Source organism: Littorina saxatilis, linkage group LG1 (genome assembly GCF_037325665.1).
Source record: "Littorina saxatilis isolate snail1 linkage group LG1, US_GU_Lsax_2.0, whole genome shotgun sequence".
Lineage (NCBI taxonomy): Eukaryota > Metazoa > Mollusca > Gastropoda > Littorinimorpha > Littorinidae > Littorina > Littorina saxatilis.
In genome coordinates, this window is record NC_090245.1 from 54,492,195 (window position 1) to 54,562,194 (window position 70,000).

At 41.6% G+C, this 70,000-nt stretch overlaps 3 protein-coding genes across 3 annotated transcripts; all 3 read right to left on the bottom strand.

Moving 5' to 3' along the window:
• Positions 1–16,528: 16,528 nt before the first annotated feature.
• Positions 16,529–25,903, bottom strand: LOC138974102 (tubulin beta chain-like). Its single transcript, XM_070346796.1, has 8 exons — positions 25,744–25,903; positions 22,663–22,771; positions 21,540–21,709; positions 20,815–21,000; positions 20,175–20,382; positions 18,005–18,249; positions 17,422–17,636; positions 16,529–16,998 (listed from the first exon to the last, which is right to left on the bottom strand). The coding sequence occupies exons 1-8, from the start codon at positions 25,798–25,800 to the stop codon at positions 16,851–16,853; spliced, it is 1,338 nt and encodes a 445-aa protein (XP_070202897.1). The 5' UTR covers positions 25,801–25,903; the 3' UTR covers positions 16,529–16,850.
• A 7,385-nt stretch (positions 25,904–33,288) lies between these two features.
• Positions 33,289–42,252, bottom strand: LOC138974109 (tubulin beta chain). Its single transcript, XM_070346807.1, has 8 exons — positions 42,095–42,252; positions 38,612–38,720; positions 36,942–37,111; positions 36,151–36,336; positions 35,430–35,637; positions 34,727–34,971; positions 34,113–34,327; positions 33,289–33,716 (listed from the first exon to the last, which is right to left on the bottom strand). Exons 1-8 carry the CDS (start codon positions 42,149–42,151, stop codon positions 33,569–33,571), a joined length of 1,338 nt encoding a protein of 445 aa, XP_070202908.1. The 5' UTR covers positions 42,152–42,252; the 3' UTR covers positions 33,289–33,568.
• A 12,263-nt stretch (positions 42,253–54,515) lies between these two features.
• Positions 54,516–67,038, bottom strand: LOC138974120 (uncharacterized). Its single transcript, XM_070346814.1, has 5 exons — positions 66,572–67,038; positions 64,890–65,106; positions 63,919–64,464; positions 61,559–61,731; positions 54,516–58,454 (listed from the first exon to the last, which is right to left on the bottom strand). Exons 3-5 carry the CDS (start codon positions 64,016–64,018, stop codon positions 58,191–58,193), a joined length of 537 nt encoding a protein of 178 aa, XP_070202915.1. The 5' UTR covers positions 64,019–64,464; positions 64,890–65,106; positions 66,572–67,038; the 3' UTR covers positions 54,516–58,190.
• Positions 67,039–70,000: the final 2,962 nt, after the last annotated feature.

Consider the following 70,000-nt stretch of genomic DNA (forward strand, 5'->3'; position numbering starts at 1 on the left):
GTCTGTGTGTGTGTGTGTGTAGAGCGATTCAGAGTAAACTACTGGACCGATCTTTATGAAATGTTTCATGAGAGTTCCTGGGTATGATATCCCCAGACGGTTTTTTCATTTTTTCCATAAATGTCTTTGATGACGTCATATCCGGCATTTTGTAAAAGTTGAGGCGGCACTTTGTTTGTTTGCTTAACGCCCAGCCGACCACGAAGGGCCATATCAGGGCGGTGCTGCTTTGACATATAACGTGCGCCACACACAAGACAGAAGTCGCAGCACAGGCTTCATGTCTCACCCAGTCACATTATTCTGACACCGGACCAACCAGTCCTAGCACTAACCCCATAATGCCAGACGCCAGGCGGAGCAGCCACTAGATTGCCAATTTTAAAGTCTTAGGTATGACCCGGCCGGGGTTCGAACCCACGACCTCCCGATCACGGGGCCAACCGTGCCGGTTTGAGGCGGCACTGTCACACCCTCATTTTTCAATAAAATTTATTGAAATTTTGGCAAAGCAATCTTCGACGAAGGCCGGACTTTGGTATTGCATTTCAGCTTGGAGGCAAAAATCTGAAAATTGCAATTAAAATTATTTTTTTTATAAAACGATCCAAAATTACGTTTATCGTATTCTTAATCATTTTCTGATTCCAAAAACATATAATTATGTTATATTCGGATTAAAAACAAGCTCTCAAAAATAAAAATATAAAAATTATGATAAAAATTGAATTTCCGAAATCGATCAACACATTGATTTATTTAAATCCAGCCTTCTTTAGTCAGGTGCAGTTCTCTTGAACTCACTGGCAGATTATCTCTCGTTCAACGATCATCACATGTCACACCCAAACAACATGACTTGTGCTGAAAGTATGCTTATGCATTAATTGATTAAATCATTCTGTTTGATAATGTAGAAATGTTATGATATGCTTTAAACGTGGTGGTTTTTACATTTAGTCAAGTTTTGACTAAATGTTTTAACATAGAGGGGGAATCGAGACGAGGGTCATGGTGTATGTGTGTGTGTGTGTGTGTGCGCGCGTGTGTGTGTGTAGAGCGATTCAGAGTAAACTACTGGACCGATCTTTATGAAATTTGACATGAGAGTTCCTGGGTATGATATCCCCGGACGTTTTTTCTTTTTTTCGATAAATGTCTTTGATGACGTCATATCCGGCTTTTCGTAAAAGTTGAGGCGGCACTGTCACACCCTCATTTTTCAATCAAATTGATTGATATTTTGGCCAAGCAATCTTTGACGAAGGCCGGACTTCGGTATTACATTTCAGCTTGGTGACTTAAAAATTAATTAATGACTTTGGTCATTAAAAATCTGAAAATTGTAAAAAAAAAAATTATAAAACGATCCAAATTTACGTTCATCTTATTCTTCATAATTTTCTGATTCCAAAAACATATAAATATGTTATATTTGGATTAAAAACAAGCTCTGAAAATTAAAAAAATTAAAAATTGTGATCAAAATTAAATTTTCGAAATCAATTTAAAAACACTTTCATCTTATTCCTTGTCGGTTCCTGATTCCAAAAACATATAGATATGATATGTTTGGATTAAAAACACGCTCAGAAAGTTAAAACGAAGAGAGGTACAGTAAAGCGTGCTATGAAGCACAGCGCAACCGCTACCGCGCCAAACAGGCTCGTCACTTTCACTGCCTTTTGCACTAGCGGCGGACTACGTTCAATTTCATTCTGTGAGTTCCACAGCTTGACTAAATGTAGTAATTTCGCCTTACGCGACTTGTTTTTCTTCTTTTAATTGATGTTTTTCTGTTCTATTCGCGTGGTTGACCCCATCTAGGGCAAAGGCTGGATGTAACAAAAAAATCTTACTTATCTCTTACTCTCGTTCATCTCTTTCACCTTCTCACTCTGTTTCTCTGTCTCCGTCTCTGTCTCTCTGTCTCTGTCTCTTTCTCTGTCTCTTTCTCTTTCTCTCTCTCTCTCTCTCTCTCTCTCTCTCTCTCTCTCTCTGCACCCTCTCTCTCCTCTCTCTCTCTCTCTCTCTCTCTCTCGGTGCACTCTCTCTCTCTCTCTCTCTCTCCCTCTCCCTCTCTCTCTCCCTCTCTCTCTCTCTCTTTTAATTTTTAATTTTTAATTTTTCAATTTATCATTGTGTGTCTGTGCGTCCCAAGGACAGATTGTAAGAAAAGGCGTAGCCTTAAATCTTAATCCTTGTTAAATAAAGTTAAATTCAATTCAATTCAATTCTCTCTCTCTCTCTCTCTCTCTCTCTCTCTCTCTCTCTCTCTCTCTCTCTCTCTCTCTCTCTCTCTCTCTCTCTCTCTCGACTATCTATATATCTATCTATCTGTGCCTCTTTCTGTCTGTGCGAATAAGTGCAAACTTATTTTCTTCACGCAAGTGTGATTCTAGAACAATAGTTCTCGCAAGCTTTTCGCGAAAATCGAACGTGTTTTTCTGGTTGTTGCCACTTAAAAAAACGCTGAACAAATACTGTACCTCTGTGACCTTTGCTGTGATAAATAGCTTCGACAACATACATTTTGCTCGTCCTCTAGGTTGAGTGATGTTTGATTCAGTTTAAACTGGCATGACCTTAAAGGAGCTTGCACCGCAATCAAAAGATGTTAATCGCTCCAAAGTTATAATTCGTCTTGTATATATTATATAGAAAGGAAAGGGGACTCCTGTCGCGGTGAAATAGTTGCAATTTCTGCGAAGTTTTAATCCGTTATTCAGGTATGAAAAGGGACTTATGTCGCAATCGAACGATTCCAAACGCTTCGAAGTTGATAATTCCAATTTGAGGGAAGAGGAGGGGTAGGGCCAGGGAAACCTTAATTTCGTAGAATTCAGTGTGAGAAGATGGGTTCGGGTGTCAGGAACGAAAACCCCAATGTCGTGTTACTTTTAACTGAATGAGACATCAGTCATGTTTTCCGAAATCAAGATGTCATTGTCACAAGAATATTCTAGCATAAGACTTGTTATTGAATATTCCATGTGTGTCTAACCCCTGTTAAAGCGATCTTGTGCGCGGAGAGTCAAAGATGATCAGAAACAACAGCTTCCCTGTTTCACATGTTTTGTCATTCTTGGGCTGTTTTACGTTCTGTTGCTTCTGAGATAGGACTAGTAAGTGAGTACTTTTGCCACCGTGGGTTGAAGACATGGTTGATGCTTAACGACTAAAACCTCACACTTGTAAAAGATTTTCAAAATGAAAAGAAAGCAATGTAAAGTTTACAATCGACGCTACGTATAGTTCTGAATAATACCCTCACATCATGGGGCGCCTCATCCTGACCATCATCGCTCCACGCTATCGCTTTAAGTCCCTCTGACCGGATGCTCTAGTCCTACGCGAATCTATCAAAACAAGAACTACAGTGTTATCTCCCATATGTTTTTCGCGAAAGCTGATCTAAATTTGAGATCAGTGTTCGCGAGAGGAAAATGATTGCAGATTGGCCGACTTCGACAGTGATTTCCGTTCTGTTCTTCACAGTTATGATAAAGACATCGTTCTTATGTCAAAACAAGTCGAAATTTTGGGACTGCTGCCGGAAGGAGACCGTAATATATGGTTGCATCACTACAGAAAAAATCGTCTGCTTCAGCGAACACCGAAACCAAACGGTTGATTATCACGTGACACTTTTGCCATATTTAGAGTTGTTTGCACAGTAAATAGCTCCCTTGAAACTGTCTTATAAATCAATTCCTTTGTAATTTAAAAATTACACACCACCATGAAAAATCATTATCAACGATCGCGAATCTGCTTATATCAATAATACATTACACAAAGCTCTAAATATGTTAAAAAAAATCGGTTTCCTTGCCAGACAAGAAAACTCAAGGCATCATGTCAGGGAGAGAATGAGCCGAACTCATTTTGACCTGAGTTCAGGATGGGGGCGCCTTTGTTGTCCTTCTTTCGACAGAATGTTTTATTGTAAAGCAAGAAAGGTTAAATTATTTGAACGTTTAATTCAGGACGAAACGAAACATTCACAAGAACTTTGATATTACCCGCTATTACGAGTTAGTCGTGTGACAGAGAGTTTTCTTGCACGCGAGACTGTGGATGTCTCACGACGGCGTAGCCGAAGTGAGACAGCAGCAGTCGAGTGTGCAAGAAAACTCTCTGTCACACAACTAACTCGTAATAGCGATTATGTCTCACAGCATAGGCATAGAAAGACAGAAATGAGTTTTGGGGGATGAAATAACAGGCACAAAACAAGACTGAAAAACACAATTGCCCTTTTACACATACCCTACACACGCATGCGCGCAGAAAATAGATTCAATGCGTTTCGTGTCTTTTCTGGTTGAATGCATTCAACAAAGTATCAACCAACGTTTCTGAATCTTTCAATGAAAAAATGATAAACTTATTTTGAACCAAACAGCACATACCAACGAAAGCTAAACACACAAACACACACGCGCACTAACACAGATTGAATGCAAAGCGCGAACGAACACGGAGGATTTTTGTAGGTCAGGTCGTGGGAAGGTCCACCCGAAATGTTCCACAGGGGAACTGGTTGTGTTTGTATTGTTTATTTTCTCACAGTGATGTTGATGGTTTTTACAGTGCCGTTTTGAAAGAATATTTTCCGAATTTGGGGCAAATGTTTGACTTTTGGTTCGTTTATCTCGTCGAAGTAACATTCGAGTGTTTCTAAATCAAAACCTTCCAACACCGCTGGTGCAGATTAAACCTGCCTGACTGTCTGCGTGCGTGTTAGAGCTGAAAGCGAAGCCTCAATCGCCAAAGCGTCACCTATCTGTAGATCCTGAGCATCGGATGTACGTTGATACGTGGTGAGATCCGCACGGAACTGTCTATGCAACTTTTCCTAGTCACAGGTGTAAGGTTCGATCTTTTCTTTGAAATTTCGTCCTCTGTGTACGTAGCAAAGCGTTTCGCCATTTTCGGTTTTCGTTGCAGACGACGATAGAGAAAGTAGTACCTATGGTTTTGTTTTGACCTTTCGTTTTCAGGGTTCTTAATTGAAGCTTGGTAAAGGAAGCTTGTCGTGTAAGTGGAAAGTTGACGAAGCTTTTGAAAACAGAAATTGAATGAAGAAGAAAATGTGGCTTTCAGTTATATACAGGAGAACGGGGTTGGTGTTATTCTTTTTCCGTCAAACACGAAGTACACAGATAAAACGTGGTTGACTGACCAAGGCCTGTTGGCACACTATTCAGAATGCACAACAAAATGTAACAACACTTTGATACCCATTTTTCTACGTTCGTGATCACTTGAAATGAATACTGAAAACATAAGTGTTTAAGGTAGTGACTGAATGTATGTGAAGGTAAACATTTTCAGAAATAAATGCATGATCAAAATAATTGATTTTGGCATCAAAGCGTGTAACATACAATCTTGCACACGTTTGCTTTAGTAGTGGCAAAGAAGGAATGCGTGTGACATATCGGCCTTGAAAACCGACAAACGAAAACCGACAAAAATCGACGATAACTGATTAGTGGGGCTCGTATGTTGCAGACGCACTCATAAATCATTCACATCTTGCAACAAACATCATACTTTGTGGTATTGTTCCTTATAATTATTTAAGGGATTTCAGATACAGAGCCACTTCAGAAATCGGTTTTTTTGGTCTTTGACAGGGAATAAAAGGCTGCATTTACAGCAGACGAAATTCGTACCAAAAGCGCTCAGCAGTAAATAATCCCAACTCAGCAAATGTAAAATTCAATGGTTTACCATGCACCAGAAGTTGTCTGCTGATAACACATGCATGACATAAATACTCTTATGAGTATTTTTGTGTTCTGGTATTTAATTTGATCGTTTTTAGAATTGTATATATCCGCAGCATGAAAATTCAAGATGGCGGCCTCCGCAACATTGCGTGTTTTGATTTGAGCGAAAACAACGTTTCTGAAGGTAAGTTTTCAAGAATACGCATCCATTCACCAATGTCACATCATTTTACTGTTTAATTCTCCCCTGGGGTCTGTTATTCATCGGGTGAAGCGCTGAAATGCAGAGTAATCTTGCAATAGCTCATCAAGCTGGATTGTGATGCTGATAGATCTAGATCTATCTGTTGATTACAAGTAAGGAAATCATGATCGCCACGCTGGTGATTTTAAACAGATTAAACGAACTTTGAATAAAAGGCGAGGAGAAAGAGATTGTTCATGGTATGATAAATGCTTAGTCCTGCCTACGTTAAGGACTTCCATAAGGTGGGGAGGGGTAGAGTCAAAAACTGAGTGAGGGTAGGCCAGATAGTAGGATGACCAGCTGGAGATAAAAACACTCCACTCCCCATGTCTTTACAGTGTTGTGATCAAACTTTCAAAGACGGTAGGTAACAGACAAAAGCATACAGTGCATGCTAATCAAATGAGATAAGTGGTTTTGAAAAATGAAGAGGTACCGCTCTTTGAGTTTTACAATTTTGGTTTGTTGCTTGTTTCTCATCCTTTTGCTTATTTTAAGTTGACCGTGCATTGGTGTGAATTTTATTTTTACAGGATATATACAAGAGTTACACCACATGCCGGTTCCTGGGAACAAGCGTTCTGCATTTATTCCGGTGCCACAGAAGGGAGCCGATTTCACTAGTACTACTGTATCAAGGTTTGTTACCTAATACATCTTAACAGTAAGATTTTTTTATTTGTATTAATTGGAACATGTTTGCACATCATTCGTAAGCGACCTCTGTTAATTTGATGGGTTTAACATACGAACCCTCACTATGGTCAACATTCTGTTAGCGACTGTTTGAAGCGAATAAATGTAGCGGTCAGAAAGATTCCAGAATCAGTTGGGTCATTGGAAACTGTGTTTGTTTGTTTTTTAACCTGAAACAGTAAGAATTATACGAATTCATGAAATATAATTTTCTTTCATTTTGGTCTGTTGTGTGAAGACTTGCTAACCCGGCTTTGACCGACTCTCTGAGATAGTAAACATTATTCAAATACATTCAAATAAAAATGTCACTTTTCATCTTTTGTGTGAAGGGTACCACAGGCTGATTTCCTGCACCATGGATGTAGAGGAGGCCAGACAGTCTGCTTCTCATTCCAGCTGTGTTGCGTTTTTTTCTGCTCGTGAAGTGTATCGCCACATTGCCAAAGCCATTGGCCAAGAGAAGTCACCCTGTCTGCCCATTTTGCATAGCCTTACAGGCTGTGACACTATGTCGTTCTTCAATGGTATTGGGGAATCAGAAGGCTTGGGAAGTATGGCAAGCATTTGAAGACGTCACTCAAACTTTCTTCAGGTTGTCTGCTCCTCTTTGTAAGCTGAGTACCACTGACAGGGCAGCACAAGAGCTTTTTGGTGTACATTTGTAGGACAAAACCAGCAACGTACTGGGTGTAAACAGTGCTAGACGGTACCTCTTCAGTAAAAAGAGCTGCCAAATTGACCATAATCCCCTTACAAGTGAGGTGCTGCTGCAGGACATGAGATTGAGAAGAGCCATCTACCTATTAGACTTCCAAACTCTGTGGGCTGGCAGTTCAAGGCTGGAAAGTGGGAGTCATTCTGGACGAGCTTTCAAGAGGTATCCAGCGTGTGCCGAGAACTCATGAGGTGTGCCTGCAAGAAGAGCTGTACAACAAAACGCTGCAAATGCTGCTAAGAAGGACTGCAGAGCACAGCTCTCTGCAAATGTGCTTGCATGCCTGTGAAAACTGTCAGCATCTAAACTGTGCAAAAATATTATTGCACCCATTTTCATACCCCAACTCAAACTTTTATTCCTGTGTCATTTTATTCAAACTGTCTATGCCATTAAAGGCTCGCATCTTCGCTATCTGGCACATTTTTTTTTTAACATCATCATTTACGCCGTCAAAATAAGGATACCCTTGACGTGACAAAGAGATGTGACAAAAACTTCGGGTACCTTTTAAAAAGCCGACGACAATTCCTGAGGCACAACTGGGTCACTGTTGTATACGAAGAGAAAGTCAACTTGATTATCCATCCAGAACAGGTTGTTTTATTTCGCCATCTTGCATATTTCTAGTGTTGTGCCATTGTACCTACTGATGTATGTGTCGATCTCACGGATGAGATGTTTATGTGTCAAATTTGAGGGATACCCAAGTCAACTAAAATCCATGTATTTTAGCAATGACCAAGTGGGTTGCGTTGAAACTTTCAGGAATGTGTGTCTACGCACGAGGCGTAGTTCAACCGTTTGAGTACACTTTGAAATCTTCACGAAATAATATTTTAAAAACTGCCACAGGTTTGTTGACTTACATCCCACATATGTTTGACTTCGCATACATGTATATATGACAGATGGTTGTTTCAAGTACTGCCAAAGTTTTTTTGAGTATAGACACTTGCCGGAATGTGCTAGTTGTGTAAACACATGAGAACAAACAACGTTTTCGAAATACAGCGATTATGAATTTTAGTCGACTTTTGAGTTGATACATTACATTTTTATCAGTTTTATTTTGGGGGTACCCTTATTTGGGCGGCGGTCAAATAACCCATGTAAAGGCCACCTTTTATCTTAAAAGTGTTCCAGTTAGCCAAGCTGAGTGCCCTCAATAGCATACATTGAATATAACAGCACAGGAATGAATGTTTTCGTTTTGGTATGAAAATTGGTGCAATATATTTATTTTTGCACAGTTTAGGTAATCCACAAATTCTTCAACCCTGCCACCCACACCGTCCAATCATTCTCTGCACCAACAATACATGTATTGTTTTGTTTAAAAATGTGTTTGTGTTAGTTTCTATTGCAAGAGAATGTCTTGTAGCATCAAAAATGCCTAAATACCCTTTTATTGGCGGCCATTTTGAAAATTGTAAAAAAACTACTGATTTCTTAATTTTTTCACGGTGGCTCTGTATCAGGTTTTGTTAAGCAAAAGCAAATGTCCATTTACGCCAAATTTGCTGTTAATCACATGAAGTGAAATATGCCTAACATACCCAACCGTTTACACTGGCGGCCATTTTGAAAAATTGTTTAAAAACTACCCATTTTTTATTTTTCGCGATGGCTCTGTATCAGGTTTTGTTAAGCACATAAAACTCTTCATATTTGCTTAATTTGGTGTTTGTTGCATGATTTGAATGATTTTGCAACATAGGAGCCCCACTAGTGGGGCTCGTATGTTGCAGACGCACTCATAAATCATTCACATCTTGCAACAAACATCATACTTTGTGGTATTGTTCCTTATAATTATTTAAGGGATTTCAGATACAGAGCCACTTCAGAAATCGGTTTTTTTGGTCTTTGACAGGGAATAAAAGGCTGCATTTACAGCAGACGAAATTCGTACCAAAAGCGCTCAGCAGTAAATAATCCCAACTCAGCAAATGTAAAATTCAATGGTTTACCATGCACCAGAAGTTGTCTGCTGATAACACATGCATGACATAAATACTCTTATGAGTATTTTTGTGTTCTGGTATTTAATTTGATCGTTTTTAGAATTGTATATATCCGCAGCATGAAAATTCAAGATGGCGGCCTCCGCAACATTGCGTGTTTTGATTTGAGCGAAAACAACGTTTCTGAAGGTAAGTTTTCAAGAATACGCATCCATTCACCAATGTCACATCATTTTACTGTTTAATTCTCCCCTGGGGTCTGTTATTCATCGGGTGAAGCGCTGAAATGCAGAGTAATCTTGCAATAGCTCATCAAGCTGGATTGTGATGCTGATAGATCTAGATCTATCTGTTGATTACAAGTAAGGAAATCATGATCGCCACGCTGGTGATTTTAAACAGATTAAACGAACTTTGAATAAAAGGCGAGGAGAAAGAGATTGTTCATGGTATGATAAATGCTTAGTCCTGCCTACGTTAAGGACTTCCATAAGGTGGGGAGGGGTAGAGTCAAAAACTGAGTGAGGGTAGGCCAGATAGTAGGATGACCAGCTGGAGATAAAAACACTCCACTCCCCATGTCTTTACAGTGTTGTGATCAAACTTTCAAAGACGGTAGGTAACAGACAAAAGCATACAGTGCATGCTAATCAAATGAGATAAGTGGTTTTGAAAAATGAAGAGGTACCGCTCTTTGAGTTTTACAATTTTGGTTTGTTGCTTGTTTCTCATCCTTTTGCTTATTTTAAGTTGACCGTGCATTGGTGTGAATTTTATTTTTACAGGATATATACAAGAGTTACACCACATGCCGGTTCCTGGGAACAAGCGTTCTGCATTTATTCCGGTGCCACAGAAGGGAGCCGATTTCACTAGTACTACTGTATCAAGGTTTGTTACCTAATACATCTTAACAGTAAGATTTTTTTATTTGTATTAATTGGAACATGTTTGCACATCATTCGTAAGCGACCTCTGTTAATTTGATGGGTTTAACATACGAACCCTCACTATGGTCAACATTCTGTTAGCGACTGTTTGAAGCGAATAAATGTAGCGGTCAGAAAGATTCCAGAATCAGTTGGGTCATTGGAAACTGTGTTTGTTTGTTTTTTAACCTGAAACAGTAAGAATTATACGAATTCATGAAATATAATTTTCTTTCATTTTGGTCTGTTGTGTGAAGACTTGCTAACCCGGCTTTGACCGACTCTCTGAGATAGTAAACATTATTCAAATACATTCAAATAAAAATGTCACTTTTCATCTTTTGTGTGAAGGGTACCACAGGCTGATTTCCTGCACCATGGATGTAGAGGAGGCCAGACAGTCTGCTTCTCATTCCAGCTGTGTTGCGTTTTTTTCTGCTCGTGAAGTGTATCGCCACATTGCCAAAGCCATTGGCCAAGAGAAGTCACCCTGTCTGCCCATTTTGCATAGCCTTACAGGCTGTGACACTATGTCGTTCTTCAATGGTATTGGGGAATCAGAAGGCTTGGGAAGTATGGCAAGCATTTGAAGACGTCACTCAAACTTTCTTCAGGTTGTCTGCTCCTCTTTGTAAGCTGAGTACCACTGACAGGGCAGCACAAGAGCTTTTTGGTGTACATTTGTAGGACAAAACCAGCAACGTACTGGGTGTAAACAGTGCTAGACGGTACCTCTTCAGTAAAAAGAGCTGCCAAATTGACCATAATCCCCTTACAAGTGAGGTGCTGCTGCAGGACATGAGATTGAGAAGAGCCATCTACCTATTAGACTTCCAAACTCTGTGGGCTGGCAGTTCAAGGCTGGAAAGTGGGAGTCATTCTGGACGAGCTTTCAAGAGGTATCCAGCGTGTGCCGAGAACTCATGAGGTGTGCCTGCAAGAAGAGCTGTACAACAAAACGCTGCAAATGCTGCTAAGAAGGACTGCAGAGCACAGCTCTCTGCAAATGTGCTTGCATGCCTGTGAAAACTGTCAGCATCTAAACTGTGCAAAAATATTATTGCACCCATTTTCATACCCCAACTCAAACTTTTATTCCTGTGTCATTTTATTCAAACTGTCTATGCCATTAAAGGCTCGCATCTTCGCTATCTGGCACATTTTTTTTTAACATCATCATTTACGCCGTCAAAATAAGGATACCCTTGACGTGACAAAGAGATGTGACAAAAACTTCGGGTACCTTTTAAAAAGCCGACGACAATTCCTGAGGCACAACTGGGTCACTGTTGTATACGAAGAGAAAGTCAACTTGATTATCCATCCAGAACAGGTTGTTTTATTTCGCCATCTTGCATATTTCTAGTGTTGTGCCATTGTACCTACTGATGTATGTGTCGATCTCACGGATGAGATGTTTATGTGTCAAATTTGAGGGATACCCAAGTCAACTAAAATCCATGTATTTTAGCAATGACCAAGTGGGTTGCGTTGAAACTTTCAGGAATGTGTGTCTACGCACGAGGCGTAGTTCAACCGTTTGAGTACACTTTGAAATCTTCACGAAATAATATTTTAAAAACTGCCACAGGTTTGTTGACTTACATCCCACATATGTTTGACTTCGCATACATGTATATATGACAGATGGTTGTTTCAAGTACTGCCAAAGTTTTTTTGAGTATAGACACTTGCCGGAATGTGCTAGTTGTGTAAACACATGAGAACAAACAACGTTTTCGAAATACAGCGATTATGAATTTTAGTCGACTTTTGAGTTGATACATTACATTTTTATCAGTTTTATTTTGGGGGTACCCTTATTTGGGCGGCGGTCAAATAACCCATGTAAAGGCCACCTTTTATCTTAAAAGTGTTCCAGTTAGCCAAGCTGAGTGCCCTCAATAGCATACATTGAATATAACAGCACAGGAATGAATGTTTTCGTTTTGGTATGAAAATTGGTGCAATATATTTATTTTTGCACAGTTTAGGTAATCCACAAATTCTTCAACCCTGCCACCCACACCGTCCAATCATTCTCTGCACCAACAATACATGTATTGTTTTGTTTAAAAATGTGTTTGTGTTAGTTTCTATTGCAAGAGAATGTCTTGTAGCATCAAAAATGCCTAAATACCCTTTTATTGGCGGCCATTTTGAAAATTGTAAAAAAACTACTGATTTCTTAATTTTTTCACGGTGGCTCTGTATCAGGTTTTGTTAAGCAAAAGCAAATGTCCATTTACGCCAAATTTGCTGTTAATCACATGAAGTGAAATATGCCTAACATACCCAACCGTTTACACTGGCGGCCATTTTGAAAAATTGTTTAAAAACTACCCATTTTTTATTTTTCGCGATGGCTCTGTATCAGGTTTTGTTAAGCACATAAAACTCTTCATATTTGCTTAATTTGGTGTTTGTTGCATGATTTGAATGATTTTGCAACATAGGAGCCCCACTAGAATGGTTGTTGCTCCAAAAATGGACAATAACTGATAATATTGCTATTTCATATGTTACGTGGATTTTCATTGGTCAATTGGGCAAAACTGAGCTCAGTGCAAAAGTGATATCGACGACATTTCCGTCGATATCAGTTTTGATATCGACGACCTCTTTATTGCTTCCCCACTTCAAAAACAAAAACACCTAAATTTAAAAACAAACAAATATATATGAAAATGTAATTATCCCAGAATTTAGTTGAGCAAGTGACTAAAGACTTTTTGAAAGGAAAGACATTTTAAAATACTGAAAAGTACAAGAAAAGAGTGAACAAAAAGAAATAATAATCAGAGGGAGGGATATGGAACAGCCAAAACTGAGACAAATACTTTTGTAATTTCTTTACAGTAAATACAAAATGTCCAGAGAATTAGCAATATATCTAACATTGACTGACTGTGTGACGATATCTTCTGCTATTGGTCTGTTTCGACAGTGATATCAAAATCTCGACCTCCGGTCTCGATTTTGATATCACTGTCTTAACAGGCCATATAGTTAATAGCAGAAGATATCATCACACAGTCCGTCAATATTGGGTACTGTGCGTGACTTAGCTATATAGAATGGTTGTTGCTCCAAAAATGGACGGAGCAAAATGACATGATAGTTACTCGCTTTAGTAATATAAGAAAGACATAAGTAGTATCTAGTAAACGCCCAGCCGGCTCACGAATTGAAGAAAATATTTTCCACAGATTGGGGATTCATTATTTGTTGAATTCTACACGCGGCATAAACTTTTCATCAGAGTAAAATATAATGGTGACGAGATGAAATGGACAAAGTCTCATACCGTTTCTCGCCATAGGGTTGTCTGAACAGCAATGAAAAGACACGATGAAAATCAAGCTTGGAGACTCTTCTTGGGTTGAAGAGATCGGTTTGGGTGGAATAATCGAGAACGACATATTTCATTATGCTGTGACGGGCGCGGTGGCGTAGTGGATAAGACATCGGCCTCCTAATCGGACGGTCGTGAGTTCAAATCCCGGCCGCGGCCGCCTGGTGGGTTAAGGGTGGAGATTTCTTCGATCTCCCAGGTCAATTTATGTGCATATCTGCTAGTGCCGTACCCCCCTTCGTGTGTACACGCAAGCACAAGACCAAGTGCTCACTGAACAGATCCTGTAATCAATGTCAGAGTTCGATTGATTAAAGAAACACGAAAACACCCAGCATGCTTCCCTCGAAATTGGCGTACGCTGCGTGAATGGCGGGGTAAAAACGGTCATACACGTAAAACAAATCAACTCCTACAAATACATGAGTGAACGTGGGAGCTTCAGCCCATGAACAAAGAAGAAGAAGAAGAAGAAGAAGATTGATATTCTGTGTCTGTCTCCAACATATCAGATCACTTTTCCCGCTGGATAACTGAAATCAGTCCAAGTGAACTGACTACAATATGACACCTAGCTTCGCATTTGTTTATGATTCTTGATCATTTGTATGGATTGCTGACGCGGATTCTATAACCAGATTTTGAGTTGTTCTTGTCAGATTTCGTTACATTTATGAAAATGTGTATAAAATTTAAAATCAAAACGGGTTCTGGGATGCATTGTTGCTACATAGGCATTCGAGCACACGCGAACGGACGCATTCCTCAAACATGCATATATATTTATAACTGAATGACCACATGTGGCAATTCAGTTCTTTCACAGAGTATGATACCTAGTAAACGTCCAACCCCCTTCTTTAGGGCAAAATTGGTGCGTAAGGTGGGGTGGACGCTTACAAGGTATTTTACGGTAATTGTCTTGTAATTATTTGTATACCCACCCGGCCACTACTCGTACAAAGACCATCAGATCGACGTTCTGTTGAATGTGTTTGGATTTGCCAATAATTAAGAGTTCCATGAAGTAACCTTTTTTTCCCTTAATTTTTTTCTCCACTTTATTTTGAACGTGAGAAGTCACCTGTTTTTGACTGTTGTATTTTATTTTAGTTCGCACCGTCAGCACAGCGATACAGGTCGAAAACCCTTTTTTTTTACATTTAGTCAAGTTTTGACTAAATGTTTTAACATAGAGGGGGAATCGAGACGAGGGTCGTGGTGTATGTGTGTGTGTGTGTGTGTCTGTCTGTCTGTCTGTGCGTGTGTGTGTGTAGAGCGATTCAGACTAAACTACTGGACCGATCTTTATGAAATTTGACATGAGAGTTCCTGGGAATGATATCCCCGGATATTTTTTTATTTTTTTCGATAATGTCTTTGATGACGTCATATCCGTTTTTTTGTAAAAGTTGAGGCGGCACTGTCACACCCTCATTTTTCAATAAAATTGATTGAAATTTTGGCCAAGCAATCTTCGACGAAGGCCGGACTTCGGTATTGCATTTCTTGGTGGCTTAAAAATTAATTAATGACTTTGGTCATTAAAAATCTGAAAATTGTAAAAAACAAATTTTTTTATAAAACGATCCAAATTTACGTTCATCTTATTCTTCATCATTTCCTGATTCCAAAAACATATAAATATGTTATATTTGGATTAAAAACAAGCTCTGAAAATTAAAAATATAAAAAAAATGATCAAAATTAAATTTTCGAAATCAATTTAAAAACACTTTCCTCTTATTCCTTGTCGATGTCGGTTCCTGATTCCAAAAACATATAGATATGATATGTTTGGATTAAAAACACGTTCAGAAAGTTAAAACGAAGAGAGGTACAGTAAAGCGTGCTATGAAGCACAGCGCAACCGCTACCGCGCCAAACAGGCTCGTCACTTTCACTGCCTTTTGCACTAGCGGCGGACTACGTTCAGTTTCATTCTGTGAGTTCCACAGCTTGACGAAATGTAGTAATTTCGCCTTACGCGACTTGTTTTTTAATGAGATCACGACAGCTACCCTATCATTAGGGTGTATGTCAGGGGACATACGTATACACGGGTTGATTGGAAATTCCAAAGACCGCGGTAAGGCGATTCTTTACCGTACGGTGACGGTAAAATAATTGTTGGCTGTCATGGTCTGCTGACACGTGCTGCTCGAGACAAATGTTCCCCCTTTCGTTGAACTTTTCGCGGTTTTGTGAAGGTTGAAAAACTTGTCAAAGTGGATTGACCCTGTGTTGCCGCTGTTGATTTTTTTAATGCGTGTGTGTGTGTGTGTGTGTGTATGTGTGTGTGTGTGTGTGTGTGTGCGTGTGTGTGTGTGTGTGTGTATGTGTGTGTGTGTGTGTGTGTGTGTGTGTGTTTTAATCTCGCCTCATTTTTTTCATTTTTCCAAAAATTGAGTTTTAAAAAGGCGCAATGTGCACAAACTAAAACTTACCGACACTTTGTTTTCTTCTGTTAGGTGTGTTTTTGGTAAACACACATATGTTTTCCTTCTTCCTTGGCAGTGTTGTCTTATGCTTATATATGTGATATTGGCGTTTGTAGTCGTGGTGGACTGTTATATTCATGTGAATATGTAGTTTACTTCGCTGCCCTTCACAATTCCTAATCGTGATTGTTGTTGTTGCTGTTTATGTTATTTGTTAATGATGATGCTGCTTCTGTTTCTTGTTGCAGTTGCTGTTGTTGCGTTGTTTTAATTCCTTTTACAATCATATTGAAGTTGTAGGGTTTAAACACACCACACACACACACACACACACACACACACACACACACACACACACACACACACACACACACACACACACACACACATTCGTCATTCGTCCATCCGTTCCAAAACAAACAAAGGCAAAGGCATTCTTCATTTTGCGATCAGGTTGTCTTATTTTGGCCCGACCAGGAACGACTACTCTTTGCACAAAACTGTTTAAACGACAAAAACAAGGCAGGGCGTAGCTTCCTGATAGAACCCCTTCTCTGCTTCTAATCAGTAGTTTGTGTAACTCTTAATACTGATTCGGCATTAGGTCTTGTAAATTGTTCCAACCACTCTTTTCCCCGTTTGGTTAATGAAAGTAAAAGTTGAGTTCTGTTCGTGGTGATGAGCGCTTCAAGAGAGATGAGGCTCTATCAGGGAAGTGCGTTTGGCATCTTTGGCTGACGATGTGATGGGGACTTCTTAGGCCTCCTCCTCACCCTCCTCCTCGTCGAACTCGCCCTCCTCTTCGGCGGTGGCGTCCTGGTACTGCTGGTACTCAGAGACCAGGTCGTTCATGTTGGACTCAGCCTCAGTGAACTCCATCTCGTCCATGCCCTCACCAGTGTACCTGTTACACAGAGACAGAGGAGAATGTGTTAAAGCAGAGATCGTGTGAATGGGAAGGTTGCTTTATTTTACGGGTACAGATCTTTAACCCAAACAATGCCTGCAACGAAAACGGCTACCGGTCTAACTTTGGATGACATTTGGCTTGGCCTGTTTTTCCCCAAGCAAATGTCATGTAATCAAGTAATCATTTTGGATGAACTAAAATGACGACTCGGGTCCATGTTCTCATACAAACTAAAGATATTTTTCTTACAGTTACTCTAACTGATTTGATACGGGTTTATTCCTCGGAAATATTGAATCAAGTTATGATCTTATATTAGCTGAAATGACGACTCGGTTCCATGTTCTCAAACAAGTTAAATACTTTTCTTTAACCTGAGTCCAAATTGACCATTTTCTTTGGTCCTCAGCAACGTACCAATGGAGGAAAGCCTTGCGGCGGAACATGGCGGTGAACTGCTCGGAGATACGCTTGAACAGCTCCTGGATGGCGGTGGAGTTACCGATGAAGGTGGCGGACATCTTCAGGCCACGGGGAGGGATGTCGCAGACGGCGGTCTTGATGTTGTTGGGGATCCATTCAACGAAGTAGCTGCTGTTCTTGTTCTGCACGTTCAGCATCTGCTCGTCGACCTGTGTGTGGGGAGAGGAAGAGGAGAGAAACAAGGTCAGTAGTCTGCGTTGAAAGTGCATGTGAAATGTGTAAGACGTGAGTCAATTGGCAGGAAAAGGCCCAAGTCGAGGAGGTTAAAGGAAACTTACTATCTGTTACACTACACCTTAGCTCTTTCGAAAGCGTAAAGAAGTCCTTGTAGCCAGGCCCTTGTCAGAATTTAAAAAAAGAACAGCACACTTGAACAGCTTATTAGACTTGCCAATTCCCAATGTAAGCTTCTTCTTGAGCCACTGTGTGGTTTATATCACAGAAGCGCAAGGACTTTTGGAAATCACTATCAAAACAATGTAGGTAACCCCAAGCAAGTCAAACTTAGCCCGCTCACCTCCTTCATGGACATGCGTCCACGGAACATGGCGGCGACGGTGAGGTAACGGCCGTGACGCGGGTCGCAGGCGGCCATCATGTTCTTGGCGTCGAACATCTGCTGGGTCAGCTCGGGCACCGTCAGGGCACGGTACTGCTGGGAGCCGCGGGAGGTGAGGGGAGCGAAGCCGGGCATGAAGAAGTGGAGACGGGGGAAGGGCACCATGTTGACAGCCAGCTTGCGCAGATCAGCGTTCAGCTGGCCTGTGGTTAGAGAGTAATTAAGTGAGATGAGGATGAGGATGAAGGAAAGTTTCATTGTTGGTGACAAGATACAGGGTGAAAATTGTTGTTTTAAGGCTGTCTTTAATTGAGCCAGAAGTCGACTTGCGAAGTCTTTTTACCAATAATTCAGTGCCAAACTAAAGTTTCGGGTAGTGCAATGTTATTAAGAAGCATATGATACGATACGGTTCAAATTAAGAAGGCTTGATGAGTGGAAAGGTTAAGGAGGACAGATACATTCCATTAGACCAGTTCTTGCAAAGTGGGTCATGGTTGAGGTTACAGCCAGTCTAGACACGAGCGCGACAATACCAAATCAATACACTCACACACACACACACACACACACACACACACACACACGTACACACACACACACACACTCTCACACTCTCTCTCTCTCTCTCTCTTTCTCTCTCTCACACACACACACACACACACACACACACACGTTGCATCGATCGCTAGCGACATTAATCGGGCGACTTTCTCGTCTCCTGGGTAACAAAAGTACACTCTCGTATCTTAGGCTCAACCGTCAGCAGAGGAAAGATAACTTCTAGGGTCAGACGTCAGTAGACGAAAGGCGGAAATGTCAGTCACAGGAAAGAGAACATAAATCGTGCTTGCTACATCCCGTTCTTCTGTTCGCAGGAAGCGCCTGTCTGCTCAATGTATTTCTTGTTTTTTCAGATGTACTCTGAGATATGACCTGTCTACATTCGCACGCAGAAGACGAAGAATTAGGATGTTCATGGAGAAATTACCAGTCTTCTTCTTTGCCAGAAAAGCCTTTGTTAAACATTAATGCATGGTAATCCGACGAGTCTTCACGATGAGTTATTCGTGAAAGTTTTAGATACCAACAGGAAGACAGATCACTGAAATGATGCTAATAAGAAGCACCAAGACCAAAGGCGTTTACGGACACCCTAATGTGATGCTAATGTGTATGTGCTACTGATCACGTTGTATCTCAGCGCGGGAGGAGATGGAAAAAAAGAAGGGAAAGAAGATCAAAGGCCTTGAATAGATAGCTTCCTAATCTTCGTATTAACCCATCCTATTGGTTTAATCGGGGAAGGAAAAAAAACAAAGACGAAAGAACAACCATGAAGATAGAGGGCAAAAATGGCAAAGACACTGTAGAACAAACAAAAGAGTAAAAACATTTCAGCGAAGAAAGCGGTGCTTGCAGACGGTCGAACCAAACATATTGTTGAAAGAAATCGATAGACAAAATGCAGACATGGATGGTGGGTGAAAAAGAGGGTAACTCCAGTCAGTGACCTGGAGCACCTCACCTCGAGAAAATATAGCGAAAATAATAAGGCGACCCGAAGAAAGGAAGTAACAAGCAAAGGGATGGCCAATGAGCACGGACACTAAAGAAGGGATGAAGCAAAAATACAGGTAAAAATTGCAGAAGGATGACCCCCCCCCCTTCCGTCCTCTCTCTCTCTCTCTCTCTCTCTCTCTCTCTCTCTCTCTCTCTCTCTCTCTCTCTCTCTTCTCTCTCTCTCTCTCTCTCTCTTCTCTCCCCCGTCCCCCACTCTATTAAATAATAACAAGTTCAATCAATCAATCAATCAATCTCTCTCTCTCTCTCTCTCTCTCTCTCTCTCTCTCTCTCTCTCTCTCTCTCTCTCTCTCCCTCCCGTCCCCCTCTCTATTAAATAATAACAAGTTCAAGCAATCAGTCAATCTCTCTCTTTCTCTCTCTCTCTCTCGCTCTCTCTCTCTCGCTCTCTCTCTCTCTCTCTCTCTCTCTCTCTCTCTCTCTCTCTCTCTCTCTCTCTTCTCCTCTCCCCCGTCCCCCTCTCTATTAAATAATAACAGACGAGTCCCATTTTCACGCGAAAGACCAGCAAAACACGAAAGGCACTGAATGCCCAGACACCTACCGGGGAAGCGCAGGCAGGTGGTGACACCGGACATGGTGGCGGAGACCAGATGGTTCAGGTCACCGTAGGTGGGGGTGGTCAGCTTGAGGGTACGGAAGCAGATGTCGTACAGAGCCTCGTTGTCGATGCAGAAGGTCTCGTCTGTGTTCTCAACCAGCTGGTGCACGGACAGGGTGGCGTTGTAGGGCTCGACCACGGTGTCGGACACCTGTGGGTAACATAGGCGGGCGGCGGTGAAGTTAAAAGTATTAACAAAATATCTTCCTGAATGGCCACTGCTGCCGCTAAGGTCGTTAAAACTGATATTCTTCCTTGACAGGCAAATGTTTGTTGATGAAATTTGGAAGAAGAGAAGCGAGACTGACGGACGAGTAGCAGTTATTTTACGGGATGCTGCCCGAGCTGAATTTCATTGTGTTTCAATGACAAAATTAAAACGTGTGTTTACTTTGTTTACTTGGTTTCTTCCATTGCATCTCATGCCGAAGTTATAGCAGGAACACAAAGTAAGACTAGGTATCTGCTTTAAATCTTAAACTTTTTGCTGTGAAGATCAATCCGTCAATCAATCAATCAATTAATCAATCAGTCAATCAACCAATCTATAAATCAACCAACCAATCAATCACACCCCACGTACCTTGGGGGAGGGCACGACCGAGAAGGTGTTCATGATTCTGTCGGGGTACTCCTCGCGGATCTTGGAGATCAGGAGTGTGCCCATGCCGGAGCCGGTGCCGCCTCCCAGGGAGTGGGTCAGCTGGAAGCCCTGCAGGCAGTCGCAGCTCTCGGCCTCCTTGCGCACGACATCCAGAACGGAGTCGACCTGTAGGCAGATGGAAGGAGAGAGAATGGTTAGAGATCAGGATTTCAACTCCAACTCAACTCAACTCAAATTTTATTGGCTTCAATTTTCATAGAAGAATTTGTCTTGCGCTTGGGAGAAAGTAAGAGTATAACATATAAAAACAGCATTCATATCACATTTCATGTATCACACACAGCAATCACTAGTATAAGCCTACAATTATCACATTTGTACCTGTATCATACATGCAAATAAATAGTATCAGTCAAGTCTAAAGATAACATCTTTAAATAGCGCTCTGCATCATTTGTTTAAGATTTTCAATCAAATCTACATTTATGGTGACAGGTTTTTGTCTAAGGGTCACCTCCCCCACATGACTATAATTATATTATCTTATCCTGATACTTCTCCTTCCTATTATATCTTGTCTTTGTGGAAGTATTAGTTTATCATAGAAGATTGTAATGCGGTATTCCAACACATCCCCTGATCAAAAATACAACAGCCATTCCATATCATCATTCATTTCAAGAACAAGAAGGGAGATCACTCACGAGCTCAGCGCCCTCTGTGTAGTGGCCCTTGGCCCAGTTGTTTCCGGCGCCAGACTGTCCGAAGACGAAGTTGTCGGGACGGAAGATCTGTCCGAAGGGGCCGGAGCGGACGGAGTCCATGGTGCCGGGCTCCAAGTCCACGAGGACGGCACGGGGCACGTATTTGCCGCCTGGAACATGGATAAGTAAAACTTACGAGTGTACTGCTGACGGGTATGCCGATGGCCATTTCAAGGTAATGTAAGGTTTTCTCGTCTGATAACGTACGTAAAGGTAGATTTGGCACTGATTAGATCTTTGATGGCAGCTGATGCTGGGAAGTTATTTCAAGTAACATTGTCTTTTATCGAAAAATTATGTGTTCCATGAAAGATTGAATTATACCTCAATCAGAGGTCAGATTTTCTGGTAAAAAAAAAAAGACTACAATCACACCTTCCCACCCCAATCAGCCTCTGTGTGTAAATTCAGATTTCATTGAAATCGCATATGATCTCGTTTAAAGCAACTTACTTCTTTGCATCGGACAACGTCCTGGTTTCAGTAACATTGCCTAGTGCATAACCTCTTTTGTAAGTCTGAACGTTAAAAGTCAGTCAGCTCGCAAACCCATTAGGGGCGTTATGGAATATTCTAAAGTAAGTAAGCTCAAAATGCAGTGCGCCCTCATATGTTTGTAATTCTACATTTCATTCAAGGCATACAGTTGTTACCAGTGGTCTCATTGTAATAGTATGCCCTCATCTGTGTGCAATTCTACACTTCAAAGTCATTAAGTTCTTACCGATAGCTGTCGATCGTTTTGTAATCCGTCTACATCTTAAAGTCGGTAATTTCTTACAGGTGGCCATAATTATGTGTATGCTACACGTTAAAGCCACATAATTCTTAGCGGTGGTCTCGCTGTAATAGTATACCCTGTCAGAGTCATACAGATCATACCATTGGCCTCATTTTTGCAGGATACACTGATTGTGCAATTTTATATTTTCAGAGTGCTTCATTTCTTAACTGTGGCCTCAGTGTAGTGGTATGCCCTGTTAGAGTCAAACCATGGGCCTCTGTCTTACAGGATACCCTCATGTGCGTGCAATTCTATATGTCAGAGTGCTTCATTTCTTACCGGTGGCCTCATTGTAGTAGACGTTGATGCGCTCCAACTGCAGGTCGGAGTCACCGTGGTATGTGCCGGTGGGGTCAATGCCGTGCTCGTCGGAGATCACCTCCCAGAACTGTAACCATGACAACAACATCATCGTCAGCACATTTTGTTATCATTATTTTTATGTTTTTCTCTAAATCAACTTTAGTCGGGGTAACACCCGGGAACATGCCCCTTACGGTTTAACCGTGAGGGCGTAAAAACAACATTTATCATCATCGTCAGCACATGTATCCATCATGTTTCAACACGCATTGCTACGGTCATTGTGACATTGCAGCATGATGAGTATATGTCTTCAGTACACATATCGACTATGTCTCAGGACGCATTGGCACGGCATTGACATGTATTGATATATGGCTGTTTGTGACATAGTAATTTGGTGAGTATGTCAGTAAGTTTACGTTTTGACTATGTCTATGTATTGACTGTGTCTAATGACGCATTGACATGAAAATGTGTGACATAGCCACATGATAAGTAGCCTACGTGTAAGGATAAAATAATGTTTGTCAATATTTGACATAGTACTGCCGAGCCTAGTCGCATTGTTGGTTGTTGCAACAAAGTATACCGTGTCGGGAAGTGCAATTTATGATACTGTCATTGGCCTAGTTACTATTGATTAGCTTACAAATCAGAACGGCAACCATTGTGTAAAAAATGTGACTCGAAGAAGGAGACGGTAAGCATTTGATCCTACGCTGCTTGCCCCCCCCCCCCCCACCCCTATCTCTCTCTCTCTCTCTCTCTCTCTCTCTCTCTCTCTCTCTCTCTCTCTCTCTCTCTCTCTCTCTCTCTCTCTCTCTCTCTCTCTCTCTCTCTCTCTCTCTCTCTCTCTGTTTCATCTATTACGTACGCCTTCACTTTTATGTTTAAGAAATAAAAAGCCCGCTTTTTATTTGCGCTGGATTCAATTTCCACCAGAGAGATTGTTTGCTTACTACTATCATCCTAGCGTAGTGGCCATTATCCTGTTTAGCGGACAGTGAATAATCTATGAGAGGAACGACATGGTGTCTTTGGCAATGACTTAGCCAGTGACGCACAAAAAAAAAATAACAACAGGTGATTTCAGCTTTGAAGAAGGCCAGTGACCAGTACAGTCCGTGATACCGTGATTTCTCCTGATAACCCTACGGTAGTTCTATGGGCTCTATTGATGGTGTGATTATCCTAACTACTGGTTAACCAGGTCACTTGATCTGTTACGCTGAATAACCTTAATTCGTTCTTGCGAGTTTGATCCATAAATTCGGTATATCTGATTCAGTTGACGTTAGATTCGGATCGGCAAAGAGAGAAAGGTGCGTGATTTCGTTCATAGTTTTGAAATGAAGAATAGAAAGTGAATTGTTTTCTTTTTGGTTGCATGTATTTCTAGTATTGCTGTTTGAACATGTTAGAACGTGATACATTATCTCTATCTGTGAGTCTCTTTCTTTCTTTCTCTCTCTGTCTCTCTCTCTCTCTCTGTCTCTCTCTCTCTCTCTCTCTCTCTCTCTCTCTCTCTCTCTGTCTCTCTCTCTCCCTCTCTCTCTCTCTCCCTCTCTCTCTCCCTCTCTCTCTCTCCCTCTCTCTCTCTCTCCCTCTCTCTCTTTCTCTTACTCTCTCACACGCAGGCGTTGTCTTCGCTCTTGTTGTACTCCAAAGTTTCTTCAAGTCTCAACAAGTTCTGCAGGCACATTTATTGATCCATAAAGTGTTCTCGCCCATTGCTTTGGCTTTCTAAGGCTTGTTGTGCCTATAGCGTGCCGTTCTTACCTACTAATTCATGTTAAGATATTCATAAACCCTATTCATGCAAATGTGTCACCGGCAGTAGTTACAGTGCAGGCGAAAGAACACTTTTCATTTGGTTCGGGTACTTATTGTGCTGCCGTCGCCACCACCCCCCTCCTCTCTCCCCACCTCAACCGAAACCTATTTCAAAGCTCACAAACACGCACGTACACTTTTCTAGTCATTTGACATATCACTGCCCCTTCTCGTATTTGCCAATGTCACAAAGGTTGTACGCTTTGAAGTGAAAAATCTCCAATCTATTTCTGGTGGAAAGGATTGCCTGAATGTTTGTTTGGCAGTCTTGGGTCTTAGTTACCTGACACACACCCACAATAGTCCTCAGAGATCCGCAATCGATTTGCCGCGAACACACACTGAGAACTAAGAACCAGGTTCGATTTTCGCGTTGACATGTTCGAAGGTCGTAACATTTAGCCGTAGAAACCTCACTTTCGGGTGTGATTTTAACAATTTTGTGCGCGTTAAACTCATATGAGCTTACGTTTTGTTCTGACGCGGCTTTGTTGTTAAAAAGTAGGGCTGGAGACAAATGAGAGATCCTATAATTATGCTCAGGGAATGTTTCTGGATGGCAAAGTTAAATGAATAAAAAGAGCGTCTATGCCCATGACTTTTTGAATATTGCTTTAAAAGATCCCATAACAGATTAATGCAAGTGTCCACACAACGGTCAAAGAAAGAATAATACGTCGTTAGATCTTGTTCCCCTGCATTGTGTGCTGCTAATGTTGATGTGTCGTGAACCCGGTCATGTTTCAAAACAAGTGTTGTTTTCAGTTTTACCCAGTGCTTACTTTTCCCAAGCATTATTTAGGAGTGAAATGCATTTCAACGGAGCTAACAATGAATCATAGATTTTTAGGTAATTAAAAGCAAATAAGAGATCATGAACCAGACGATGGAAAACGCATAAGATAAAAGAGCCTGTAGTGTGCTCGGAAATAAATCAATTCAAAACGAATGTTGAAAATGTAAACCAAATAAAGCGTCACCAGCATACTTTAAACAAATGTCATTTGTCAAAAATCATCTATAAGAAAGTGGAAACAAACCCCGTAAAAAGATTGTTTTGAAACACTGTTAAACATTTCAATCTGAACGATATTGTGGTTCGCTTTCTGGCTATCTTTAATTTCTTTTCCTCCTTATTTTCTAAACTAAACATAGTTTTCACATGTGAAATATTTTGCATTAATTAGCACAAATTTAAAAAAAATAAGCCCGATCTCTTACCTTGGCGCCGATCTGGTTGCCGCACTGGCCAGCCTGCATGTGGACGATTTCGCGCATGGTTGTGTGTTGGGGAGGGCTACTACCGCACAAAGGGTACAAAATAAATAAGTCGGGTAGAGAGTAGTCGTTGAATCTCGAGACCCGCACCACCCCCTTATATACGGGTGGATCGGATCACAAGAGCGGTCGAGAAGGCAGCTACAAGTCGTCGCCAAAACAACAGGTTGCCTAAACCAGGGGCGCAGAAGGAAACACGTCATGGCAGTAGAGGGCTGACAGAACCGCTTAACCGGATCACGAACCGATCAAACACGCTTGGTCGATGCCAGTTCCGAATAATACCCTTACAGCATGGGGCGCCTTTTTACATTTAGTCAAGTTTTGACTAAATGTTTTAACATAGACGGGGAATCGAGACGAGGGTTGTGGTGTATGTGTGTGTGTGTGTGTGTGTGTGTGTGTGTGTGTGTGTGTGTGTGTGTGTGTGTGTCTGTGTGTGTGTGTGTGTGTGTGTGTAGAGCGATTAAGAGAAAACTACCCGACCGATCTTCATGAAATTTCACATGAGAGCTCCCGTGTATGATATCCCTAGAAAAAGTGTTTCATTTTTTCAATATCTGTCTTTGATGACGTCATATCCGGCTTTTTGTGAAAGTTAAGGCAGTACTGTCACGCCCTCTTTTTTCAATCAAATTGATTGAAATTTTGGTCAAGCAATCTTCGACGAAGTCCGGACTATGGGATTGAATTTCAGCTTTGCAGCGTAAAAATTAGTGAACTAGTTTGCTCATTAAAGTTGTCATTAAAATCGAGTTTTCACTAACATATGTAACAAGTCGCGTAAGGCGAAATTACTACATTTAGTCAAGCTGTCGAACTCACGGAATGAAACTGAACGCACTGTATTTTTTTCACCAAGACAGTACAGCTTCGTCAATCCCCGCGAGAAGGAAATCGCTCACCTCCCACGTGCAAAACGCAGTGATATGCACACGCCAGAATAGCGCGGTAACGTATTGTGCTAAGCAGGAATGCGCGCTTTTCTGTATTCGTTTTAACTTTCTGAGCTTGTTTTGAATACAACCTATCATATCTATATGTTTTTGGAATCAGGAAACGATAAAGAATAAGATGAAATCATTTTTGGATCGATTTCTTAAATTTTAATCGTAAGACTAATTAATCTATTTTCGTTAATTGTGATCACATTTTAAGAGTAAACATAACATATGTATATATTTTTAGATTTAGAATGTCATGAAGAATACGATGCAATCAATTTTAAATCTGTTTGCGAAAAATCGATTTTAATGACAACTTTAATGAGCAAACTCATTAATTAATTTGTAAGCCTCCATGCTGAAATGTAATACCAAAGTCCGGGCGTCGTCGAAGATTACTTGACCAAAATTTCAACCAATTTGGTTTAAAAATGAGAGCGTGACAGTGCCCCCAACTTTCACAAAAAGCCGGATATGACGTCATCAAAGACACACACACCACACCCTCGTCTGGATTCCCCCCTCTACGTTAAAACATTTAGTCAAAACTTGACTAAATGTAAAAATCAATTTCTCCTGAATTCAAAAATATATACATATGTCATGTTTACCTCAAAAATGTGCTCAGAATGACAGAAAATAGGTAAGAAAGTACTGCGTTCGCACGCTACGCGGAGACGAGCGTGACCCGTCTCGGTCTTTAGGCAAAACAAAAAAAAGTTGTATGTTTCTGGTAACATGGTTACAAAAAATAGGGTAGGTAGGTAGGGATTTTTTGTTTTTTTTTTTTTTTTCAGGGTAGAAAATAACTATGCGGTGACGCAAAGAGACTGGACTTACTATACAATGAGAAAGACAACACATTACAAAACAAATGAGACAAATGGGATGCGGGGTTATCCCCCTTGTGTCGTCTGCCGTCTGTTACTTTCGTTTTGACGCGCTTTTTTTCTTTTTTCTTACAAATGCAATAAAAAAAAAAGTCCAGGGTTGGCGGGAAAAAACTAGGTAGGGTCGGGTGACCAGAAACATAAAACTTTTTTTTTTTGGCCTTAGGTATGTGTGGTTAGTCGAAACTATCATCTTAATGTAGTCTCGGCGATGACTGTTTTTGAGTGTTAATCTGTTACTTTAATACCGACAGCTTGACAAAATGTTTTTATATCGCTTCACGCGACTTGTTTGTCCTACTTTCGCCAGAATTTGTTTTTTAATAAGCAAGAAAGGTTAAATTATTAGAACGTTTAATTCAGGACGAAACGAAACATTCACAAGAACTTTGATATATATCGGCCTTGAAAACCGACAAACAAAAAACCAACAAAAATCGATGATGCTGTACGTGAATCAGCTTAGAATGGATGTTGATTTAAAAAAAATGGCCGTAGCAAAGTGACATAATACTTAATAATAATAATAACTGGATATTTTCAAGTGCCTAACCTATGGCTCTAGGCCCTTTACAAAAGAACATATACAGAATAGAACAATTAAATGTACAACCTACATAAGACAATTAACCATACGGACAAAAATCACCACATGTACTGTTCACACAATATTCATAATTATATGCTATACGCACTACATATACACACATACCAAGCGAACACTTTCAACAATCATGCCAACTTTGTGGGAGAGGAGTACGTGCAGAAATGGAATGAAAAAGACCTTAGGCCGGGTTGGTGTAGTATTGTGTGAAAAAGAAAGTTTTCAACTGTTGTTTGAATAGCTGAGAGAGGTGCAGTGTCTGACAGAGAAAGGAAGAGAGTTCCAGAGTGGTGGTGCACCACAACAGAAGGTTCTTGCTCCGTGCTGCTTCCTGTTGAAGCGCTCAACTTTTAATAGCCTGGTGTCAACGGATGATCTGAGTGTGCGTGATGGGGTGGATATGTGCAGGAGTTCAGAAAGGTACAGAGGGGCACTTCCTGAGAAGACCTTGAAACACAAACAAGCGACTTTGTACTTGATACGCTGTTCCACCGGCAGCCAGAAGAGTGTGTATAGCAGGGGAGTGACATGCTGTGTTTTCTTTGACCTAAAGATGATGCGGGCTGCAGCATTTTGAACAGTTTGGAGAGGTTAGATAACAAACGAAGGACATCCAATCAACAGGGCATTACAATAGTCTAAACGAGACAATATGCAGGAAGTGACAAGGGTTTTTGTGGCTTCTTCAGTGAGAAAGTGGCGGATGGAGCTGATGCGCCTAATTTCAAGGTAGGCTGCCTGACATGTTTTTGTGACATGATGTCTCATAGAAAGGTCAGAGTCAAGGTAGAACCCAAGATCTCTGGCCTTCCCTAAGAATACTGACCCTAACTGAATGGCAGATGGAAGATTGTGACTAGAAGAAGAGGCAAACAGAACTGTCAATCAATCAATCAATATGAAGCTTATATAGCGCGTATTTCGTGGGTACAGTTCTAAGCGCTTGTCGAAGGGTTGTCAACACAGGACTAACAAAGAAACTAACATCTAGTTCTACAGACGGACACGAACCCTATCACACACTAGCAAACCCTGATAAACATACAACAAACAACTGTTTAACAACTATGTACACATCAATAGCTAGGTCCAAACAAAATAATATTAAACACAAAGAAAACACCTCTCACAGAGCACAGCACAAGAATGTCTTTTGGGGCACAACACATCACGTCGAACATGAAAGCCGCAGCCAGCTACGGGAAGAACTGAGTCTTCAACCTACTCTTGAACGCGTCAAGAGAGGGGCTCTGGCGAAGCTCAAGCGGCAGGGAGTTCCAGACGGAGGGGCCCGCGGAGGGAAATGCACCGCTGACCAGCAGATGCGAGTTTCGAGCGAGGGATGTGAAGGCGGAGTGGGTCAGCAGCAGAACGAAGGGGACGGTCGGAGGGCTGGGTGTACAGGTCCAGGGAGGATTGAAGGTACTCGGGGGCAGAGTCGTTGAGACACTTGTAGACCAGAGTGGACAGTTTGTAGGAGATTCGGGTGTTGACAGGGAGCCAGTGCAAGGAGCGAAGTAGGGGGTTGATGTGGTCTCGCTTCAGTTTTTCCTTCGTTAAGTTTAAGTTTGTGTTCATTCATCCAGTCTTTTACATCAGAAAAGCAGTCTTGTAGGGAAGAGACAAGGTCATTGACCTTTTCAGGAGGAGATGCTTAATGAAGCTGTGTATTGTCTGCGAACATTTCGTGACTGAGTGCATGGTGGTTGATGATGGTGGATAGCTGTGTTGTGTACAAGACAAACAGTGCCGGACCTAAGACTGAGCCCTGTGGTACTCCATAGAGCAGAGGTGTTGTGCTAAAACGATGGTCTGCCACAAGAACAAACTGACTTCTGTATGACAGATAGGAACGGAACCAGGACAGAGCTGTGCTATTGATGCCGAAAGATTGTTCCAGACAAGAGAGTAGAAGCTAGGTTGTGGTCAATCGTATCAAACGCAGCAGAGAGGACTGGGTGGCCGAGTGGTAACGCACTTGCGCTCGGAAGCGAGAGGTTGCGAGTTCGACCCTGGGTCAGGGCGTTAGCAATTTTCTCCCCCCTTTCCTAACCTAGGTGGTGGGTTCAAGTGCTAGTCTTTCGGATGAGACGAAAAACCGAGGTCCCTTCGTGTACACTACATTGAGGTGTGCACGTTAACGATCCCACGATTGACAAAAGGGTCTTTCCTGGCAAAATTGTATAGGCATAGATAAAAATGTCCACCAAAATACCCGTGTGACTTGGAATAATAGGCCGTGAAAAGTAGGATATGCGCTGAAATGGCTGAGATCTGCTAGCCGATGTGAATGCGTGATGTATTGTGTAAAAAAATTCCATCTCACACAGCATAAATATATCCCTGCGCCTTGAATAATTATGTGCGCGATATAAATTGCATAAAATAAAAATAAGAACATAAAAAAATAAATCCCTGCGCTTAGAACTGTACCCACGGAATACGCGCGATATAAGCCTCATATTGATTGATTGATTGATGGATCTAACAGAAGAAGAGCGCTTTAGTTATAAAAGAAAGAGAACAGTAGTAGTACCTAGTAAACGCCCGGCCCCTTCTTTGGGTCACGAATTGAAGAACATATTTCCGCGGATTTGGGATTCATTATTTGTTGAGTTCCACACGCGGCATAAATCTTTCATCAGAGTAAATGGTCTCGTCGATCGATGCAAAAGACTCATAGGCTTATCTGAACAGCAATGAAAAGACACGATGAAAACCTGGGAGACTCTTCTTGGGTTGAAGAGGTCGGCTTTTGGGGAATAATCGAAAACGACATATTTGATTATGCTGTGTCCGTCTCCATCATACCAGATCACTTTTCCAGCTGGATAACTGAAATCAGTCCAAGTGAACTGACTACAATATGACATCCAGCTTCGTATTTGTTTATGATTTTTGATTCTTTGCTATAATTGCTGCCGCGGATTCTATAAACTAGATTTTGAATTGTTCTTTGCAGTTTTTGTTACAATTTTCGTTACTTTTATGAAAATGTGTATACAATTTAAAATCAAAACGGGTTCTGGGTTGCATTGTTGCTACATAGGCATTCGCGCTCACGCGAACGCGAACGAACGCATTCCTTTAGTATGTCTATGTAAATTCAGAGCTCCCCAAAGTGCGTGTCCCTGCGTCCTCTACGCACTAGAAGCCGAACACACGTACTAGAAATGTAAGGAGGGGGTCCCGGGACGCACTTAACTTTAAAAGATCGGATCCTGGGATGCACTGAATTTCCTTTCACGTGCGTACTGTAGATACGTTTTTAGACTACAACCGGCAGCTACTGTACACAGCACACTATGCGTGACCACAATGGTTTATAAGTACACTAGGATTTTTGGCTTTTGGATCCTTGGAACCCTCTAAAATTCTGCAGTGGGGGTCAATGGACCCTCTAAAAGTTGAAAGTGGGGGTCCCGGGACCCTCTGGGAGGGGCGACCGTGGGGAGCTCTGAAATGAATGACCACATGTGGCCATTCTAGTAAGGGACTGTTCTTTCACAGAGTATAGCACCTAGTAAACGCCCACCGCCTACTTTCGGGCAAAATTGGTGCATAAGGGGGGAGGACGCTGACAAGGTACTTCACGGTAATTGCCGGTCTTGTTATTATTTGTATACCGACCCGTCCACTACTCGTACAAAGACCATCCGATCGACGTTCTGTTGAATGTTTCGTTTTGCCAATAATAAAGCGTTCAATGAAGAAACCTGTCTTTTATGTATTTATTCTTTTTCTTATTTTCTTTTTTTATTCTTTTTTCCCCCTTCATTTTGAACGGTAGAAGTCACCTGTTTTTGACGTTTTTTTAGCACAGAGAAACAGGTCGACGACACTTATTTGATCGCGACAGCCGCCCTACCATTAGGCGGTGTTAAGTGACGCGTTGTTATTAAGTGTCATTCAAACCAACGGAGGTATGTCAGGGAACATACACGGGTTGATTGAAAATTCCAAAGACCGCGGTAAGGCGATTCTTGACTGTACGGTGACGGCAAAATAAATGTTTGCTGTCATGGTCAGCTGCCACGTGCTGCTCGAGCCAGGTGCTCCCCCTTTAGTGGGACTGTTCGCGGTTTTGTGAAGGTTGAAAAACTTGTCAAAGTGCATTGACCCTGTGTTGCCGCTGTTAAGTTTGTGTGTGCGTGTGTGTGTACGTGTGTGTGTGTGAATCATTCAATGTGAGAGTGTGTGTGTGTGTGTGTATGTGTGTGTGTGTGTGTGTGTATGTGTGTGTGTGTGTGCAGGGGCGGATCCAGGGGGGGTTCCGGGGTTACCGGGGGTTACCGGAAACCCCCCCTAGCCTAAAACATGGAGAGGACAAAAATGGGGAAAAAATGAGAGAGAAAAATGAAAAACTGAAGGCTCAGATTGCACCAGATTGCTCCATTTTACTTGATTTTATAAACATTTGGTGGTTCGAACGCTTCGCGCCCTCAACTAAATGCTTCGCGTCGTCGATTTGTCCCTAAAAGAAATTTGGAAACCACCCCGTAAAAATGATGTGATCCGCCCCTGGTGTGTGGGTGTGTTTTAATCTCGTCTCATCTTTTTAACTTTTCAAAAAAGTGAATTTTAAAAAGGCACGAAGTGCAAAACCTCAAACAAAACAAAAAATGTGTTCGTCTGAATGACCGACATTTTTATCTGTTAGGTGTGTTATGATTAAACACACATGTTTTTCTTCTTCCTTGTTAGTTTGTTGTCTAATGTCCGTATATGTGATATTGACGTGTGTACGTTACAGTCACGTGAATTTGTATTTTTCTTTTCTGCCCTTTTACAATTTCTAGTCGTGATTGTTTATGTTGTTTGTAAATGCTGCTGCTGCTGCTGTTTCTGGTTGTAGTTGTTGTTGTTGCGTTGATTTAAGTCCTTTAACAATAACATTGAAGCTGTAGAGTTTAAACACACACACATACACACACACATACACACACACACACACACACACACACACACACGCGCGCGCGCGCGCGCGCACGAACACGCACACACACACAATCATCCATCCGTGCCGAAACAAACAAAAGCCAAGGCATGCTTCATTTTGCGATCCTGATAGAAACCTTTCTCTGCTTCTAATCAGTAGTTGGTGTTGCTTCTAATCAGTAGTTGGTGTAACTCCGTGTAAGTTTCACCATGTCTCTTAATACTGATTCGGCATTAGGTCTTGGAAATTGTTCCAACCACTCTTTTCCCCGTTTGGTTAATGAAAGTAAAAGTTGAGTTCTGTTCGTGTTGTGATGAGCGCTTCAGGAGAGATGAGGCTCTATCAGGGAAATGCGTTTGGCATCTTTGGCTGACGATGTGATGGGGACTTCTTAGGCCTCCTCCTCACCCTCCTCCTCGTCGAACTCGCCCTCCTCCTCGGCGGTGGCGTCCTGGTACTGCTGGTACTCAGAGACCAGATCGTTCATGTTGGACTCAGCCTCAGTGAACTCCATCTCGTCCATGCCCTCACCAGTATACCTGTTACACAGAGACAGAGGAGAACGTGTTAAAGCAGAGATCGTGTGGATGGGAAGGTTGCTTTATTTTACGGGTACAAATCTTTAACCCAAACAATTAATGCCTGCAACGAAAACGGCTACCGGTCTAACTTTGGATGGCATTTGGCTTGGGCTGTTTTTCCCCAAGCAAATGTCATGTAATCAAGTAATCATTTTGAATGAACTGAAATGACGACTCGAGTCCATGTTCTCTTACAAACTAAAGATTTATTTTTGCAGTTACTCTAATTGGTTTGATACAGGTTTATTCCTCGGAAATATTGAATCAAGTTATGAAATGACGACTCGATTCCATGTTCTCAAACAAGTTAAACTAGTCCAAATTGACCATTTTCTTTCGTCCTCAGCAACGTACCAATGGAGGAAAGCCTTGCGGCGGAACATAGCGGTGAACTGCTCGGAGATACGCTTGAACAGCTCCTGGATGGCGGTGGAGTTACCGATGAAGGTGGCGGACATCTTCAGGCCACGGGGAGGGATGTCGCAGACGGCGGTCTTGACGTTGTTGGGGATCCATTCAACGAAGTAGCTGCTGTTCTTGTTCTGCACGTTCAGCATCTGCTCGTCGACCTGTGTGTGGGGAGAGGAAGAGGAGAGAAACAAGGTCAGTAGTCTGCGTTGAAAGTGCATGTGAAATGTGTAAGACGTGAGTCAATTGGCAGGAAAAGGCCCAAGTCGAGGAGGTTAAAGGAAACTTACTATCTGTTACACTACACCTTAGCTCTTTCGAAAGCGCAAAGAAGTCCTTGTAGCCAGGCCCTTGTCAGAATTTAAAAAAAGAACCGCACACTTGAACAGCTTATAAGACTTGCCAATTCCCAATGTAAGCTTCTTCTTGGGCCACTGTGTGGCTTATATCACAGAAGCGCAAGCAAACAAAACCTAATTCACACACAAACAAAGGACTTTCGGAATTCACTATCAAAACAATTCAGGTAACCCCAAGCAAGTCAAACTTAGCCTGCTCACCTCCTTCATGGACATGCGTCCACGGAACATGGCGGCGACGGTGAGGTAACGGCCGTGACGGGGGTCGCAGGCGGCCATCATGTTCTTGGCGTCGAACATCTGCTGGGTCAGCTCGGGCACCGTCAGGGCACGGTACTGCTGGGAGCCGCGGGAGGTGAGGGGAGCGAAGCCGGGCATGAAGAAGTGGAGACGGGGGAAGGGCACCATGTTGACAGCCAGCTTGCGCAGATCAGCGTTCAGCTGGCCTGTGGACGGAGGATGAGGATGTAGGAAGGTTTCATTGTTGGTGACAAGAAACAGAGTCAAACTGTAGTTTTAAGGCTGTCCTTAATTCAGGCGGAAGTTGACTTCGTGATGTTTTTTACCAAATAATTCACCTCAACTCGAGAAAATAAAGCACATAATAAGGCGACTCGAAGAAAGGAAGTAACAAGCAAAGGGATGGCCAATGAGCAAAGACATTAAAGAAGGGGCGAAGAAAAAGTACCGGTAAAACTTTCAGAAGGATGACCCCCCCCCCCCCTCCGTCCACTCTCTCTCTCTCTCTCTCTCTCTCTCTCTCTCTCTCTCTCTCTCTCTCTCTTTTCTACTCTCTCTCTCCCACCTCCCCCTTCTCTCTCTCTATTAAGTGATAACAGACGAGTCCCACTTTCACGCGATAGACCAGCAAAACACCAAAAGCACTGAATGCCCAGACACCTACCGGGGAAGCGCAGGCAGGTGGTGACACCGGACATGGTGGCGGAGACCAGATGGTTCAGGTCACCGTAGGTGGGGGTGGTCAGCTTGAGGGTACGGAAGCAGATGTCGTACAGAGCCTCGTTGTCGATGCAGTAGGTCTCGTCTGTGTTCTCAACCAGCTGGTGCACGGACAGGGTGGCGTTGTAGGGCTCGACCACGGTGTCGGATACCTGTGGGTAACATAGGCGGGCGGCGGTGAAAGTTAAACGTACGGTAAAACTTCTGTTTGAAGACCTTCACAAATCTGAAGAAATTAGGTATTATAATGGAGGGGGATCTTAAAATAGAGGTAAATGTACAAACTTAATGAAGAACAAATCCCTGGAAACAAGGTCTTTAAACCGAGGAGGTCTTGAAACCGAGAGGGTCTTGAAACAGAGGGGGTCTTGAAACAGAGGGGGTCTTGAAACAGAGGGGGTCTTGAAACAGAGGGGGTCTTGAAACAGGGGTCTTGAAACAGGGGGGGTCTTGAAACAGAGGGGGTCTTGAAACAGAGGTTTGACTGTATTAACATAAACATTTCCCAAATCAATCGATCAATCAATCAATCCATCTATCAATCAACCAATCAATCAATATATTAACCAGTCAATCAATCAAACAACCAATCAATCAACCAATCAATCAATCAATCAACCAACCAATCAAGCAACCAATCAACCAACCAATCACTCCACACGTACCTTGGGGGAGGGCACGACCGAGAAGGTGTTCATGATTCTGTCGGGGTACTCCTCGCGGATCTTGGAGATCAGGAGTGTGCCCATGCCGGAGCCGGTGCCGCCTCCCAGGGAGTGCGTCAGCTGGAAGCCCTGCAGGCAGTCGCAGCTCTCAGCCTCCTTGCGCACAACATCCAGAACGGAGTCGACCTGTAGGCAGAGAGAAGGAGAGAATGGTCAGAGATCAGGATTTCAACCAGTCAAATCTACAGATAACATCTTGAACTAGTGCTCTACATCATTTGTTTAAAATGTTCATTCAAAACAAAAATAAAACACAAGACCAACCAGTTCAGGTAAGTTCTTTATCAAATGTTCGTCAGCATGGCGCTGACTTCATCAGGATGGTAAAGTCAAGTCTACATTTATGGTGACAGGATTTTGTCTGAGGGTCACCTCCCCAACAGGACTTTGTTATCTTATCCTTCCACTTATATCTTGTCATTGTGAAAGCCACGGTCAGAGCTCTTGATTTCAACCAGTCAAGTCTACAGGTAGCATCTTTAAACAGCGCTCTGTCTCATATGTTTAAGATGTTCAGTCAAGTCTACATTTATGGTGACAGGTTTTTGTCTGAGGGTCACCTCCCCCACATGACTATAATTATATTATCGTCTCCTTATTCTTGTCCTTCTGAAAGTATTGGTTTATCATGGAAAATTGTAATGCGGTCTTCCAACCCAACCATTGATTAAAAATACAACAGCCATTTCACATCAGCGTCCACTTTAATAGCAAGAGGAGAGATCACTCACGAGCTCAGCGCCCTCTGTGTAGTGGCCCTTGGCCCAGTTGTTTCCGGCGCCAGACTGTCCGAAGACGAAGTTGTCGGGACGGAAGATCTGTCCGAAGGGGCCGGAGCGGACGGAGTCCATGGTGCCGGGCTCCAAGTCCACGAGGACGGCACGGGGCACGTATTTGCCGCCTGGAACATGGATAAGTAAAACTTACAAGTGTACTGCTGACGGGTATGCGGATGGCCATTACGAGGTAATTAAAGGTTAGCTCGGGGGTACGTGTTTACCGTCTGATAAAGAAAGTAGAGGTAGAATTGGCACTGATTACATGTTTTAACATAGAGGGGGAATCGAGACGAGGGTCGTGGTGTATGTGTGTGTGTGTTTCATCGCAAAGTCGGTCAGTTCTTGAAGGTGGCCACGTTAAAGCCATCTAATTCTTAGCGGTGGGCTCGTTGTAATAGTATGCCCTGTCAGAGTCATCCAAATCATACCACTGGCCTCATTTTTACATTTAGTCAAGTTATGACTAAATGTTTTAACATCGAGGGGGGAATCGAGACGAGGGTCGTGGTGTATGTGTGTGTGTATGTGTGTGTGTGTGTGTGTGTGTGCGTGTGCGTGTGTGTGTGTGCGTGTAGAGCGATTCAGACCAAACTACTGGACCGATCTTTATGAAATTTGACATGAAAGTTTCTGGGAATGATATCCCTATATGTTTTTTTCATTTTTTTGATAAATGTCTTTGATGACGTCATATCCGGCTTTTCGTGAAAGTTGAGGCGGCACTGTCACGCCCTCATTTTCAACCAAATTGGTTGAAATTTTGATAAAGTATTGTTCGACGAAGCCCGGACTTCGGTATTGCATTTCAGCGTGGTGGCTTAAAAATTAATTAATGACTTTGGTCATTAAAAATCTGAAAACTGTCAAAACATATTTCTTTTATAAAACGATCCAAATTTACGTTCATCTTATTCTCCATCATTTGCTGATTTCAAAAACATATAAATATGTTATATTTGGATTAAAAACAAGCTCTGAAAATTAAATATATAAAAATTATTATCAAAATTAAATTTTCGAAATCAATTTAAAAACACTTTCATCTTATTCCTTGTCGGTTCCTGATTCCAAAAACATATAGATATGATATGTTTGGATTAAAAACACGCTCAGAAAGTTAAAACGAAGAGAGGTACAGAAAAGCGTGCTATCGTTCTCAGCGCAACTACTACCCCGCTCTTCTTGTCAATTTCACTGCCTTTGCCGTGAGCGGTGGACTGACGATGTTACGAGTATACGGTCTTGCTGCGTTGCATTGCGTTTAGTTTCATTCTGTGAGTTCGACAGCTACTTGACTAAATGTTGTATTTTCGCCTTACGCGACTTGTTACTTGATACCCTCATTTGCGTGCAATTCTATAATTCATCAGAGTGCTTTATTTCTGACCGTCGGCCTCATTGTAGTGATATGCCCTGTCAGAGTCAAACCCTGGGCCTCATTGTAGTGATATGCCCTGTCAGAGTCAAACCCTGGGCCTCATTGTAGTGATATGCCCTGTCAGAGTCAAACCCTGGGCCTCATTGTAGTGATATGCCCTGTCAGAGTCAAACCCTGGGCCTCATTCTTGCAGGATAACTTCATGTGCGTGCAAATCTATATTTCAGAGTGCTTCATTTCTTACCGGTAGCCTCATTGTAGTAGACGTTGATGCGCTCCAACTGCAGGTCGGAGTCACCGTGGTATGTGCCGGTGGGGTCAATGCCGTGCTCGTCGGAGATCACTTCCCAGAACTGTAACCATGACAACAACATCATCGTCAGAACATTTTTGTATCATTATTTTTATTTGTTCTCTAAATTACCTGAAGTCGGGGTAACACCCGGGAACACGCCCCTAATGGTTTAACCGTGATGGCTTTAAACATGTGTCGTCACCGTCAGCACACGTATCCATTATGTTTCTACACGCCTTGTTATGGTCATTGTGACATTGCAACATGATGAGTATGTCTTCAGTACACGTATCGACTACGTATCAATACGCATTGGCATGGCATTGACATTTATTGATATGACAGTTTGTGACATAGTACTTTGGTGAGTATGTCAGCAAGTTCACGTTTCGACTATGTCTATGTATCGACTGTGTCTAATGACACATTGACATGAAAATGTGTGACATAGTAACCCGATGAGTAGCCTGTGTGCGAGGACAAATGTTTGTCAATATTTGACATAGTACTGCCGTGCCTGTCGCATTGTTGGTTGTGGCAACAAAGTATACCGTGTCGGGAAGTGCAATTTATTATTCTGTCATTGGCCTTGTTACTAATGATTAGCCTACATAATTATCAGAACGGCAACAATTGTGTTGAAAGGTCAAAAATGTGACTCGAGAAAGGAGACAGTAAGCATTCGATCCTACGCTGCTTGCCCCCCCCCCCCCCCCCTCTCTCTCTCTCTCTCTTCTCTCTCTCTCTCTCTCTCTCCTCTCTCTCTATGTCTCTCTCTCTCTCTCTCTCTCTATGTTCCTCTCTCTCTCTCTCTCTCTCTCTCTCTCTCTCTCTCTCTCTCTCTCTCTCTCTCTCTCTCTCTCTCTCTCTCTCTCTTTCTCTTTCACACACCGGCGTTGTCTTCGCTTGACACAATAGGCTCTTGTTGTACTCCAAAGTTTCTTCAAGTCTCAACAAGTTCTGCAGGCATATTTATTGATCCATAAAGTGTTCTCGCCAATTCCTTTAGCTTACTAAGGCTTGTTGACCTCGGGTGAGGAAGGTCAGTTCATTATGCTAATGTGTGCCTATAACGTGCCATTCTTACCTACTTATTCATACCATGATATTCATAAACCCTATTCATGCACCAGTGTCACCGGCAGCAGTTACAGTGTAGGCGAAAGAACACTTTTCATTTGGTTTGGGTACATTTTGTGCTTCCGCCGCCGCCACCCCCCCCCCCCCCTCCCCCCCCCCCTTCCCTCTCTCCCCACCTCAACCAAAACCTATTCCAAAGCTCGCAAACATGCACGTACAATTTTCTAGTCATTTGACATATCACTGCCCCTTCTCGTATTTGCTAATGTCACAAAGGTTGTACGCTTTGAAGTGAAAAATCTCCAATAGATATGTGGTGGAAAGGATTGACTGAATGTTTGTTTGGCGGTCTTGGGTCTTTGTTACGTGACACGCCCACAATAGTCCTCAGAGATATGCAATCGATTTGCCGCGAACACACACTGAGAACTAAGAACCAGGTTCGATCTTCGCGTTGACATGTTCGAAGGCCTTAGAAACTCCACTTTCGTGTGTGATTTTAAAGGCACAGTAAGCCTCCCGTAAACCATCACAGATACGGTCAGGCTTTTACACACAGTACAAACACCCTTTCATTTAAACACTCACCGATTGAGAACATCCTAGGTGTCCTCCGTAAAGAGCGAACAATTTTCAAAGAATTTATTTTTGCGTGGTTTATCTTACCCCTGAGCCATCGTGAACCCGTGTGATCCAGTTTCCCTTTTTCACAATGTAGTCGTCAGTTAGTCATTTGAATGCGACTCGATGTCAGCTTATCTACAATAGCACGTTTTTATGCACGAAACAAACGGCTGTGGTTCACAAGAACTCTAGCGATGGCTTTTGACTGTTGAGAGGAACGGCGATATGCATAAACCGTCGTCTGCTACGACCCTTGCGTGACCCTGCTTCCGGGCTTTTCTTTTTTCAAACTTTCACAACTTCGAATTGTACTGATCTTGTCTTGATGAAAAAAGAATTCTTTTATGATTAAAGAATGTTTGTGTAACAAGCTGTCAATTTATTATTTAGATTTTAAAAGTTAGGTCTAGCGCAAAAACGCACCACGGTCCAAAAACATTCTGATAATCATCGATCCACGGCTATGGCCAGTTTACATCGATAGAATGAGACCCGAAGGGAAGTAACTCATTTTTGACCTGAGTTCAGGATGGGTCCAAAAAGTGTTCGAGACAATCTGCAAAATTAATTCTTTAAAAATTGCTCGCTCTTTACGTAGGGCACCAAGGATGTTCCCGTTTGGTGAGCGTTCAAATGGAAGGGTGTTTGTACTGTGTGTAAAAGCCTGACAGTATCTGTGATGGTTTACGGGAGGCTTTCTGTCCGGGCGTGATTTCAGGTATTGAATATTCATAACAGCCGTCCAGCACCAAAACGAGGCGCCATTGTTGTAGAGGAGCAAGTCCACGAAAATAAATTCTTTGAAAATTTCTCACGCTCGACAGAAAGCAGCCAGAATGTTCCCGTTCGGTGAGCGTTCAAATGGAAGTATGCTTGTTCTGTATGTAGACGCTCGGGGAGCTCTGTGATCTGATGGTTTACGGGAGGCTTACTGTGCCTTTAACACTTCTTTGGTGTTAAACTCATATGAGCTTACCGTTTGTTCTTAAGCGGCTTTTTTGAAAGTAGGGCTGGAGACAAATGAGAGATCTTACATATTTAGGGAATGTTTCACAATGAATTTTCTGGATGGCAAAGTTAAACGAATGAAAAGAGCGTCTATGCCCATGACTTTTCAAATGTTGTTTTAAAAGATCGCATAACAGATTAATGCAAGTGTCCACACAACGGTCAAAGAAAGAATAATACGTCGTTCGATCTTGTTCCCCTGCACTGTGTGCTGCTAATGTTGATGTGTCGTGAACCCGGTCATGTTTCAAATCAAGTATTGTTTTCAGTTTTACCTTGTGCTTACTTTTCCCAAGCATTATTTATGAGTGAAATGCATTTCAACGGAGCTCACAATGAATCATAGATTTGTAGGTAATTAAAAGCAAATAAGAAATCATGAACCAGACAATGGAAAACACTTAAGATAAAAGAGCCTGTAGTGTGCTCGGACGAAAATGACTGTTGAAAATGTAAACAAAATAAAGCGTCACTAGCATACCTAAAACAAATGTTATTTGTCAAATATCATCTATTTGAAAGTGGAAACAAACCCCGTAAAAAGACTGATTTGAAACACTGTTAAACATTTCAAGGTGACATTGAACTGAACGATATTGTGATTCGCTTTCTGGCTATCTTTCTTTTCCTCCTTTTTTTCTAAACTGAACACAATTTTAACATGTGAATTATTTTGCATTAATTTGCACAAATTAAAAAAAAATAAGCCCGATCTTTTACCTTGGCGCCGATCTGGTTGCCGCACTGGCCAGCCTGCATGTGGACGATTTCGCGCATGGTTGTGTGTTGGGGAGGGCTGCTACCGCACAGAGGGTGCAAAATAAATAAGTCGGGTAGAGAGTGGTCGTTGAATCTCGAGACCCGCACCACCCCCTTATATACGGGTGGATCGGATCGCAAGGGCGGTCGAGAAGGCAGCTACAAGTCGTCGCCAAAACAACAGGTTGCCTAAACTAAGGGTGCAGAAGGAAACGCGTCATGGCAGTAGAGGGCTGACAGAACCGCTTAACCGGATCACGAGCCGATCAAACACGCTTGGTCGACTTGGCGGGACTGGCTCAGTAGCGTTTAGCCTGCTTAAACCCGTGCTAATCACCCACCTGTTGCAACTGCCCTGTTATAGGCCAAGAAAAAATATAGTCTTCTTTGTTTCAGGGAAATGTTTATTTGAGTTGATGTTCATTAAGCTTGGTAATGGAATAAAAGGGCTGTCAAACTTTTCGTCTTTGTTTCAGGTGTATTTTTCTTTGAGTTGATCAGTACATATATTTAGTGTGGTAAGGGCAAGAGGTACGGTCACACATTATTCGTCTTTGTTTGCGTGTCATTACTTAGAGCAGACAGAACCTGAGAATGGACGTTGTAGTAGTTTTTAATCAACATGGTGTAAACAATCATAACGCCACAGAGTAACATATATCATCGTGCGTGTGTGTGTTTTTGTGTGTGTATGGAATACAGAAATACACTTGAATTGGCCTAAGGTCCCTTTCGAAGCATGGGCACAATTTACAAAATACTTAATATAAACAAACAGTATTGTGTGTGTGGGTGTGTGTGTGTGTGTCACCGTCTGTGTTTATGTCAGTGGAACCACAGCCTCAAGACCTCAAGACTAAAATGACTTTTGAGAAAGGCCCAGTGAACGGTGGTGGTTGGTATTCGGGTCCGAAGAAGACTTTAGAAAAATATACAAGTGGATAAGTGAAAGGGGGGATGTAAAACAGAGAGAATAAAACAAGTCGCGTAAGGCGAAATTACTACATTTAGTCAAGCTGTGGAACTCACAGAATGAAACTGAACGCACTGTATTTTTTCACCAAGACAGTGCAGCTTCGTCAATCCCCGCGTGAAGGAAATCGCTCACCTCCCACGCGCAAAACGTAGTGATATTGACACGCCAGATTAGCGCGGTAGCGTATTGTGCTAAGCAGGAAAGTGCGCTTTTCTGTATTCTTTTTAACTTTCTGAGCTTGTTTTATATCTATATGTTTTTGGAATCAGTAAATGTTAAAGAATAAGATGAGATCATTTTTGGAACGATTTCTTAAATTTTAATCGTAGTACTAATTAACATAGTTTCGTTAATTGTGATCACATTCTAAAAGTAAACAGAACATATGTATATATTTTTAGATTCAGAGTTTGACAAAGAATACGATGCAATCATTTTTAAATCTGTTTGCGAAAAATCGATTTTAATGAACAACTTTAATGAGCAAACTCATAAATTAATTTTTAAGCCTTCAAGTTGAAATGTAATACCAACGTCTGGGCTTCGTCGAAGATTACTTGACCAAAATTTCAACCAATTTGGTTGAAAAATGAGAGCGTGACAGTGCCGCCTCAACTTTCACGAAAAGCCGGATATGACGTCATCAAAGACATTTATCAAAAAAATGAAAAAAACGTCTGGAGATACCATACTCAGGATCTCTCATGTCAAGTTTCATGAAGATCGCTCTACACACACACACACACACACACATACACGACACCGTCGTCTCGATTCCCCCCTCTACGTTAAAACATTTAGTCAAAACTTGACTGAATGTAAACAAGTCGCGTAAGGCGAAATTACTACATTTAGTCAAGCTGTGGAACTCACAGAATGAAACTGAACGTAGTCCGCCGCTAGTGCAAAAGGCAGTGAAAGTGACGAGCCTGTTTAGCGCTTTACTGTACCTCTCTTCGTTTTAACTTTCTGAGCATGTTTTTAATCCAAACATATCATGTCTATATGTTTTTGGAATCAGGGACCGACAAGGAATAGATGAAAGTGTTTTTAAATTGATTTGGACAATTTAATTTTGATCATAATTTTAATTTTTTTTAATTTTCAGAGCTTGTTTTTAATCCAAATATAACATATTTATATGTTTTTGGAATCAGAAAATAATGAAGAATAAGATGAACGTAAATTTGGATCGTTTTATAAAAGAAAAATTATTTTACAATTTTCAGATGTTTAATGACCAAAGTCATTAATTAATTTTTAAGCCACCAAGCTGAAATGCAATACCGAAGTCCGGCCTTCGTCGAAGATTGCCTGGCCAAAATTTCAATCAATTTGATTGAAAAATGAGGGTGTGACAGTGCCGCCTCAACTTTTACAAAAAGCCGGATATGACGTCATCAAAGACATTTATCGAAAAAAAGAAAAAAACGTCCGGGGATATCATACCCAGGAACTCTCATGTCAAATTTCATAAAGATCGGTCCAGTAGTTTACTCTGAATCGCTCTACAGACACACACACACGCACACACACACACACACACACACACACACACACACACACACACACACACACACACACACACACACACACACACACATACACCACGACCCTCGTCTCGATTCCCCCTCTATGTTAAAACATTTAGTCAAAACTTGACTAAATGTAAAAAGACACAGGCAGGGGAAGCCATTGAGAGCTAGAGAACTATACAGGTGGTAAAGATAATCTGTTGCCATGGCTCCCCCGTGTGTCCAGGAAGAATATGCTATTTTCTGATTTGTATTCTTTTGGTCTCGAGACATGTTTGTCTGAGTCGAGAAAACATCTGGCTAAAGATAGCGAAAAAGGTGCTGTCTCCAAGTGTGTCTCTGTCTATTTTTGTCTGCTGTTGGTGTTGTAAGCCTATATATACTGTATATGTCTGATCCGGCATTTATCCTTTTAACTTTTAGTGTCAATGCTCTATTAAGTTGTTGACAAAAAACGATCTAAGCAACTGCTTGCTGAAAAGCTTCTGCGTGCATAATGCTGCTCTACTTGAATCGGGCGACTCTGACCCCCCCCCCCCCCTCCCCCACCCTACTTACTTTTCCTCCCTCCTTTCTTCTCTCTCTCTCTCTCTCTCTCTCTCTCTCTCTCTTGCTCTCTCTCTCTCTCTATCTCTCTCTCTCTCAGTCTTGCTCTCTCTCTCTGTCTCTCTCTCTCTCTCTCTCTGTGTCTGTCTCTCTCTCTCTGTCTCTCTGTCTCTCTCTCTGTCTGTCTCTCTCTCTCTCGATCTCTCTCTCTCGCTCTCTCTCTCTCTGTCCCTCCCTCTGTCCCTCTCTTTTAGTCTTTGAACTAATGAATCTTCTCGCATTATTCTCAAGCTCCTTACCAGAAGCTCTTGAGATTTTTTGGAGTGAGTTCCAACTAATTTCTTCTGGGGGTCGGGAGAAGCAAAACCTATAGCTACTTATTGGCCCTAGAGTGCAACGTATAAGCTTAGCATATGCTTTTGTTCGTACTGTTGATTTGGGACCCATTAAAAACCATAACTAATATTTGCATAGTGTATTTGTATGCGTGGGCATGGCATGCCTGCTAGGTACATGGTAACCTATGGAGAAAAGAAGTAGCCTCTGGTTGACTGACTGGCCAGTAAAAGCTTCCACGAGTCATACTAACAATGCCTTACAGATAAAACACAGTGTTGCTTTGCAGCAGTCTGCGACGAAAACGTTCAGCGGAGACTACAATGCAAAAGCAGTGGTACATAATAAAAGAGTAAGTGTGTCTGAATTCCCAATGCTTTCTTTCAACTAATTTGGTAATGAGCATGATAATAGACCTGGTTAAATCAAAGAATAATTTGAATAGGAACCCTTACTGGGGTGAAGTATATGAAGCTGAAAAAGTAGCCATTGACGAAGAACAAGAACTAGAAGAACAATTTATTTCGCCAAGCAGCATTACAACCATTGGTAAATTCTCAATACTTTCTTTCAACTAATTGAAGGTAATGAGCATGATAATAGAATAAAAGAATAAACTGGAACCTTTACTGGGGTTAAGAATGTGTACCTGAAAGAGTAGGCATTGACGAAGAACAAGAACTAGAAGAACAATTTATTTCTCCAAGCACCATTACAGCCATTGTTATTTGTCCTGACGTGGGTACCATACGTTCACGCATACACTCCTTACAAATATGATACTATGACAGAGGGAGGGGTGGGACAATGCCGAATAAGCTTCATAACAACAGATCAACGTCATTACAGATATGCAGATTTTTAAAAAGCTGCTGTATGGCCAGTAAGTGTCCCAGTTATTCTTCGATTTAACCAGGTCTATTATCATGCTCAATCATTGCCTTGCTTGTGTCTTCCCTGCAAGCGGCTGAACATTTTGAGATACGTGTTGTCTAATTAGTGTTTGTCCATGCACTTAAAAGACCGCTGGGTCGATATATTTGTGAACGTAACGTTTTGTTTTGTCAATAATTGAAGGTTCAAGCAACATACTTTCTTGTTTGTTTTCATTATTTTTGTATTGGATAGTTCATTGTAGAACTAATAGTAAGACTTAGTAGCAGTGACCCTAGTTATCAATAACATCTGTAATGTCGCTGGGGTTTGTGCTGTTCAGTACGTGGCACGGCTGGTCCGCAGTAACAAAAAGCAAGTCAGCATTCTTTGTAGCAATAGCTTCAAAGTCTTGTACTCTTTCACATAATTATGGCATGTTAGTAACGATTCACAACCATGTACGTATTTTGACTCCTTGTCGTTATTTCCAAGGTTGCAATGGAGAACAGAAATTGTTGACACTCTAGCTTAACGGCACACTCCTTCCCGTGCAAACGATTTGGCTCGCCATATCAGATATTTCCAGGCTTTTATTTGAGATAAGGTCACACCGCCACTGGGACATGTCCCAACCATCAACAGCCTGGCTGATTTCTGTGAAGGGTGGGAATAATTATTTCATGAACTAATTACTTACAAGCCATGCCGGTGGGGTTTTTTATGTGTCCAAGTGATGGGACGGTCTTATCTACAGGAGCTTGTATCCAATCGCCGGTCGATCATTATTTACTCCTTATTCCATTTATTTACTCCTTATTCCATACAGTCTACTACTACTATTTACTAGTAGTAGTAAGGGTAAGCATGCAGCAGTAAATAATAAACATGCAGGAGTAAATAATTATCGACCGGTGGTTGGATACAAGCTCCTGTGGTCTTATCTCACGTAAAAAAATTAAAAAAAAACGCGGGTTAAGGGGAAGAATTTACCCGATGCTCCCCAGCATGTCGTAAGAGGCGACTAACGGATTCTGTTTCTCTTTTTACCCTTGTTAAGTGTTTCTTGTATAGAATATAGTCCATTTTTGTAAAGATTTTAGTCAAGCAGTATGTAAAAAATGTTAAGTCCTTTGTACTGCAAACTTGCATTCTCCCAGTAAGGTAATACATTGTACTACGTTGCAAGCCCCTGGAGCAAATGTTTGATTAGTGCAAGAAACAATTGACAAGTGGCTCTATCCCATCTCCCCCCTTCCCCCGTCGCGATATAACCTTCGTGGTTGAAAACGACGTTAAACACCAAATAAAGAAATCTCACGTAAAAGTCTTGACAGATCTTAGATGGTGAGCCAAATCGTTTACGCAGGAAAGAGTGCGCCTTTAAACTTTGTCAGTGAAAAGCTTGCTGTATAAGTCACGTGTAGGTTATAATCTTATCAGTCTTGGTCGTGTTTCAATATGACATCCAATGTGTTGTTATTAACCGTCTTTGAACATGCTGAAGCGATTTGAATAAGGGGAGAATTGAAGAAAGAAAGGTCTCTGTGCAGGGTTTCTAACACTGAAGGCATGAAAGGTACACATTATACCTGCGCCTTGAGAGGCCAGCTTTGATAATAGTATAAGTGCGCTGATTTGTCATGTACATTATATTTGACGCATAAGCTTCTGAAGTAAACCTTGTTTATAAGTATACTCCTGGGATGATTACGGTACATTTTCCACGTATCTTACGTCTCACAAGGGGCGTTTAGGATGTACTCTCTCTCTCTCTCTCTCTTTCTTACTCTCTCTCTCTCTCTCTCTCTCTCTCTCTCTCTCTCTCTCTCTCTCTCTCTCTCTCTCTCAGTCACACACTCTCTCTCTCTCTCTCTCCCTCTCTCTCTCTCTCTCTCTCTCTCAGTCACACACACTCTCTCTCTCTCTCTCTCTCTCTCTCTCTCTCTCTCTCTCTCTCTCTCTCTCTCTCTCTCTCTCTCTCTCAGTCACACACACTCTCTCTCTCTCTCTCTCTCTCTCTCTATCTCTCTCTCTCTCAGTCACACACACTCTCTCTCTCCCTCTCTCTCTCTCTCTCTCTCTCAGTCACACACTCTCTCTCTCTCTCTCTCTCTCTCTCTCTCTCTCTCTCTCTCTCTCTCTCTCTCTCTCTCTCTCTCTCTCTCTCTCTCTCTCTGTGCATTGTATGTTCTGAACATATTTTTGTTGTACTATTGCTACATGTTCGATTGCTACCAGCTTGTATTTATAATTACCTGCATAGTATGCATTTGATTTTATGAATAACCACATATGTATGCTCTTCATGCCTCATCTTCATTATCATCATTATCATCATCATCATCGTCATCATCATCATCGTCATCTTTATCATCACGTGCTGAAGTTTTCCGACCTCCTTTTGTTGGTTAACTTTTAACTTTTTAATTTTTTTTAATTATATAATTGTGTGTTTATGCGTCCCAAGGACAGATTGTAAGAAAAGGCGTAGCCTTAAATCTTAATCCTTGTTAAATAAAGTTCAATTCAATTCAATTCTCTCTCTCTCTCTCTCTCTCTCTCTCTCTCTCTCTCTCTCTCTCTCTCTCTCTCTCTCTCTCTCTCTCTCTCTCTCTCTCTCTCTCTCTCTCTCTCTCTCTCGCTCTCTCGCTCTCAAATAACTCCGAAGTGGGTGCAAGGCTTATTACCTTCCTAAAGGTATACTAACTACTTTTCTTCTTTGCAATTACTCACTTCGTTTTGCACGAAAAATCTGATTAGCATAATTAAGCGTCTATTTGCGTGCTAATCCGTTTGAAACAATCCGACTCACACAGATTAACTGTAGCAGTGTTTTAGGCAAAGTATCGCGAGGGATTTGATCGTCTTTACCAGCCTTGGGTATTGCAGGGCGAGGTAGCTGAAAAGATTAGGGGTAGATTTGGGGAGATTAGCGGAGAGGGTTTTGTCCGAAGTGCGCAATAAGCCAGACAGAGCACGCATGCACGTACTCGTTTTTGTTAAAGATACCTTTATTTCCACAAAAACGATCATGTATAAGCCGTCACAGATCTGCCCAGAACTTTAAGAGCATGTTTCCACTTGAACATATTCCGGAAATCAGCCGCCTGGCTGCTTCATGTACAGAGGTGTGTTTTTTTTTTAAATCACTGAGATTGTTGTCACTAGTGTTATTTACGAAACTGTCTTACGTTGTACAGAAAGCACCCCGACGTGTGATCGTGTGTGTGTGTGTGTGTGTGTGTGCGTGTGTATGTGTGCGTGTGTATGTGTGCGTCCGTGCGTGCGTGCGTGCATGCGTGCGTGCGTGCGTGTGTGTGTGTGTGTTTTTGTGTGTGTTCGTGTGTGTGTGTGTCATAGTGGAAACCTGGTCTACGAATAACTGTATGGTAAAGCCTGGACTTTCTTGTGCTGGTTGACAAGATTGATAGCACGGGTAGGAAGGTACGGTACCTTTAAGTATTTGTACCGGGAGGCCGTGATTTTTGTTTGAGATATAATGGGCCACAGCCAAAATGTAACCGTTGATTTACTGTGCGTGTGCGTGCTTGTGTCAGTCTTTCTGTGAGCATTCTGTTTGGTATACTTTGGTAGTGTGTTTATCATTCGACTTTTTAAGCATGGAGATCGATTCAGCTACCTATTTTTTTCAACCCGGACCAGTAAGGTTGTTTTCAAACGTCTGTCGGTCTGTCCGTTAGTTTTTCCGTGATATTGTCTGTCTGTCTGTCGGTCTGTCTGCCTATCTGTCTGTCTGTCTGTCGGTCTGTCTGCCTATCTGTCTGTCTGTCTGTCTGTCTGTCTGTCTGTCTCTATCTTGCTCCCTCTCTCTCCTTCTCTCTCCCTCTCTCTCTCTCCCTCTCTCTCTCTCTCTCTCTCTCTCTCTCTCTTTCTCTCTCTCTCAGGCTCTCTCTCTCTCTCTCGGCTCTCTCTCTCTCTCTCTCTCTCTCTCTCTCTCTCTCTCTCTCTCTCTCTCTCTCTCTCTCTCTCTCTCTCTCTCTCTCTCTCTCTCTCTCTCTCTCTGGCGTCTTTTTCTTTGCACACACCGAATGGCCTGGTTAAAATGATAATAATAATAATGTCAGCTTATATAGCGCGAACCACAGTAGTCCATGCTCTCCGCGCTTTACATATCAACTATGCATAAGAACATACTATTTAATTAACTTAACATCATATGCATATACATTCTAGCAAAATAACGTAACAATAAACTCACAACACATTAGCCACTAACTTATGGACAATACCATGAAGATAGATACACAATAAATCATGTACAATCAACATTGGAAGATACACACATACATACACACACACACACACACACACACACGCACACACACACACACACACACACACACACACACACACACACACACGCACACACACACGCGCGCGCAAACTGTGCCACTGTGACATGTACAACACACATCATGTACAGCCATCTCTTGAACTTTAAATATGCAGTGTCAGAGTCAAAGGGTTAATTGTCCTGTCCCCTGACACAAGCACTCACAACCATCGACACCTCCAACCCCACCACACCCTACGCAACCGCCACTCTCAACCCCAACCAGCCCCTGTTCCAGACAGGTCTAACCTCACGGTTCCAGTCAAGAACGCTTCGAATAAAAGCCGTTTTTTGAACAACTTTAATAAAATAAAGTAAATCGTGTTCACTGCGCGAGTGTTTATAATGTCAAAGGTGCAGAGCCCAATCTGCAATCAGCCTTTGTTTAATCCTCCAGTAAAACCCACTCGCTTGATTTCATTCTCCCTGGCTCTGTTACTATTCATGCGTTCTTTTTATCTCGTTTAATCTGGCCGTTTTTGGTCGCCGTACCGCGCATGACTCCTCGACACTCCTTTGAAGTTGGAAGAATGGTCCTATTGTTAACTTCTCTTTCTTTTCTTCTTTTCGCTTTCAGTGCCGCCTTTTCTCGCCAAAGCCAGACTGGTCCTTGGTTGTTAAACGTGCCTCTTGGCATACAGACTGTCACCGTGCCAATTTATTTATTTATTATGGAAAGCTTATATAGCGCGAACCACAACTGTGCTCTCCGCGCTTTACATATTAATTTCTGGCACATGACACGTAGTTGAGTAGGGGTGGAGAACCACACACACCCAGTACCATTTGTGCCTACGGTGAATAAATGTAAGCTGTATTCTACTCTTTTTTTATGTATCGTCTGGAAGTCTACGCCTCGAGGCTGCGGTTTTATCATGCATGAATGGGTGGTAAAAAAAAATTAAAAAGAGGATATCTTTAATTAGAAACTGCTTTATTTTTCCCTTGTCCTAGCTAGTTTCTTCTTCTTCTCGTTCTCTCCTATTTTTCCCTTGTTATGCATTTCAATTGTCAGACTGGGCTGCGGTCAAAGAGGACATAGTTGTAATTGATCTGGGGGGCCGTGTAAGTGCGTGTGTTTACCTGTGTGTTTTTCTGTCTTTTTGTCTCTCTGTCTGACTTTATGTTTGTCAGTCCGTCTGTCAGTCGATCATCTCTGTCTGTGTCTATATGTTTTTTTATGTGTGCGTGTGCCTGCATGTGTCTTAGTTTGTCTTTCAGTGTGCCCCTCTGCGTCAGTTATAGCTTTGTCTATCCGTGTGTGTGTGTGTGTGATGGTGTGTAGTGTGTGTGTGTGTGTGTGTGTGTGTGTGTGTGTGTGTGTGTGTGTGTGTGTGTGCGTCTGCATGTCTGTCTGCCTGTCTGCCTGTATGTGTGTGTCTGAGTATGTCTGTTTGTCTGTGTGCCTGTCTGTGTTCAAACTTGTACGTGTGATTGCATGGCTAATGTGTTTAAGACGAACTGACGGCCATGGTATTTTTATCCTTTCCTTGGCTTTCGTGCACTGGAACTTGTTACTGAAGACATCGATGATTCTATCATTGACAAAAAAATCGAGTCTGAGGTTGTTTATTTGGCGCAAACCTCAGCGGTCCCCCCCCCCCCCCCCCCTCGTTGTTAATGTGAGAGAGAGGGGGGTGGCTCTGCGCTAGTGTCACGGTCAATAATTTCTAATTGTGTTACTTTTTAAACTCAGAATCTATGATCAAGCATATGGGTGATTTGCAGCGACTGTGAAAGAGAGGGGCATGAGAGAGGGGGAGAGAAGAGAGTTCAGACATCGAAGTTTGAGAGAGACAGAGACTGAGAGAGAGACATCCAGTGAGGACGCACGACTGAGTAAAATAACTTGTGGTCTACTCTCTCTCTCTCTCTCTCTCTCTCTCTCTCTCTCTCTCTCTCTCTCTCTCTCTCTCTCTCTCTCTCTCTCTCTCTCTCTCTTTTTATTTTATTTTATGTATTCTCTCTCTCTCTCTTTCTCTCTCTCTCTCTCTTTATTTTATTTTATGTATTATCTCTCTCTCTCTCTCTCTCTCTCTCTCTCTCTCTCTCTCTCTCTCTCTCTCTCTCTCACTTCGTTTGCTTCGTCATTATTTCCTTTTATCTTTGTAGGCCTACCATTCAACCCTTCTCAATAGAAGATTGGCGTGTGTCGCTTGGTAAGTTTCACCTGGTTCGTTGCGCCTTGCACTGAACTGCCATTTAACGGTCGACTCCTCAACCGTTCGATTACTTCTTAAGCACACGGCCTATACCCCAGTCTATGTGTTTGCCCACAGAGCTGATAGCAAACAAAACTTAATACAAAAATATACGCATACGTACCTCTTCATGTAACAAATGAAGGCGTCCGTCAGACGCGTTTCAAAGGGGCAGCCTGTACGTCTGTGTGTGTCTGTGTCTGTGCGTGTGTGTGTGTATATGCAGTGTGTGTGTGTATATATATATATATATATATATATATATATATATATATGTGTGTGTGTGTGTGTGTGTGTGTGTGTGTGTGTGTGTGTGTGTGTGTGTACATGTGTGTGTGTGTGTGTGTGTGCTTGCTGCTTAGTGAAGACTGTTTGTTGTTGTGTTGTAAACACGCTTGTACACCGAATGAGCTTGGTGTGTGTGTGTGTACACGTGCCAGTGTGTGTGTGTGCCAGCCCAGTGTGTGTGTGTGTGTGTGTGTGTGTGTGTGTGTGTGTGTGTGTGTGCCGTGTAATAATTTAGACATACCCGCAAAAATAAATTGGAAAATGCTCTACAACTTACTATTAACATAAATCAATGTAAAGAGGCTTCGATGATGTACTTCAAGTCTTTTGCGGCACTTCATGATTCTGTTCATTGACTTTTGTTTGTGCAATGTCCGCAGCGATTCATACATACAGCGAACATAACAAAACCCGTGAGAATGTATTAACTTAGATTTATGACCAAGCAAATGCGTTTAACTTTCACTGCTGTCACGAGCGAAAAAGTGGAACGTAGCTAAAAACAGAGACACAGTACACGGAGAACTAGAGTCTGCAAAGAGTACCCGCGTTTACAATTTCAATTATTGAACGTTCAATCGCTGATTTCAAGACATTTGTCACTGTAATGTGGCGACATTATTCTAAACCCAAACCCAACTATGTAGCTTTTGGGGCGATTTAAGACGATGTCTAGCCAGGAGTATTACCCTTTACATACCATAATGTTTTAATTACTCAGACTCGGAACGCAAAACCAAGCAATTTTCTTTTTAAACGAAAGGAACATTGTAACACGCCGTGAGGGCATACACACTATTTTGTCTTCCTTTCTCAGAATGGCCTGCCAGTGAAACACACGTATAAATATTTTTCTCAAGGTGCGGGGTCGCGACACGTAATACTTTGCGATCTGAAAGTTTGCATGGACGTCAGTTGTATGGCCTGTGGCCACGGAATGTAACTAGTAACGCATGTGTTGTTTTGATTTGACTTTACCTTCTCGTGTGCTTGCTTGCTTGCTGCTTAGCGACGACTCCGTCTGGGTGTTGTTGTGTTGTAAACACGCTTGTACACCGATTGAGCTCTGTGTGTGTTCGTGCCAGTGTGTGTATATGTGTGTGTATATATGTGCGTGTGTGTGTCAGTGTGTGTGTGTGTGTGTGTTTATGGTGGGATACCTCGACTCCCGCGTGAAATTTTGAGCTTTACTCCGACATGAAATTTTACCTCGACGTCGAAATAAAACAAGTCTTCAAAATCACTCAAAAATAACTATGGAGGCTTGAAATAAGGTTAAATACATATAAATAATTTAATTTGACTTTATTTTTACAATTTAGCAAAATGTCGAGAAAAAACACACTTTTAGTTACTTTTTGTGTTTTGTGTATGTCCGGATATAACACCAGTAACAATCCCTGTTCACACACACTTTTTTTTTTCGCAGTTTAAAACAAATTTTTTTTTAAATCATTGTCACACTGGAAAAAAAAAAAAAAAAAATTAAAATTAAAAAAAAAAAAAAAAATCATTGTAATTGTACACACTGCAAAAAAAAAAAAAAAAAAAAAAAAAAAATTGTAGAAAAAAATATATATAAAAAAATAAAGGATATCAAAAAAGAATTTAAAAAAAATAAAAATAAAAAAAAATAAAAAAAAATAAAGAATATAAAAAAAATTCAAAATCGATCGTTAAATTTGTGCACAAGTTTACAAAACGTAACCCTAGCCCCATTTTGAATTATGGTACGAAGAAAGGTAAACATTATGACACTCGTTGCAAATGAAAAATATGGTTAAATCTAATGATTTTGTTCCTGTTATAATTATGTTCAGTGCGTGTTACATCAAATAAATATTGTAAGGCCTCCAAAAAAATATATAAATAAAAATTTTAAAAAAGCTAGACTTTTGAATTCCAACTAATTTTTTTGTCATTTTTTTGTTTCCTGACACATAATTATAGGCCAACCTGAGGTTCTGCATTTATGTGCTTGGGACCTTAATTCACAAAAATACTTTCTTAGAACTGCAAAAGAAAATAAATTTGATGTTGTGGTGAGAGAGGTTGTTTATTTTGTCATCCATTTTTCTTCAAATATCAGACATATATATATACATGTAGATCACCACTCTGCCACTATGAGTATGATGTGATGGTTTTGTGTTTACCAGACACCAAAAATGTGAGTAACCTGTACTTTTGTTTTGAAAACAACAATTGCCTTTCATATGACAACACATTGCCTGTGTCTGCTACAGTGGAACACCCTCTTTAGACTTTATTTTGGAAAATAAGATCATAGAATTTATCAGGGCATATACATGTTCAGACATTGTCGACAAGGAAATCTGAACAAAGCAAGGGCTGAAATGGGATTAGGAAAGGGGGGAGGGGGGGGGTGTCTGTAATAGGAAGGGGGCTGGAGGGGGAGGGGGGTCTAAAAGGGGTTCCACTGTAAATAGACGTGATTTCATACACGAGACAATGATTACAAATGCCAACAACTATTCCAGAATGGGAAGTTGAAAATAGTATCTTGGTAAGCTTGAATCCACTTGCCACAAATTCCTCGACATTATTCATCGTATTGTAACCGAAGCAACCTTGTAGCAACCATATCGATACCCGGCGGACATATTGACTTATTGTCGGAATTTGGAGTGAGACTTTTGATTCAAAACGAACACAATGAGATTAGGTTTAAAAACATTCCTATAAAATAAACTCCATGGCAGTGTTTAATCCCAAAAATGTCCACACCCCCCCCCCCCCCCCCCCCCTCTCTGTAGTCTGTCAGTGTCGTGCGTCATTATCAACATCCTCAAAGAGTCTAACTCTAAGTCAAACCACAGGCAGAAGGTATCGTTCACTGGACCACTACTTTCATAGAAAGACTACAAGGTATGTCACTCAGTTTCGAGTCGTCTGTGTTCTTGGAGTCGCTTCCTGCGGACAATTTTTTTGTTCAAGACGGTTCGCCTCTTCCTACAGTCTGTGTAAGGTCAAATAAATACAGTTGAATGATTGTTTGAACTATATGTACCTTTAATTTTCAGCTGCCGTACGCTGCAGGTTGTTTCTTTTGACGAAGCAAAGATATATCTGTAAGGACACACTAAAAACCTCTCTGAAAAACCTTGATATTCAGTTCCAATAATGGCGTAGCAGAATCGCATGCGGAACGGGAATCCTGGCCCGGACAAGCTTATCAGTTATTTATGGACAGACTAGACATCCAAGCATACCATGAGTCTGCGGTCATCTTCCAAAACAAAGGACGAACAACATTTACAATGAAGGTAAATCTTCTGGTTGTTTATGTTGGAGCTACACATAGCTCATTGATTAACAACAATATGTGGAGACAAGTCTCACTGTATAATCATTGAGTTTGTTTGTTTGTTTATTTGTTGCTTAACGTCCAGCCGATTACGCAGAGCCATATCAGGACGAGGAAGGGGGGGGATGAAGGGGGCCACTTGTCAAGCGATTCCTGTTTACAAATGCACTAACCCATTACTTGTGTCCCAGCAGGCTTTAGTAAAACTAAATTAATACCTACTGGAAGATTACCAGTTTCCAGTATGTTAAAATAGGCTTAACCTATCTACTGCTGGACTTACATCAGAACACTAACAGATTAAACTATACATGAATCGCGAGACAAGCGCCAAGAGAAGAGATTTTTGGAAAAAATACAGGTGAATGAGCAAGAAGGCAGAAAAAAGAAAAGAATTCATGAAGAAAAAGAGAGCATGACAGGAAAGAGGAACCAAAAATCTACCTAACAGCAAACTAGAAAGCTCCTGTGGTTCCAAAAACAGGAGGGGCCTTTAATTTCATAACCGCAGTGCCCCACTGCGGGAATAATCATTGAGTGGCAAACATATGCTTGTGTATTTTATGAGTAGCACAATCCTGGTCAAAATTCAGTATGCTTCAGACAATGATGCTTATCATATTGAACTAGGAAGATAGTGACTTTGCTGGTCATCATTGACATTGATCTAAATTAACCAATCAGTGCTTTATAACCAATTTTAAACTAGAACATTTGGAATTAATGGCGTTTGATTCAGAGGAATTTCTATCAATTTCTTCTCAACATCGTCAATTACTTAAGTTTGTGTGTAAGATAACCATAATTTTATTGTTTTGCGATACTAACTCTCAATCACTGTAGTTTTATTTACTACGTTGTGTTGTGGTTTTTTTCAGTTATTATGTTCTAAACTTTGTTGCTTATTATTGTACTATCGTTTTAGAGTCACAGTTATTTTACAAATATTATCTTCTAGTTTTGGTTTTGTGCTCAGCTGTTAGAGTGCCTCGCATTTCTCCCTTAGGTTGTCTCCCCCTTTTTGTAAACTCATATTTTTTAATTAGCATCTTTGGTTATTTGGTACGTCTGGTCATCTTATAACGAAAATGTCATTGAACTGAAAAAAGAAATAATAACTTAGTTTCATATTTGAACATTTGGCAGTATGTTTCTTGTGAGTCAGATTAAGATCTCACCAGGAACCCAACCTTTACCCAGTTAATTCTACACATTAAAATTTAAATGGAAATTTACGAAACACATAAAAACATGCAACTCAATACACACTGGCAGTACTTGTTATCTACAATCAATTCAGCCTCGTAGAATGATATACGGTATACGACACGTCCTTGAAACACATAGAACAGTTCTCAAGAAAAAACATTTGCAATTTCCAGTCTTTTTTGTGTTGCAGACATGCAGTGATCACCACCACATTGACCTCCGTCCTCGTCTTCATCTTCACTCTCCGACAAGTCAATGTCGTCCTCGTCCAAGCCATTTTCTATAATGATAAAGTTATGTAGGACACATGCTGAAAAAATTAACATTGGAACTTCACGGATGTTCGTCATCTCGAGATCCTTCAGTCTGCGGAATTTTCCTTTCAACAAACCAATAGCCCGCTCCACGTCAACTCTTGTCCTTGCCTGGGCTCTGTTGTAGGCAGTTTCCACAGGGGTCAGATGGCCGTTGTCGCGGAATGGAACCAGCAGGTACTTGCGGAGACTGAGGGTAGGCCGAGTCCCCGATCATATGGTACTCTGGAGGCAGCTTACTTGCGTCAGACTCCAACACTCCATGGAGATCTGAGTTGGGGAAAACTCGGCTGTCATGCACGGACCCAGTGTAACCCGTAAACACATCCAGAAAGAGGAGGTCTTTGTCGCATACAACCTGAAACAAGTCGCGTAAATCAATATAAAAATAATCTATCAGCCTGAAACTAAAAACCAACCACAACAGAGGCTACATGTATATATCCTAATGCTTCGCTAGCCTAAACCATAAGACTGAGCTGAGCACAGCTCCTCTGCAGAACATGTGAATGAGGTGCCTACTGTCCCATATAATTCATTTATCATTGAGTGCATTTTCAGCGTAACCATGACATGCATATATGAAATGATAAAGAACAATAAAAAAAATCATGTTTTTGAAGGGTAAACATCCCCATTATCACACCGAGGACTGTGTTCCGCCTTATTTCAGCCGGGCTCGTTGTTACTCCGTTTTCAGCCGGGCTCAGTGTCACGCAAACGAAAGTGTCTTCATAAAAACACAAACTATGACTTTCACACTGATTTAAGCTAAAATTGATGAATGTCAGTAGAAAGGGGAATAATTGTTTTCTTTGTAGACAGCTAAAAACGTCTTTTGCTTACCTGGTTAATTGACAATAGCCAAATGGAAGGCATACATGCAGGTTTTTTAGTGAAAAATGAAGGTTCAACATAAATTTCTCTCAAAGATGGATTTGAACAACAAATATTCCTGTATTTTTACTATTTTGGGTAAAGCTATAATCATCTGTATCAATTGCGTGCTTCAATGCGTCCTCACTATGTCATAAGAAGCAATCAAAACAAGCAAGTGGTGTACGTTTTGTTCCGCGCTGGGCCTCCTGCATTTTTGTCTGCGTTCCGCACTGCCACTGGGCTTGCTTTTGTTCTGGGTGTCCAGCGCGGAACAAAACTCGCCTGACATGGGTTTTGGTTTTACTTTTCGTGCCTCAACGCCTTAAAGCAGGTTCGGGAAAATGCATCAGCATAACAGCAAGAAACTATAGAACAAACTTATGATACAGAAAAACCATAACATGATACCGTTGCTTATCATTTCTTGAGTTTGATCAGCTTTTTTGCCCAAAAAGCGACAACCTGCACGTATTTCAAGCCGATGGGGGTCACATAATAAACCTTGTCAGATAAAAATAACACCAATAGAGAGACAAATTACTTAGGTTAGTGCTAAAAACATCCGTTCCTGGAAATGAGGTTTTTTTAGAAGACATAGTTTGTACTTTAGTGCAGACACTGACATTTGCGTGACACCAAGCCCAGCTCAAAACGGAGTAACAACAAGCCCGGCTGAAATAAGGCGGAACACAGTCCCCGGTGTGATTATCCATGCTTAGTCAAGAAATGCTTGAACAAATTTTTAATAAATTTGATCAGAAAGTGCTGCCTCAACTTTCACTAAAAGCGGTATATGTTCTTTTTTTCTTTCTTTATTTGGTGTTTAACGTCGTTTTCAACCATTCAAGGTTATATCGCGACGGGGAAAAGGGGGGGGGGGGGGGGGGGGAGGAAGATGGGATAGAGCCACCTGTCAATAGTTTCTTGTTCACAAAAGCACTAATCAAAAATTTGCTCCAGGGGCTTGCATAGTTGCAACGTAGTACAATATACCTTACTGGGAGAATGCAAGTTTCCAGTACAAAGGATTTAACATTTCTTACATACTGCTTGACTAAAATCTTTACAAAAATTGACTATATTCTATACAAGAAACACTTAACAAGGGTAAAAGGAGAAACAGAATCCGTTAGTCGCCTCTTACGACATGCTGGGGAGCATCGGGTAAATTCTTCCCCCTAACCCGCGGGGGGTAGCGGTATATGACATGTATAGATCTAACAACAGAAAAAGAAAAGTCAGAGAAACGAGGCGTAGGTACATTTTCATGATGGTTTTCTTGGAATTAATCCACACACCATCATAATTCAAACTTGTCTGAACTCCCAATATCGGTTTAAACATTTAATATTTCTCACGTAAACCATCACAGATACTGTCAGGCTTTTACACACAGTACAAACACCCTTTCATTGAAACACTCACCGCTTTAGAACATCCTAGGTGCTTACCGTAAAGAGCGAGCAATTTTCACACAAAAATTGTTTTGCATGGTTTATCTTACCCCGGAGCCATCGACATCGTGAACTCTGTTATTCCAGTTTCCCTTTTTGACAAAGCAGTCGTCAGGAATTTGAATGCGACTCGCTGTGAGCTTGTCTGCAATAGCACGTTATTATGTACCTCTGACTATGCACTAAACAAACGGCTGTGGTTCACAAGAACCCTCGCGATGACTTTTGACTATTCACAGGAACTGGCGAACCTTACGTGAACCTGCTTCTGGGCGTTCCTTATTTTAACTTCAAATACTTCGAGTTTTAATGATCTTGTCTTGATGAAAAAAATATTTATTTTATGATTTAAGAATGTTTGTGTAACACGCTGTCAATTTATTATTTTGATTTTAAAAGTTAGGTCTAGCGCCAAAACGCACCTCGGTCCGATTTTTGTTTGTTTGTTTGCTTAACGCCCAGCCGACCACGAAGGGCCATATCAGGGCGGTGCTGCTTTGACATATAACGTGCGCCACACACAAGACAGAAGTCGCAGCACAGGCTTCATGTCTCACCCAGTCACATTATTCTGACACCGGACCAACCAGTCCTAGCACTAACCCCATAATGCCAGACGCCAGGCGGAGCAGCCACTAGATTGTCAATTTTAAAGTCTTAGGTATGACCCGGCCGGGGTTCGAACCCACGACCTCCCGATCACAGGGCGGACGCCTTACCACTAGGCCAACCGTGCCGGTCTCGGTCCGATTGTCTTGAAGACAATCCGCAACATTAAATCTTTGAAAATTACTCGTTCAGCCTCTTTACGTAAGGCACCTAGGATGTTCCCTTTGGTGAGCGTTCATAATGAAGGTTGTTTATACTGTGTGTAAAAGCCTGACAGTATCTGTGATGGTTTACGGGAGGCGCACTGTGCCGTTAAATACTTGTCTTTAAATTCAAAGATTCAAATAGTGACTTAAAATTACAGTAGATTCCAATTATGAAATGACACTGCCAGTGTTACTCCAGTATTTCAATAGGGAATAAATACACAGGCACCATAATGGTCAGGTCCTCCAACCTTTCAGTTCTGCCAACGTTAACAATCCACGTATCTGAAACAGAAAGTGATCAAATCTGTTACCTGGAGATGCATCGCTGGGAAACCTTTACGGCAGATGTACGCATCCCTGGTTCCTGGTATCTTTATGTAGGTCCCATCAATCGCTCCAACTACGCCCGGGAAACCAGCTCGGGCTGCCCATTTCCCAGCTAATCGAGCCAGGTCACATTTTGGTGGCCACTGGATGACATCTCCTGTAAAGAACAGAAAATTGCATTAAAATATGCTGATCACAGTGTTCATTTTATTCAAAATCATCTGACAGTTTACCCATGTCTGTACTATTTACAATTAAAGTTACAGGTCTCCCAGTCCCAGCCACACGCCGGGGAAAGTGTTACGACAGAAACAAGAAGAGCAAACGCTCGATCGAGTCACTTTCGCAGTTCTGAATATTATATGAGGCATCAGATGGACAGGAAGAAATTGCTATTCACAACACAATGAGTCACGTTCACATAAAATTTGAGCCCGGTCACTTTTATAGTTTCCGAGAAAAGCCCAACGTTAAGTTGTGTGTTGCCGAACAGAAAAGGCTAGTTATCTCCCTTGTTTTTCTGATAACGTTCGTAAAAGGCTACAGATGTAAATACTTTGATGTAAAGAATAATCCTACAAAGTTTCAATCACATCCGATGAACTTTGTCAAAGATATAAAATGTCTAATTTTTCCTTTGACGCTGACCTGTGACCTTGAAAAAGGTCAAAGGTCAACGAAACCATCGTTAAAGTGTAGAGGTCATTGGAGGTCACGACTAAACAAAATATGAGCCCGATCGCTTTGATAGTTTCCGAGAAAAGATATAAAATGTCTAATTTTTCCTTTGACGCTGACCTGTGACCTTGAAAAAGGTCAAAGGTCAACGAAACCATCGTTAAAGTGTAGAGGTCATTGGAGGTCACGACTAAACAAAATATGAGCCCGATCGCTTTGATAGTTTCCGAGAAAAGTCCAACGTTAAGGTGGTGTCTACGGACGGCCGGCCGGCCGGCCGGCCGGACAGACTAACACTGACCGATTACATAGAGTCACTTTTTCTCAAGTGACTCAAAAATCGCCGTTTGTTACGATAGCATTCTGCAGTCCCATAGTCAGCAAGGTTTCGAGCCCGAAAGGTGTGTAACTTCCAAACTAATAATTATTGCCGCGTAATTATCGAAGCCAGCAAAAGATTAACATGTTATCGATTTAATTTTTGAGGCTTCTGTTTTAGATTTGTGACAGCGTCGTATTTGCTGAAATTGTTCGATTTGGGGATTTCTTTTTAAATGGTGGAGATTACAAGAGGCTTGAAGCAACAACGGTCATTCGATCAGGTAATGTGATGTATCATAACTGAAATGCATCAATAGCAGTGTCCCAATATGCAAGTGTGTTTGTGTCATCGGCTGAGGAAAAGAGCATGTGTATTTTTTTGGTACGCGTCGCCGTGCTAGCAGTTACGACTGCCAGCGATGCATTGATACGGCCGCCCCACTTTTCTGTTACGACCGCCGACTGTTTCGGCTACGGCAGCCGGCACTCATTTTATTCGTTTAATAATGTTATTGCCAAAGTTTCTGACAGTTTGCAAACAAATATGAACGGGTTTCACTGCACATCGGTTGTGCACCGTCGTGTTATCAGGAATTTTGATTCCCTGCCCTCTTTTATTTAATATCGCATTCGTCACAGTTTATATCTAGAGTTGTTCTACTTCCAGTTAAGCGTGCACATAGTTTCAACGGGCATGTACATGACAAGTTCAAATGTCAATTGTCAAAAGCAGTCGCTGAAAATCCAACTCGGTCTAAAAGACGGACACAAAGGAATCCCACTCACCAATTACTCGGGTGAGTCAGGGGGGAGATTGGGGTGGGGTGGGGGTTGGTTGATAACTAGGAGTCAAATTCAGATTAAAAAAAAAGATTTGAACTGGGTATGCATTAGGCCAAAAAAAAAAAATTGTCTGTTTAGGGTAACATGACCAGAAAAAGTAGGGTCGGTAGGTAGGTATTTTTTTTTTTTTTTTTTTTTTTTTTTTGGTAAATGCTATGATGGCTGAACATTCACTTCTTATATTTGATGAATACATGTTTCAAAACTAACGTATAAATAAAACAGAGAGAAAGGGAGAGAAAGAAACGCCAAATGTCTTTTTTTTAGCATTTTTACCTCTTTTTTTTCTTTTTTTTTTTTTGAAATCAAAAAAAAGTTTTTGGGTCGGCGCCAAATCGATAGGGTCGGTCGGGTTACCCTAAACAGACAATTTTTTTTTTTTGGCCTTACTGTTAATATTTTTGAAGAAAAAAAATGCCTCTCTACAAAACTTTGATTGTAATTAGTTACCTTGATGCGTCTATGAGTATGAGACACTGAAACGCCTAAATATCTTTCTTACCTGCACAATCTGTATATATCCAGGACTTTCCCCAGTCCCTGTTCGATGAGAGTGTATGTGCCATATTTGGCACAGTGTCCTGGGCTATCTGACCGCCCATCACCAATCAGCTCTAGACTTCCTCTCTCGTCCTGAAGCTGCGAGATGAGCTCTGACTGCTCCCGTTTCCATTTTCTTTCCACTATAGGAAAAATGAAGTGCCGCTGATGCCAGAAGAACGTGCTCTCCAAAATGTAACGCACATTGTGCAGGTAAAACAGCCGGAGAATTTTTGTCGGGCTGCAGCCAGAGAGCACAACAGCTGATGACAGGAGCAGGTTCCCGCAGGGCATCTGCTTTATGAACGGTTGGCTGGTCCACTCTCTGAAGAAACAGCACTTGGAGCAGTCTTGTCGGACGTGGATGCAAGATCCCACTGTCTTCGATATGAAGGCCTTCGCAGGGTGAGAGCATCGAGGACAACTCTCTAACAGCTGCATCAAGTTTGCCTGGAAGACAATGTACTTGTCTTCCAGGTCGGGGCTGGGTCTCGGCTCAGGAGCATTCCTAAAACACACAGGTTATACACTTTCTTAGCACATAAAGGGTTACTATGGAAACTACATGTGCCATACACAAGCACAAATTCACTGCTAGTGCTATGGATATAATTACTACATGTTATACATGTCGCAATGACAGTGAAATCCAGTATAAAAAAAAATTTTAAGATGAAATCAGCTTCTTACTTGTGATGAGAAATTAAGCTAAATAATGTCACAACAAAAATGTTTGACATGTTTATGGTGTTTTTCACCCATTTAATAGACAAAAAAGGGTTATGGCCAGTGAGATAGAGACCAGAGAGAGAAAGACAAAAACAAAGGACACAATGATAGCAGCTAAAAAATAGCTGACTGTCACCCAAAGTAACCCTTGACTTCTGTCTTACATTTTAAAATGTAGAGAATCTATGTCTATTGAAAACTTACAAGAACTGCGGATCTTCTGGTTCACCTCCATCCTCGTCAGCAGGCTCGTCCTCTTCCGCAGCTGCAGCGCGCTGTCGTTCGCCTTTTCGTTCTTCCTTCCCCACACTCTCATCTGTTCCTACACTTTAGGGTTAGAACCGCATTGCGTTTTGAGGTGGGGCGTTGATCAGATTGCATTGGACGCTGACATCCTTGGTTTCGGCAATGGCAGAAACATCTGAAGAACAAATGACATTGCAGATTGCTGATAATTGATAATTACAAAACAATGTGACAGCAGTAGCCGCGCTCTGGGAATCGCTGCGCTGCACAACGCGCCGCGCTCAGTGAATCGCCGCGCTCTGGGAATCGCTTGCCATTTTATAATCCCTGATTTACTTTTATCTTCTTTAACCAAAGTTCACCTAGCCTACACTGATCAATTCTAACAAACATATTATATCACATATGTTCTGAAAAAGAGTGGCACTGGCACAAATTGACAAAACATATACAGTGATGTACATTTTAGTCGGTCTCCGGTCTCTGACCGATCCAATTTCCCCAGGACCTATAGCTTTAACTCCAGCAGGACACAAGTCCGATTAACCTACAGAAGAAGTGGTCAAGGGTCCGATCGTTTTTGACAATGAAGCGGACATGCGGACTGTTCAATTTTCAAGAGGAAAGCTTGTTTCGGTTTTGCCAAGCGAAAGTAAACACTGCGTGAGGAAAGCTGGTTTCGGTTTTGCCAAGCGAAAGTATGCACTGCGTGTGACCAGTTTGTTGGGTGAACGAGGCACCATATATGGGATCTGATTCTTTGAATTAATTTATCCTCAAGTTGGATCAAGAAGAAAAAAAAGAAAACCGAACCCATATGGTGCCTCGAGTGCATTCATTGGCTCAGCAATAAATCGTTTAAATCAATGGGAACCACCCGTGCATGTTCGCACATGCGCAAGGCATTACTTTTCGTCATAATATCCGGAAAAACCGTTGTGCGTTCGAACGAAAATAAAACGAAAGAGAAACGACATGGGTCCGGAAAAACAAAGCTCAAAGCAGATAAAAAATCAGCAGACATTGATGTCCATGCTGCGTTCGCCAGCCACTGTGGCTTCAGCTGAACCAACAACAACGTCAACCGAGAATTTAAACTGAAAAATCTTTTTAAATGCGGTTTTACGAGTCGTGTTTTTGTCCTATTGAAATTGCAATCTCAGGACACTGTGTCCTATTGATTTTCAGTCTTCAGGACAATTGTCCTAAAGGCTGCTAGAAAAATGTACATCACTGCATATATATGGGGATCTAAATCAATCCAAAGCCGAACATCTGGGGATGGGACAATGTGATACTGAACAGCTGACTGGCATGGTGACTTGTAAGTTGTTTGAATCTGATGCCTGTGCATGGATAAACTGATTTGCAGAAAATGTTCCTTACAAGTTACATGAATGTATCACTTCTACTGATCTAGATGAAAACTGTATTTCCTGTCACTCACTCACTGTGTCAGGTCACTCCCCAGAGGAAAGTTATTCATCTAAAGTTTGAAAAAAATTAGAGTAGACTTACTCGTGTTGCGAAAAAAAAAGTAGGTCTGAGAGAGCATTTTTGGAACAAACAGTGTAGAGTCAATATAGGGGGGACAGAGGACAGAGGAAATTATAAGGCGACATCTTGAGTTCTATACCTACCTCGCAGTTCGTCGACGACACACGGGTTTCGAGTCACTTTCAAAGTGACTTTTGAGTTTTGTTTCTCCTTGGGTGCCCCGACATTTTTGACGCAGAGCTTTCTTCTTCTTCTTCTTCTTTCTTGATGTGGACTGGGTTCATCCGAACGTCTGTAGTCCAGCGGCGGAGTACTGAGTAATTGGTTACTGGTGGTGGGTTACTTTGCTGGACGAATGGTCGGTACTGCTCCGGTTTTAAGTTTAAGAGTGTTTGAAAATCCCATTTTCCACTTTATGTGATTGACAAATAAAAGTTGTCCTCTTCAAAGTTCGAAGTGTGCACACAGGTCGCGGTGTTGCCTTTCCGGCTTTCGACGTCACAAAAGCTGTCTGACTAATTACCACGCGACCGCACGCGACCACACGCGACCTTGCACTACCTTGCGCGACCTCAAACTAAAGCATGTACATGTAATATTTTATATATATATAGTATCTTCACAACATTATCTGACTTTATACCAAGTTTTAAGTCAAAGAAATTATCAAAACTTGACTAAATGTAAAAAATAACGGAGCGACCCGAACTTCCCAGCGATGGGACAAAGCCTGAAATGGAAACTGGTGAAAATGAAAATGAAATGATTTTTTTTTTTGAAAGCTAGAGGAATAGTTATAGGTTATTTTCACCAATCTGAATTAATCAAATTAGCCTTTACCTTTTATGTTCTCAGTTGAGTTGATGGTGGTCAATATTTATTATTAGGCGACACACACGTACTCAATCATCAATTTTGTACATCAACGCCAACAGTGCATGTTGTTGTCCAAAAATAAAAGATTTGCACTCAGTCCTAAAACTGAATGGTAGTTCAAAGTTAAAGGGGTATTGACCAAAGTGCTTTTGAGGAACAATAAAATACTCCCCCAAAAATAAACACGAAAAAAAAACCACCCCACACAAATAAAGAAAGAAGCAAAACAGATTTACAAGGACATTAACTTATGTTCATGGTTTGCTGTTTTTATTTTATTGTGTTTAAAAGCATGCTGATACCGGGATGCAGTATACGTTAAATGTAAATGCTGAATATTTAAATGTGAACCAGAAAAGATGCATTTCTTTTAACTTAATGGCGCCGTTAAAAACAAAAACTAATTTCTTGGTTACAAAAGCAAATGAACCTTAGTAGTCGATAGTGTAGTACTATTTGTCACTTTATTAGAGGTTGGTTGACTGAGTTACCGACTTCTCCGCTTTAATTCCTTTCAGTTTCAGTTTTCTCTTCACACTTTTCGTTTTCATGCGATACGTACGTGTAACATTTTTCCCGGCCTCGCACATGATGGACAGCATTCATTGGAGCGATATGTTTTCACCGCCGGGTTTTCACAAAATTGTTTTTCATGCCACGCTATTATCGATTACCTCAAAATAAAACAAGTCGCGTAAGGCGAAAATACAACATTTAGTCAAGCTGTCGAACTCACAGAAAGAAGCTGAACGCAATGCAATTTTTCAGCAAGACCGTATACTCGTAACATCGTCAGTCCACCGCTCGTTGCAAAGGCAGTGAAATTGACAAGAAGAGCGGGGTAGTAGTTGCGCTAAGAAGTATAGCACGCTTTTCTGTACCTCTCTTCGTTTTAACTTTCTGAGCGTGTTTTAATCCAAACATATATCTATAAGTTTTTGGAATCAGGAACCGACAAGGAATAAACTGAAAGTGTTTTTAAATTGATTTCGAAAATTTAATTTTGATAATAATTTTTATATATTTAATTTTCAGAGCTTGTTTTTAATCCAAATATAACATATTTATATGTTTTTGGAATCAGAAAGTGATGAAGAATAAGATGAATGTAAATTTGGATCGTTTTATATAAAAAATATTTTTTTAACAATTTTCAGATTTTTAATGACCAAAGTCATTAATTAATTTTCAAGCCACCAAGCTGAAATGCAATACCGAAGTCTGTACCAATACTCTCTCTGTGCCTCATTGTGCTTCTCTCTCTCCCCCCCCTCTCTCTCTCTCTAGAGCTCTCTCTCTCTCTCTAGAGCTCTCTCGCCCTATATGCCTCTCTCTCTCTCTCCCTCTCTCTCTGAATGTTTGTGCCCCTCTCTCTCTCTCTTTCTCTCGCTGTCTCTTTGTTCCTCTCTCTCTCACTTCCTCTCTCTCCTTCTCTGCCTCTTTGTGCCCCTCTTTTCTCTCTCTCTCCCTTCCTCCCTCTCTCTAGAGCTCTCCCCCCCCCCCCTCCGTCTCTCTCTCTCTCTCCCTCCGTCTCTCTCTCTCTCTCTCTCTCCCTCCGTCTCTCTCTCTCTCTCTCTCTCTCTCTCTCCCTCCGTCTCTCTCTCTCTCTCTCCCTCCGTCTTTCTCTCTGTGCCTCTGTGTGCCTCTCTCTGTCTCCCCCTCTTTCTCTGCCTCTGTGTGCCCCTCTTTTGGGTGTAACTGTCGACGATTAAAGGAAATGACAAACGTAAAATATGTTTGTTTCGATCACGCGGTATCCGTCTGGGGTAATCGATATAAAAACAAAGTAATAAGTCTCAATCTTAGCGTTTGCTTATTTATTTGTCATTACTATATCATTTTGTATAGCGGTGACGATGCCCCCAACAGACAGAATTTAAATGAATTGAATTGATATAAGATCTTCTTTTTTTTAAACTCGATAAATGGGGGGGGGGTTTCCCGCGCTAACTTCATCAGAGAAGAGACAATAACAGGATCGCCGCTTTTGAATTTCCTATTTTCTGTGTAAATTTTTCCACACGTACTTAACTTATTCAGATCTGAGATGCCGATGAGTATGTCACATCGGCTGTTCCCTGAGTCGTAAATGAGTAAGTGGACCAATGCTTAGTGGTCTGCTCTTTTGTCGCGGCTTGTGAAAGCGACACTGTCGCGACCAGCTTCCACTTATATACTTATCAAGAGCCAGATGTTTTCCAGTAAACGATTGTGATCTTCAAAGCTTCGCGTGTTCAACACCTACCCGCCACATTGCGCAATACAGCCATAAACAGAATCCGAATCATCCGATGTTGAGAATGAACGAAACCTTGACATTTATGAGAAAATCAATTTCAATTTGGATGAGAGTGATCAAAATTATGCGAGTCAGCAATCTGTTCTGTCTGTCTGTCTGTCTGTCTGTCTCCCTTTCTCTCTCTCTCTCTCTCTCTCTCTCTCTCTCTCTCTCTCTCTCTCTCTCTCTCTCTCTCTCTCTCTCTCTCTCCCTCCCTCTCTCTCTCTCTCTCCCCCTCCGTCTCTCTCTCTCTCTCTCTCTCTGTCTCGCTCCGTCTCTCTCTCCCTCCGTCTCTCTCTGTGCCTCTATGTGCCTCTCTCTCTCTCTATCTCTCTCTCTATCTCTCTCTCCCTCCCTCCCTCCCTCCCTCTCTCTCTCTCGAGCTCTCTCCCCCTCCGTCTCTCTCTCTCTCTCTCCC

Coding starts and splice junctions, on each gene's coding strand:
- LOC138974120 (XM_070346814.1), bottom strand. CDS start 64,018: ATGGGCGGTCAGATAGCCCAGGACACTGTGCCAAATATGGCACATACA. Junction 61,732..63,918: donor GATATATACAGATTGTGCAG/GTAAGAAAGATA, acceptor TGTTCTTTACAG/GAGATGTCATCCAGTGGCCA. Junction 58,455..61,558: donor TCCCAGCGATGCATCTCCAG/GTAACAGATTTG, acceptor GACTTGTTTCAG/GTTGTATGCGACAAAGACCT.
- LOC138974109 (XM_070346807.1), bottom strand. CDS start 42,151: ATGCGCGAAATCGTCCACATGCAGGCTGGCCAGTGCGGCAACCAGATC. Junction 38,721..42,094: donor GCAACCAGATCGGCGCCAAG/GTAAAAGATCGG, acceptor TCATGGTTACAG/TTCTGGGAAGTGATCTCCGA. Junction 33,717..34,112: donor CGCAAGGCTTTCCTCCATTG/GTACGTTGCTGA, acceptor TCTGTGTAACAG/GTATACTGGTGAGGGCATGG.
- LOC138974102 (XM_070346796.1), bottom strand. CDS start 25,800: ATGCGCGAAATCGTCCACATGCAGGCTGGCCAGTGCGGCAACCAGATC. Junction 21,710..22,662: donor CTACTACAATGAGGCCACCG/GTAAGAAATGAA, acceptor TCCATGTTCCAG/GCGGCAAATACGTGCCCCGT. Junction 20,383..20,814: donor CGGTCGTGCCCTCCCCCAAG/GTACGTGGGGTG, acceptor TGTTACCCACAG/GTGTCCGACACCGTGGTCGA.